At 46.6% G+C, this 71,912-nt stretch overlaps 2 protein-coding genes and 1 pseudogene across 2 annotated transcripts in view; 1 reads left to right on the forward strand and 2 right to left on the reverse strand.

Moving 5' to 3' along the window:
* LOC135529372 (tripartite motif-containing protein 16-like) overlaps positions 1-1,319 on the reverse strand; it is a 6,517-nt gene extending 5,198 nt beyond the window's left edge. Inside the window, exons 1-2 of the mRNA XM_064958143.1 lie at positions 655-1,319; positions 125-220 (exon numbers count right to left, since the gene is read on the reverse strand). Of these exons, the coding sequence (XP_064814215.1) occupies positions 125-220; positions 655-1,251 (693 nt within the window). The 5' untranslated portion in view covers positions 1,252-1,319. The remainder of the gene's footprint in view (positions 1-124; positions 221-654) is intronic.
* A 10,909-nt stretch (positions 1,320-12,228) lies between these two features.
* LOC135529371 (tripartite motif-containing protein 16-like) lies at positions 12,229-31,062 on the forward strand (annotated as a pseudogene).
* Positions 31,063-59,290: 28,228 nt separating this feature from the next.
* LOC135529373 (tripartite motif-containing protein 16-like) lies at positions 59,291-69,158 on the reverse strand. The gene is made up of 7 exons (XM_064958144.1): positions 68,489-69,158; positions 67,959-68,054; positions 63,966-64,199; positions 60,503-60,662; positions 60,318-60,377; positions 59,844-60,086; positions 59,291-59,409 (listed from the first exon to the last, which is right to left on the reverse strand). Exons 1-7 carry the CDS (start codon positions 69,083-69,085, stop codon positions 59,378-59,380), a joined length of 1,422 nt encoding a protein of 473 aa, XP_064814216.1. The 5' UTR covers positions 69,086-69,158; the 3' UTR covers positions 59,291-59,377.
* Positions 69,159-71,912: the final 2,754 nt, after the last annotated feature.

Raw genomic sequence — 71,912 nt, forward strand, 5'->3', positions numbered from 1 at the left:
AAAGGGGTCCAGACAGCCTGTTCCCAACAGTGGGGTCAGTGGGATTGAATAGGGGCCCCTCTCTCTCTCTCTGACTGGAGGAGAGAAGTGAAATGGTGTGTCTCCTCTGGTCAACAATACTCACCTTGAAAGACTCCACAGCCTGTTGGAGCTCCTTCAGCTCCTTCTCTCTCTCCTGGAATCTCTGCTGGACCTTCTGCTGACTCATCCCCAGCTGCCTCTGTGGAGAATCACTCTTCAATGAGCTATCAAGCTTTATTAGTCCAGTAGATCAATAGTATAGTAATGTGACATAGGACCCATAGAGAGGAAGGTCTACAATCCTGAGGAAGTCCCTTTACAATATGATATTATGTTGCTATGTGAATGATTATAGTTTTTATGGTAGGCCTACATGTATCAAGGGGTTGAGACTGAACTTTGGACTCATAAAAGGCCATTCAGAATGATAATAGTGATTGACTTTAGAAAATGGTGATACATTTGGAGAATCTGGGTTAACATATCTATATACTCAAGGTTTGTGTTCATATTTGTGGATCCATTTCATATTGTATATAATATAATGATCTCATATTCAAACAGATTTAGTTCCTACTGTATCTTTAATTCTTAGTTTATCAGACAGCCACCAACAAGTTGTTCTGGTCTTACCTGTTTCTCAGTCCTCTCTGCTGCAGCTGACACTGTATCATGGCCTTTATGTTCATCCATTGTACACAGATAACAGATACACTGCTGATCGGTACGACAGTAAACCTCCAGCAGTTTGTCATGATGAGAACAGATCTTCTCCTGTAGTTGTGCGGTGGCTTTGACCAGCTTGTGCTTCTTGAAACCAGGAAATTCATAGTGAGGTTGGAGGTGAGTCTCACAGTAAGAGGCCAGACACACCAGACAGGACATGAGGGCTTTCTGCTTTCTGGTCCCAGTGCAGAAATCACACGCCACATCTCCAGGTCCAGCATAGCACAGAGCAGGAGGGGGAGCAGCCTGGAGTCCTGTCTTCCTCAGTTTCTCCACCAGCTCAGCCAACATGTTATTTTTCCTCAGATTAGGCCTTGGAGTGAAGGTCTCTCTGCACTGAGGACAGCTATAGACCCCTTTCAGAACATCCTGATCCCAGCAGCCCTCAATACAGCTCCTACAGTAACTGTGTCCACAGGGAATAGTGACCGGCTCCTTCAGTAGATCCAGACAGACAGAACAACAGAACTGGTCCTGGTCCAGCAGATCTCCCTGTTGAGCCATTTGGACGGTTGTTCACTCTAACACAGACAGACGAGACAGAGACTCAGATCAGTTTCGTTTCCTCAGAAGAGAGTTTGTGGGAAGGGGAGGGACTTCCTGGTTCTGCCAGAGGGGTGGGGTTAGAAGGAGGGAGGGGTTAGAGGAATGGAGGAAGAAAGAAAGGCAAAGTTGAGAAGGAGACAATATTTTAGTTCCTAGGTTAGGACCCTTAATATGGAATAAATTAAATAGAGTGGTTAGAATATATAAAGGGTAACAGTTTCTATGAAGTACATATCTATAATGCTTTTAATGAATGTTGTAAAGTCTTAAACTGACGTGCTGTGACACTAACTATAAGCGTCCATAATAACTCATACGTGGTTGTAAAAGTGTACAATGTGTTGTAGATAATTAGCTACAATGGGGGGAGGGGGGACTTGAAATGGATACAATGTACTGTAGGTGAAATGAATACTGTATGTACAGACTGATCATTGAGAATGATGTGACACTTTACATTACAGTGTGTTTATTGGTGTGTAATTGGTCCTGGTGGTACAGTGGTGTAACAGGTACTGTGATGCCTCATTCCTCCACTGTACCAGCAGCAGTAACCCAAACCAGTAATAAGGCTACTGTCATGGAAAGAGGTACAGGAAATATAAAGGATCTACACATCTATGATATACTGTATGTAATGATATGTCTACTAGATGGTGTTCTATACTGTATGTAATGATATGTCTTCTAGATGGTGTTCTATACTGTATGTAATGATATGTCTTCTAGATGGTGTTCTATACTGTATGTAATGATATGTCTACTAGATGGTGTTATATACTGTATGTAATGATATGTCTTCTAGATGGTGTTCTATACTGTATGTAATGATATGTCTTCTAGATGGTGTTCTATACTGTATGTAATGATATGTCTTCTAGATGGTGTTCTATACTGTATGTAATGATATGTCTACTAGATGGTGTTCTATACTGTATGTAATGATATGTCTTCTAGATGGTGTTCTATACTGTAGGTAATGATATGTCTACTAGATGGTGTTATATACTGTATGTAATGATATGTCTTCTAGATGGTGTTCTATACTGTATGTAATGATATGTCTTCTAGATGGTGTTCTATACTGTATGTAATGATATGTCTACTAGATGGTGTTATATACTGTATGTAATGATATGTCTTCTAGATGGTGTTCTATACTGTATGTAATGATATGTCTACTAGATGGTGTTCTATACTGTATGTAATGATATGTCTTCTAGATGGTGTTCTATACTGTATGTAATGATATGTCTTCTAGATGGTGTTCTATACTGTATGTAATGATATGTCTACTAGATGGTGTTCTATACTGTATGTAATGATATGTCTACTAGATGGTGTCCTATACTGTATGTAATGATATGTCTACTAGATGGTGTTCTACACTGTATGTAATGATATGTCTTCTAGATGGTGTTCTATACTGTATGTAATGATATGTCTTCTAGATGGTGTTCTATACTGTATGTAATGATATGTCTTCTAGATGGTGTTCTATACTGTAGGTAATGATATGTCTCTGTTTTCTAGATGGTTTTCTATACTGTATGTAATGATATGTCTTCTAGATGGTGTTCTATACTGTAGGTAATGATATGTCTCTGTTTTCTAGATGGTTTTCTATACTGTATGTAATGATATGTCTTCTAGATTATGTTCTATACTGTATGTAATGATATGTCTACTCGATGGTGTTCTATACTGTATGTAATGATATGTCTTCTAGATGGTGTTCTATACTGTATGTAATGATATGTCTTCTAGATGGTGTTCTATACTGTATGTAATGATATGTCTTCTAGATGGTGTTCTATACTGTATGTAATGATATGTCTATCTAGATGGTGTTCTATACTGTATGTAATGATATGTCTTCTAGATGGTGTTCTATACTGTATGTAATGATATGTCTTCGAGATGGTGTTCTATACTGTATGTAATGATATGTCTACTAGATGGTGTTCTATACTGTATGTAATGATATGTCTACTAGATGGTGTTCTATACTGTATGTAATGATATGTCTTCTAGATGGTGTTCTATACTGTATGTAATGATATGTCTTCTAGATGGTGTTCTATACTGTATGTAATGATATGTCTTCTAGATTATGTTCTATACTGTATGTAATGATATGTCTACTAGATGGTGTTCTATACTGTATGTAATGATATGTCTACTATATGGTGTTCTATACTGTATGTAATGATATGTCTTCTAGATGGTGTTCTATACTGTATGTAATGATATGTCTTCTAGATGGTGTTACATACTGTATGTAATGATATGTCTTCTAGTTGTTGTTCTATACTGTATGTAATGATATGTCTTCTATATGGTGTTCTATACTGTATGTAATGATATGTCTTCTAGATGGTGTTCTATACTGTATGTAATGATATGTCTACTAGATGGTGTTCTATACTGTATGTAATGATATATCTTCTAGTTGTTGTTCTATACTGTATGTAATGATATGTCTTCTAGATGGTGTTCTATACTGTATGTAATGATATGTCTCTGTCTTCTAGATGGTGTTCTATACTGTATGTAATGATATGTCTTCTAGATGGTGTTCTATACTGTATGTAATGATATGTCTACTAGATGGTGTTCTATACTGTATGTAATGATATGTCTACTAGATGGTGTTCTATACTGTATGTAATGATATGTCTTCTAGATGGTGTTCTATACTGTATGTAATGATATGTCTCTGTCTTCTAGATGGTGTTCTATACTGTATGTAATGATATGTCTACTACATGGTGTTCTATACTGTATGTAATGATATGTCTACTCGATGGTGTTCTATACTGTATGTAATGATATGTCTCTGTCTTCTAGATGGTGTTCTATACTGTATGTAATGATATGTCTACTAGATGGTGTTCTATACTGTATGTAATGATATGTCTACTAGATGGTGTTCTATACTGTATGTAATGATATGTCTCTGTCTTCTAGATGGTGTTCTATACTGTATGTAATGATATGTCTACTAGATGGTGTTCTATACTGTATGTAATGATATGTCTACTAGATGGTGTTCTATACTGTATGTAATGATATGTCTACTAGATGGTGTTCTATACTGTATGTAATGATATGTCTACTAGATGGTGTTCTATACTGTAGGTAATGATATGTCTACTAGATGGTGTTCTATACTGTATGTAATGATATGTCTACTAGATGGTGTTCTATACTGTATGTAATGATATGTCTTCTAGATGGTGTTCTATACTGTATGTAATGATGTGTCTTCTAGATGGTGTTCTACTCTGTATGTAATGATATGTCTTCTAGATGGTGTTCTATACTGTATGTAATGATATGTCTACTAGATGGTGTTCTATACTGTATGTAATGATATGTCTTCTAGATGGTGTTCTATACTGTATGTAATGATATGTCTCTGTCTTCTAGATAGTGTTCAACCGTTCCCTGCCTGCACCCGACGCCCGACTAGCATCACCACCCTGGATGGTTCCGACCTAGAATATGTGGACATCTATAAGTGCCTAGGTGTCTGGCTAGACTGAAAACTTTCCTTCCAGACTCATATCAAACATCTCCAATCCAAAATCAAATCTAGAATCGGCTTTCTATTTCGCAACAAAGCCTCCTTCACTCACGCCGCCAAACTGACTATCCTACCAATCCTCGACTTCGGCGATGTCATCTACAAAATGGCTTCCAATACTCTACTCAGCAAACTGATACAGTTTATCATAGTGCCATCCGTTTTGTTACTAAAGCACCCTATACCACCCACAACTGCGACCTGTATGCTCTTGTTGGTTGGCCCTTGCTTCATTCTCGGCAACACCCATCCGTAGCACGCGCTCCAGCAGGTGTATCTCACTGATCATCCCTAAAGCCAACACCTCATTTGGCTGCCTTTCCTTCCAGTTCTCTGCTGCCTGTGACTGGAACTTTTATCTCACTCACCAACTTTAAACATCTGCTATCTGAGCAGCTAACCGATCGCTGCAGCTGTACATAGTACATCGGTAAATAGCCCACCCAATTTACCTACCTCATCCCCATACTGTTTTTGTTTATTTACTTTTCTGCTCTTTTGCACACAAGTATCTCTACCTGTACATGACCATCTGATCATTTATCACTCCAGTGTTAATCTGCTAAATTGTAATTATTCGCCTACCTCCTCATGCCTTTTGCACACAATGTATATAGACTCTCTTTTTTTCTACTGTGTTATTGACTTGTTAATTGTTTACTCCATGTGTAACTCTGTGTTGTCTGTTCACACTGCTATGATTTATCTTGGCCAGGTTGCAGTTGTAAATGAGAACTTGTTCTCAACTAGCCTACCTGGTTAAATAAAGGTGAAATAAAAATAAAAAGACAATAACATTGAGCACATCTGGGACCTGTTGGACCGGAGGGTTTGCAGATGCCTTGGTGGAAGAGTGGGGTAACATCTCACAGCAAGAACTGGAAAATCTGGTGCAGTCCATGAGGAGTAGATGCACTGCAGTACTTAATGCAGCTGGTGGCCACACCAGATACTGACCGTTACTTTTGATTTTGACCCCCCCCCTTTGTTCAGGGACACATCATTCAATTTCTGTTACTCACATGTCTTTGGAACTTGTTCAGTTTATGTCTCAGTTGTTGAATCTTGTTCTGTTCATACAAATATTTACACATGATTTGTGTTTCTATGTTTTGGCCGGGTATGGTTCCCAATCAGGGACAGCTGTCTATCGTTGTCTCTGATTGGGCATCATACTTAGGCAGCCCTTTTCCCTCCTTCTGTGTGGGATCTTGTTCTTTGTTTGTGTTCAGGTAGTTGAAGAAAGCTATTCGGTCGTTGGTTTCTTTATTGTTTTGTTTTTTTCTGAAGTTTCACTTCGATAATAAATGATGTGGAACTCAAAGAACGCTGCGCCTCGGTCTCATCCTTCTGACGACACCCGTTACAAGTTCTAGCTGGGCAGACATTTTACGAACTGACATGTTGGAAGGTGACATCCTACGACAGCACCACGTTGAAAGTCACTGTGCTCTTCAGTAAGGCCGTTGTACTGCCAGGGTTTGGAGATTGCATGACTAGGTGCTCGGTGTTATACACGACAGGAATGGGTGTAGCTGAAATAGTCAAATCTACTCAATTGAAGTGGTGTCCACATACTGCTATATATATATAGTGTATCTGTAAGGGGTGTCCACATACTGCTGTATATATAGTGTATCTGTAAGGGGTGTCCACATACTGCTGTATATATAGTGTATCTGTAAGGGGTGTCCACATACTGCTGTATATATAGTGTATCTGTAAGGGGTGTCCACATACTGCTGTATATATAGTGTATCTGTAAGGGGTGTCCACATACTGCTGTATATATAGTGTATCTGTAAGGTCCCTCCGTGGAATTCAAACACAGATTCAACCACAAAGACCAGGGAGGTTTTCCAACGCCTCAACGGCTCAGTCTTAGATCGCTGCTCCTGAGTGGCGCAGGGGCCTAAGGCACTGCATCTCAGTACAATAGGTGTCACTACAGTCCCTGGTTTGAATCCAGGCTGTATCACAGGGGTCTAAGGCACTGCATCTCAGTGCAAGAGGTGTCACTACAGTCCCTGGTTTGAATCCAGGCTGTATCACAGTGGTCAAAGGCACTGCATCTCAGTACAAGAGGTGTCACTACAGTCCCTGGTTTGAATCCAGGCTGTATCACAACCGGCCGTGATTGGGAGTCCCATAGGGTGGAGCACAATTGTCCCAGCGTTGTCCGGGGTAGGCCGTCATTGTAAATACGAATTTGTTCTTAACTGACTTGTCTAGTTTAAAAAAGGTTAAAACACTTAGAGTTTAATGGCTGTGATTGGAGAATGCAAATTAATTACTTAAAATCATACAATGTGATTTTCTTGATTTTTGTTTTAGATTCCGTCCCTCACAGTTGAAGTGTACCTATGATAAAAATTACAGACCTCTACATGCTTTGTAAGTAGGAAAACCTGCAAAATCTGCAGTGTATCAAATAATTGTTCTCCCCACTGTAGGTGCCCCTATTGAAATCAAATCAGACATCAACAGCATCATCCTGGAAACCCTAGACCCACTCCAATTCACATACCGCCCCAACAGATCCACAGATGACGCAATCCCAATGGCACTCTACACTGCCCTTTCCCACCTGGACAACAGGATCAGTTACATGAGAATGCTAAGCTAAGCTAAGGAGCCTGGGACTAAACACCTCCCTCTGCAACTGGATCATGGACTTCCTGATGGGCAGCAATGGTGGACAAAATGATATGTAGATTAGACATGCTATGTTGAGTTAACCTTAGAGAATTGTCTCTTGTTATGTGCTCGTATCACTTCGCTGATTCAGGCTTGTCTTTGTGTGACTTAGTCACAAGGCCGTACAGCTCAGAGCAGTTTGGGTTACGACCGCAGGGTGTGACACATCCCGTTTCAGTTCTATCTGAAGGAAGTCATCTCTATAGAAACGGGCAGGAAGTAACAGAGAAGAGTGTGCAATCTGAACAGACAAGCTTTTCTATACTCGGTTTCTATACACTAACTGTCATATAGAGGAGAGGAAGTAGTTTCTAGAAAAGGATTCGGATCGGTTAACTACTCCATTGTTGTAAATCTTATAATTAATTGTTTGAAAGAATCTGAAGCCTAAGGGGTGCGTGCTCAGTCCCCTCCTGTACTCCCTGTTCACCCACAACTGCGTGGCACGACTCCAACACCATCATTAAGTTTGCTGTTTGCAGTGTTTTGTACACTGCTGCTACAAACTGTTTATTATCTATGCAAAGTCACCCCCCCTACCTACATGTACAAACCAAACTAACAAACCTAAACCCCTGCACATTGACTCCTACCACATCTGTTATTTTATCATGTTAAACTAACCTAACAAACCTAAACCCCTGCACATTGACTCCTACCATATCTGTTATTTTATCATGTTAAACTAACCTAACGAACCTAAACCCCTGCACATTGACTCCTACCATATCTGTTATTTTATCATGTTAAACTAACCTAACGAACCTAAACCCCTGCACATTGACTCCTACCATATTTTATCATGTTACCTTGTTCTTATTTTTTTACATTACTTAATTTAGTAAATATTTTCTTAACTCTATTTTCTTAAAACTGAATTGTTGGTTAAGGGCTTGTAAGTAGATTGTAAGTAGATATTTCATTAGTTTTGAGGAGGCATTGAATGGTTGCTACATATATTTAATATATATATATTCTTTCCATGTTTTTTTAATTTTAGGCTTTTTAATTTCATATTTTGATATTTTTTATTTTATAAAAAAAAAAATGTATTAACACTTTTTTGGTTAGTACATGGTTCCATATGTGTTATTTTTGATGTCTTCACTGTTATTCTACAATGTAGAAAATAGTCCTTATAAAGTAAACTCCTGGAATGACTAGGGTGTGTACAATCTGTTGAATGGTACTGTATGAACACTAGTATTCAGACATTACTCAGTCAGCAATGTCTGGTTGATCCATTTGATATGTCATGAGCACGTACTGTAGTTAGGATACGGTCCTAGTATTGACTGGATCAGGGGTATCTATGATTGGACCAGTCAGAAATATCAGAGTTATTGGTATGATATACTGGAGTGTATGTGTTTGTCCCAGGAGAATCTGCGGCCCCAGTTCGAAGCCAAGTACTCCCGAGTAGAGAGAGTAAACCCCATCTCTGGCAAGCCGGAGCCCTTCCAGCCCTTCACTGACAAACTCAGCAGACTCATGGTCTCTGTGTCTGGCATCTTCTTCATGGTAATGTTAGAGTTGCGTAAATTCGAATCTGGTATCAGGATAAATATAACAATGAGTCACCGATTTTATACTATGTATTTTTTATTAGCTAAGTCATAAATGGCAAATGCAACGTTCGTATATACGGGCTCACTGTAATACCACGCAGGGCAGAACAGAGAACTGACAGGATGTACGTAAACATTGTTCTGATACACATTATGATAGACGGAGTTCAAGCCCGTCTGTTGGCCTATCACAGTAGAGACTGGGCGTGGTTTAAACTTGCCCAGCCTATCGCAGGCGCTCAGGCGGGTCCGCGCCTCTTGGCGCTTCTTCCTCCCTCCGTCGATGTATAGATCCTGACTGTTCAACCAACATCAGATAATATTTAATCATATATATGCTAATGGCTATTATGTAAAATACAGAATCCAACAAAGGTCAGGCAAGAGAGAACAATAAGGGTGAACAGAAATACAGAAACCCCACGATGGACCAAACCAAAATATACAACACTTTTACAATCAAGTGTATTTACCTTATAGATATGAAAAAGTGTTTGTACACCAAAAAATAAGAGACATCTACCACTATCAGATTAGAGACGTATCAGATAAGAGCCATATCAGATTAGAGCCATATCAGATTAGAGCCATAAGGGAGACTAGACATCTACCACTATCAGATTAGAGCCAACAGGGAGACTAGACATCTACCACCCCACTACAACTATCAGATTAGAGCCATAAGGGAGACTAGACATCTACCACCCCACTACCACTATCAGATTAGAGCCAACAGGGAGACTAGACATCTTCCACCCCACTACAACTATCAGATTAGAGCCATGAGGGAGACTAGACATCTACCACCCCACTACCACTATCAGATTAGAGCCATAAGGGAGACTAGACATCTACCACCCCACTACCACTATCAGATTAGAGCCATAAGGGAGACTAGACATCTACCACCCCACTACAACTATCAGATTAGAGCCAGAAGGGAGACTCGACATCTACCACCCCACAACCACTATCAGATTAGAGCCAGAAGGGAGACTCGACATCTACCACCCTACTATCAGATTAGAGCTGTGAGTGAGAATAGACATCTACCACTATCAGATTAGAGCCGTAAGGGAGACTAGACATCTACCACCCCACTACAACTATCAGATTAGAGCCATAATGGAGACTAGACATCTACCACAATCAGATTAGAGCCATAAGGGAGACTAGGAATCTACCACCCCCCTATCAGATTAGAGCCGTAATTTTGACAAGACATCTACCACTATCAGATTAGAGCCATAAAGGAGACTAGACATCTACCACCCCACTACCACTATCAGTTTAGAGCCATAAGGGAGACTAGACATCTACCACCCCACTACCACTATCAGATTAGAGCCATAAAGGAGACTAGACATCTACCACCCCACAACCACTATCAGATTAGAGCCAGAAGGGAGACACGACATCTACCACCCCACTACCACTATCAGATTAGAGACATAAAGGAGACTAGACATCTACCACCCACTACCACTATCAGATTAGAGCCATAAGGGAGACTAGACATCTACCACCCCACTACCACTATCAGATTAGAGACATAAAGGAGACTAGACATCTACCACCCCACTACAACTATCAGATTAGAGACATAAAGGAGACTAGACATCTACCAACCCACTACCACGATTAGATTAGAGCTATAAAGGAGATTAGACATCTACCACCCCACTACCACTATCACTATACTGAGGCCTGTAATTTTCATCATACGTACACTTCAAACTTTTGTTATTGACCAAATACTTATTTTACACCATAATTTGCAAATAACTTCATTAAATGTGATTAAATGTGATTTTCTGGATTTTTTTCTCATTTTGTCTGTCATAGTTGAATTGTACATATGATGAAAATTACAGGCCTCTCTCATCGTTTTAAGTGGGAGAACTTGCACAATTGGTGGCTGACGAAATACTTTTTTGCCCCACTGTATATAGTCTTCCTTATGGCTATTTTTAAAGTTTGATTGTATTTTTGAAAGTGTTAGATAATTCTCAATCTGCGTTGTGTCTTTTCTAAGAACAGTCCTTATCCGCGGTACTGTATATTAACTATATACCACACCTCCTCAGTCCTTATCTGTGGTACTGTATATTAACTATATACCACACCTCCTCAGTCCTTATCTGTGGTACTGTATATTAACTATATACCACACCTCCTCAGTCCTTATCTGTGGTACTGTATATTAACTATATACCACACCTCCTCAGTCCTTATCTGTGGTACTGTATATTAACTATATACCACACCTCCTCAGTCCTTATCTGTGGTAATGTATATTAACTATATACCACACCTCCTCAGTCCTTATCTGTTGTACATTATATTAACTATATACCACACCTCCTCAGTCCTTATCTGTGGTACTGTATATTAACTATATACCACACCTCCTCAGTCCTTATCTGTGGTACTGTATATTAACTATATACCACACCTCCTCAGTCCTTATCTGTGGTACTGTATATTAACTATATACCACACCTCCTCAGGCCTTATCTGTGGTACTGTATATTAACTATATACCACACCTCCTCAGTCCTTATCTGTGGTACTGTATATTAACTATATACCACACCTCCTCAGTCCTTATCTGTGGTACTGTATATTAAATATATACCACACCTCCTCAGTCCTTATCTGTGGTACTGTATATTAACTATATACCACACCTCCTCAGTCCTTATCTGTTGTACATTATATTAACTATATACCACACCTCCTCAGTCCTTATCTGTGGTACTGTATATTAACTATATACCACACCTCCTCAGTCCTTATTGATTAATTACAACACATAGGTGTATTATAAGGCATTATAAAGGTCATTAAAATAATGATACATACGTACTTCATAGAAACTGTTACCCTTCATATATTCTAACAACTCACATTTTAAGATTCATTATGTCATTTGTTCCATGTTAAGGGCTCTAACCTTGGAACAAAACTATTTGTCTCCCTCTTGCTGTTGCATGCAGTTCCTCTCTCTCTTCCTTCATTCCTCTAACCCCTCCCTCCTTTCTAACCCCACCCCTCTGGCAGAACCAGGAAGTCCCTCCCCCTCCCACAAACTCTCTTCTGAGGAAACGAAACTGATCTGAGTCTCTCTGTCGTCTGTCTGTGTGAGAGTGAACAACCGTCCAAATGGCTCAACAGGGAGTTCTGCTGGACCAGGACCAGTTCTGTTGTTCTGTCTGTCTGGATCTACTGAAGGAGCCGGTCACTATTCCCTGTGGACACAGTTACTGTAGGAGCTGTATTGAGGGCTGCTGGGATCAGGATGTTCTGAAAGGGGTCTATAGCTGTCCTCAGTGCAGAGAGACCTTCACTCCAAGGCCTAATCTGAGGAAAAATAACATGTTGGCTGAGCTGGTGGAGAAACTGAGGAAGACAGGACTCCAGGCTGCTCCCCTCCTGCTCTGTGCTATGCTGGACCTGGAGATGTGGCGTGTGATGTCTGCACTGGGACCAGAAAGCAGAAAGCCCTCATGTCCTGTCTGGCATGTCTGGCCTCTTACTGTGAGACTCACCTCCAACCTCACTATGAATCTCCTGCTTTGAAGAAGCACAAGCTGGTCAAAGCCACCGCACAACTACAGGAGAAGATCTGCTCTCATCATGACAAACTGCTGGAGGTTTACTGTCGTACCGATCAGCAGTGTATCTGTTATCTGTGTACAATGGATGAACATAAAGGCCATGATACAGTGTCAGCTGCAGCAGAGAGGACTGAGAAACAGGTAAGACCAGAACAACTTGTTGGTGGCTGTCTGATAAACAAAGAATTAAAGATACAGTAGAAACTAAATATGTTTGAATATGAGATCATTATATTATATACAATATGAAATGGATCCACAAATATGAACACAAACCTTGAGTATATAGATATGTTAACCCAGATTCTCCAAATGTATCACCATTTTCTAAAGTCAATCACTATTATCATTCTGAATGGCCTTTTATGAGTCCAAAGTTCAGTCTCAACCCCTTGATACATGTAGGCCTACCATAAAAACTACAATCATTCACATAGCAACATAATATAATATTGTAAAGGGACTTCCTCAGGATTGTAGACCTTCCTCTCTATGGGTCCTATGTCACATTACTATACTATTGATCTACTGGACTAATAAAGCTTGATAGCTCATTGAAGAGTGATTCTCCACAGAGGCAGCTGGGGATGAGTCAGCAGAAGGTCCAGCAGAGATTCCAGGAGAGAGAGAAGGAGCTGAAGAAGCTCCAAAAAGCTGTGAAGTCTTTCAAGGTGAGTATTGTTGACCAGAGGAGACACACCATTTCACTTCTCTCCTCCAGTCAGAGAGAGAGAGAGGGGCCCCTATCCAATCCCACTGACCCCACTGTTGGGAACAGGCTGTCTGGACCCCTTTCAGAGAATAGACTGGTTCATGTAACCAACTGGGCTGCCTCATCACATAACCATGAGTAACCATGACTGACTCATGCCCCCTATACATTAAAATGGAACTGTCTCTCTCTCAATTCAATTTAAAGGTCTTTATTGGCATGGAAATATATGTTTATATTGCCAAAGCAAGTGAAATAGACAATAAACAAAAGTGAAATAAACAATCAGAAATGAACAGTAAACATTACACTTGGAAGTGATTTGGGGGATGGGGAGGGTCTATTAGAAGTTAGTAGGACTCTTTTATTTTCTCAGAAGTACTGAGTTCGGTAGGAGGATTTAGAGGTGTAAACCGTGAACAGAACAGTAGGTGGCGCCATGCACCTTTAACGTTGGTTTGAGGATCTCCATTATATCATAGAAGAAGTTGGTCTGTGAGGGTTTTAATGTTGGTTTGTGGACCACACCTCTTAAAGGATAGGGTGCAGCATTTCTACTTTTTGATAAAAAGCATGTGGGTTTTGTTGTTCAACTTCCTGCTACTCATGCCAGGACTATAGTATATGCATATGATTAGTATGTGTGGATAGAAAACACTCTAAAGTTTCTAAAACTGGTTCAATCATGTCTGTGACTATAACAGAACTTATGTAGCAGGCAAAAGCCCAAGGAAAAACTGTTCAGAAAAACAAAAATCCCTCTGGCAGTTCCCTGAATTGTCTTTGTCAAGGGAAATTAGATAGCGCCCAGTTTACAGTTCCTACAACTTCCACAGGATGTCACCAGTCTTTGGGTTGAAGTTAATCATTGGTGAAACGAAGAAGAGGCAGAGGTGACACTGTGGATTATGTTGTGGAAGAGAGAAAACCGTGCATGTATTGTTGACTTGCTGTTATTGAATACAGATCGCCCCGTCAACAATTTGATCGATTATTAACGTTTAAAAATACCTAAAGTTGGATTACAAAAGTAGTTTGAAGTATTTTGGCATAGTTTTAAGCAACTTTTGAAATGTTCTGTCATGACGTTGCGTTTTGGAAAGCTGTTTTTTTTCTGGATCAAAACGGGCTTTATAAATGGACATTTTGGGTAAACATGGACGGAATTAATCGAAAAAAAGGACCAATTGTGATGTTTATGGGACATATTGGAGTGCCAACAAAGAAGCTCGTCAAAGGTAATGCATGTTTTATATTTTATTTCAGCGTTTTGTGTAGCGCCGGCGACGCTAATTCATTTGTTTACATCTCCTTCAGGTGGTTCAGGGGGGTGCATGCTATCAGATAATAGCTTCTCATGCTTTCGCCGAAAAGCATTTTTAAAATCTGACATAATGGCTGGATTCATAACGAGTGTAGCTTTAATTGAGTACCCTGCATGTGTGATTTAATGAAAGTTTGAGTTTTATCGCGTATTATTTGAATTTGGCGCTATGCATTTCCCCAGGCTATTGGCCACACGAGACGCCTCCATATCCCCAAAATAAGATTTGAGGACCTCCATTATATCATAGAAGAAGAAGTTGGTCTGTGAGGGTTTTGTTGTTCCTGAGGAGGGCTACTATTATTTTTATTTTCAAGTATTTTCAGAATGTATTAAAGCCAAAGCTAAAGCTTCCCTAAACAATTCAATATATCAGTCAATATATTTTCTCTGTGATTTATTTTCTCTCCGTCAACCGTTCCATCGCATCTTAACCGTCTTACCGGGCGGGCACTAGGACCCGGGGGAGGCTGCTGCTGCAGAGGCTGCTGCACCGCTCGTGACTGTCAGTCCTCCTTGTAGCTCATTGGTTAAGCTGTGGCTCGAGACTGTTAACGGTTAACGGACAGGAAACGGCTCTGACAGGACACATTCATGTCGAGGCAGTGATGTGAATGTGTGGTAAGTTAGAATAGAGAGAGAGAGTTTTCACTACTATAGACTTTGGTCATAATCAAAGCTTTGTTAACCAATAGGTTTTTATGTGAGGCTGCCTGTAAGTTACAGTGTAACAGACGTTACTAACGGTAACGGTGTCTTTTAAATTCGACATAAGTTATATGGCGATGATATCTAGTTAACGTTGTATTTAATGTAGTGTAATGACCTGACTCGATCATAAAGGAACAATTGTCCAGACAGAGGATTGAGTTACGAATTGACGGTTTATTAGCAACTTTACACAGGCTACTGTTTGGCCTGAGCTCACGCCAAATAAATGAAAGATACCCCACAAGCCAATCGGGACCTTCTCTTGTGAAGCCCAGACGTCAGAGAGAGAACAAAGGCTGAAGCTTAACTTCCAATGCCCCGCCCCCTCCACGCCACTCCGCCAACCACCAGGATGCCCGGCATCAGAACATCCCAGGCATTCCTGTGATTGGCAGATAGCAGGTTGATTGGCATGTCGGACCCCGCGAACACTGGGAACTGGTAAGTACAACACAACCAGCTACTAGCCGAACACATAACACACAGCTGTCTGTGCGGGTCGCTACAGTAGTTTTACTATCTGTGCCAGGCTATAAATGACACAGATAATATCTAGTTAACGTTGTATTTAATGTAGTTTTACTATCTGTGCCAGGCTATAAATGACACAGATAATATCTAGTTAACGTTGTATTTAATGTAGTTTTACTATCTGTGCCAGGCTATAAATGACACAGATAATATCTAGTTAACGTTGTATTTAATGTAGTTTCACTATCTGTGCCAGGCTATAAATGACACAGATAATATCTAGTTAACGTTGTATTTAATGTAGTTTTACTATCTGTGCCAGGCTATAAATGACACAGATAATATCTAGTTAACGTTGTATTTAATTGATCACAGCTTTCTGCTTTCCATGTAGAGTTTTTGGTAAAAAACATTACATTTGATTATTTTGTCAGCACAAATTTGGAAAAAATTCTTTGTTTATCTTTGTCAAACAGGCTGGACCTCCTCCCAAAGATATGCTTAAAGTTCTGAATGATGATATGAGATATATATGATATACCAAGAGGTGTTCTGTACCTGTCTGTCCAGGAGGGAGGAGAGTAGAGCAGGACCAAGAGGTGTCTGTCCAGGAGGGAGGAGAGTAGAGGACCAAGAGGTGTTCTGTACCTGTCTGTCCAGGAGGGAGGAGGTGAGCAGGACCAAGAGGTGTTCTGTACCTGTCTGTCCAGGAGGGAGGAGAGTAGAGCAGGACCAAGAGGTGTTCTGTACCTGTCTGTCCAGGAGGGAGGAGAGTAGAGCAGGACCAAGGGTGTTCTGTACCTGTCTGTCCAGGAGGGAGAAGAGCAGGACTGGACCTGAGGAGGGAGAGTTCTGACTGGACCTGTCTATCTCTCTGTCTCTCTGTCTGTCTGTCTCTGTCTCTCTGTCTGTCCAGGAGGGAGGAGAGTCTCTGTCTCTGTCTCTGTCTCTGTCTCTGTCTCTGTCTCTCTCTCTCTCTCTCTCTCTCTCTCTCTCTCTGTCTCTGTCTCTCTCTCTCTCTCTCTCTCTCTCTCTCTCTCTCTCTCTCTCTCTCTCTCTCTCTCTCCTCTCTCCAGCGCTCTGCACAGTCAGCTGTGGAGGACAGTGATCAGATCTTTACTGAGCTGATCCGCTCCATTGAGAGAAGGAGCTCTGAGGTGAAGGAGCTGATCAGAGCCCAAGAGAAGGCTCAAGTGAGTCAAGCTGAAGGACTCCTGGAGCAACTGAAGCAGGAGATCGCTGAGCTGAGGAAGAGAAGCACTGAGCTGGAGCAGCTCTCACACACAGAGGATCACATCCATTTCCTCCAGGTAACTAAACTGTCTTGTTACATGTGATATGAAATTAACTTCATGGGAAATGTCTCTCTGTCCGTCCCTCTCTCTCTCTCTGTCCGTCCCTCTCTCTCTGTCTGTCTGTCCGTCCCTCTCTCTCTCTCTCTCTCTGTCTCTCTGTCCCTCTCTGTCTGTCCGTCCCTCTCTCTCTCTCTCTCTGTCCGTCCCTCTCTCTCTGTCTGTCCGTCCCTCTCTCTCTGTCCGTCCCTCTCTCTCTGTCTGTCTGTCTGTCCATCCCTCTCTGTCTGTCTGTCTGTCTGTCTGTCCATCCCTCTCTGTCTGTCTGTCTGTCCATCCCTCTCTGTCTGTCTGTCTGTCCATCCCTCTCTGTCTGTCTGTCCATCCCTCTCTGTCTGTCTGTCCCTATGTCTGTCCGTCCCTCTGTCTGTCCGTCCCTCTGTCTGTCCGTCCCTCTGTCTGTCCGTCCCTCTGTCTGTCCGTCCCTCTGTCTGTCCGTCCCTCTCTCTCTGTCGGTCCCTCTGTCTGTCTGCCTGTCCGTCACTCTCTCTCTGTCTGTCTGTCCATCCCTGTCTGTCTGTCCGTCCGTCCCTCTGTCTGTCTGTCCGTCCCTCTGTCTGTCTGTCCGTCCCTCTGTCTGTCCGTCCCTCTGTCTGTCCGTCCCTCTGTCTGTCCGTCCCTCTGTCTGTCCGTCCCTCTGTCCGTCCGTCCCTCTCTCTCTGTTGGCCTGTCCGTCCCTCTCTCTCTGTCTGCCTGTCCGTCCCTATCTCTCTGTCTGTCCGTCCCTCTGTCTGTCCGTCCCTCTGTCTGTCCGTCCCTCTGTCTCTGTCCGCCCCTCTCTCTCTCTCGGTCTGTCCGTCCCTCTCTCTCTGTCTGTCTGTCCGTCCCTCTCTGTCTGTCTGTCCGTCCCTCTCTCTCTCTGTCTGCCTGTCCTTCCCTCTCTCTCTCTGTCTGTCTGTCCGTCCCTCTCTCTCTGTCTGTCTGTCCGTCCCTCTGTCTGTCTGCCTGTCCTTCCCTCTCTCTCTCTGTCTGTCTGTCTGTCTGTCTGTCTGTCTGTCTGTCTGTCTGTCTGTCCGTCCCTCTCTGTCCGTCCCTCTGTCTGTCCGTCCCTCTGTCTGTCCGTCCCTCTGTCTGTCCGTCCCTCTGTCTGTCCGTCCCTCTGTCTGTCCGTCCCTCTGTCTGTCCGTCCCTCTATCTGTCCGTCCCTCTCTGTCCTGTCTCTCTGTTTGTTCGTCCCTCGCTCTCTCTGTCTCTCCCTCTGTCTGTCTGTCTGTCTGTCTGTCCGTCCCTCTGTCTGTCCGTCCCCCTCTCCCTCTCTCTGTCCGTCCCCCTCTCTCTCTCTGTCCCTCTCTCTCTCTCTGTCCGTCCCTCTCTCTCTCTCTCTCTCTCTGTCCGTCCCCCTCTCTCTCTCTCTGTCCGTCCCCCTCTCTCTCTCTGTCCGTCCCTCTCTCTCTCTCTGTCCGTCCCTCTCTCTCTCTGTCCGTCCCCTCTCTCTCTCTGTCCGTCCCCCTCTCTGTCTGTCCGTCCCCTGTCTCTCTCTGTCCGTCCCCCTCTCTCTCTGTCTGTCCCCCTCTCTGTCTGTCCGTCCCCCTCTCTCTCTCTGTCTGTCCCCCTCTCTCTGTCTGTCGTCCCCCTCTCTCTCTCTCTGTCTGTCCCCCTCTCTCTCTCTCTCTGTCTGTCCGTCCCCCTCTCTCTCTCTCTCTGTCCGTCCCCCTCTCTCTCTCTCTCTGTCCGTCCCCTCTCTCTCTCTCTGTCCGTCCCTCTCTCTCTCTGTCCGTCCCTCTCTCTCTCTCTGTCCGTCCCTCTCTCTCTCTCTGTCCGTCCCCCTCTCTCTCTGTCCGTCCCCCTCTCTCTCTCTCTGTCCGTCCCCCTCTCTCTCTCTCTGTCTGTCCCCCTCTCTCTCTCTCTGTCCCCCTCTCTCTCTCTCTGTCCGTCCCCCTCTCTCTCTCTGTCCGTCCCCCTCTCTCTCTCTGTCCGTCCCCCTCTCTCTCTCTGTCCGACCCTCTCTGTCCTGTCTCTCTGTTTGTTCGTCCCTCGCTCTCTCTGTCTCTCCCTCTGTCTGTCTGTCTGTCCGTCCCTCTGTCTGTCCGTCCCCCTCTCTCTCTCTCTGTCCGTCCCCCTCTCTCTCTCTCTGTCCGTCCCCCTCTCTCTCTCTCTCTGTCCGTCCCTCTCTCTCTCTCTCTGTCCGTCCCCCTCTCTCTCTCTCTGTCCGTCCCCCTCTCTCTCTCTCTGTCCGTCCCTCTCTCTCTCTCTGTCCGTCCCTCTCTCTCTCTCTGTCCGTCCCTCTCTCTCTCTGTCCGTCCCCCTCTCTCTCTCTCTGTCCGTCCCCCTCTCTCTCTCTGTCCGTCCCCCTCTCTCTCTCTGTCCGTCCCCCTCTCTCTCTCTGTCCGTCCCCCTCTCTCTCTCTGTCTGTCGCCCCCTCTCTCTCTCTCTGTCCGTCCCCCTCTCTCTCTCTCTCTCTCTGTCCGTCCCCCTCTCTCTCTCTCTCTGTCCGTCCCCCTCTCTCTCTCTGTCCGTCCCCCTCTCTCTCTCTGTCCGTCCCCCTCTCTCTCTCTGTCCGTCCCTCTCTCTCTCTCTGTCCGTCCCCCTCTCTCTCTCTGTCCGTCCCCCTCTCTCTCTCTGTCCGTCCCCCTCTCTCTCTCTGTCCGTCCCCCTCTCTCTGTCTGTCCGTCCCCCTCTCTCTCTCTGTCCGTCCCCCTCTCTCTCTTTGTCCGTCCCCCTCTCTCTCTCTGTCCGTCCCCCTCTCTCTCTCTGTCCGTCCCTCTCTCTCTCTGTCCGTTCCCCTCTCTCTCTCTGTCCGTTCCCCTCTCTCTCTCTGTCCGTCCCTCTCTCTCTCCGTCCCCCTCTCTCTCTCTGGCCGTCCCCCTCTCTCTCTGTCTGTCCGTCCCCCTCTCTCTCTCTGTCCGTCCCCCTCTCTCTCTCTGTCCGTCCCCCTCTCTCTCCCTCTCTCTGTCCGTCCCCCTCTCTCCCTCTGTCCGTCCCCCTCTCTCTCTCTCTCTCTGTCCGTCCCCCTCCCTCTCTCTCTCTGTCCGTCCCCCTCTCTCTCTCTCTGTCCGTCCCCCTCTCTCTCTCTGTCCGTCCCCCTCTCTCTCTCTCTCTCTCTGTCCGTCCCCCTCTCTCTCTCTCTGTCCGTCCCCCTCTCTCTCTCTCTGTCCGTCCCCCTCTCTCTCTGTCCGTCCCCCTCTCTCTCTGTCCGTCCCCCTCTCTCTCTCTGTCCGTCCCCCTCTCTCTCTCTCTGTCCGTCCCCCTCTCTCTCTCTGTCCGTCCCCCTCTCTCTCTCTGTCCGTCCCCCTCTCTCTCTGTCCGTCCCCCTCTCTCTCTCTGTCCGTCCCCCTCTCTCTCTTTGTCCGTCCCCCTCTCTCTCTTTGTCCGTCCCTCTCTCTCTCTTTGTCCGTCCCTCTCTCTCTGTCCGTCCCCCTCTCTCTCTCTGTCCGTCCCCCTCTCTCTCTCTGTCCGTCCCCCTCTCTCTCTCTGTCCGTCCCCCTCTCTCTCTCTCTGTCCGTCCCCCTCTCTCTCTCTGTCCGTCCCCCTCTCTCTCTCTGTCCGTCCCCTCTCTCTCTCTGTCCGTCCCCCTCTCTCCCTCTGTCCGTCCCCTCTCTCCCTCTGTCCGTCCCCCTCTCTCTCTCTCTCTCTGTCCGTCCCCCTCTCTCTCTCTCTCTGTCCGTCCCCTCTCTCTCTCTCTCTGTCCGTCCCCCTCTCTCTCTCTCTGTCCGTCCCCCTCTCTCTCTCTCTCTGTCCGTCCCCCTCTCTCTCTCTGTCCCCCCCCTCTCTCTCTGTCTCTCTCTCTGTCTCTGTCCTCTCTCTCTCTCTGTCCGTCCCCCTCTCTCTCTCTGTCCCTCTCTCTCTCTCTGTCCGTCCCTCTCTCTCTCTCTCTGTCCGTCCCCCTCTCTCTCTCTCTGTCCGTCCCCCTCTCTCTCTCTCTGTCCGTCCCCCTCCCTCTCTCTCTCTGTCCGTCCCCCTCCCTCTCTCTCTCTGTCCGTCCCCCTCTCTCTCTCTGTCCGTCTCTCTCTCTGTCCGTCCCTCTCTCTCTCTCTGTCCGTCCCTCTCTCTCTCTCTGTCCGTCCCCCTCTCTCTCTGTCCGTCCCCTCTCTCTCTCTGTCCGTCCCCCTCTCTCTCTCTGTCCGTCCCCCTCTCTCTCTCTGTCCGTCCCCCCTCTCTCTCTGTCCGTCCCCCTCTCTCTCTCTGTCCGTCCCCTCTCTCTCTCTCTGTCCGTCCCCCTCTCTCTCTCTCTCTCTCCGTCCCCCTCTCTCTCTCTGTCCGTCCCTCTCTCTCTCTCTCTGTCCGTCCCTCTCTCTCTCTCTGTCCGTCCCCTCTCTCTCTCTCTGTCCGTCCCCTCTCTCTCTCTGTCTCCCCTCTCTCTCCTGTCCGTCCCCCTCTCTCTCTCTGTCCGTCCCCCTCTCTCTCTCTCTGTCCGTCCCCTCTCTCTCTCTCTGTCCGTCCCCCCTCTCTCTCTCTGTCCGTCCCCTCTCTCTCTCTGTCCGTCCCCCTCTCTCTCTCTGTCCGTCCCCTCTCTCTCTCTCTGTCCGTCCCCCTCTCTCTCTGTCTGTCCCTCTCTCTCTCTCTGTCCGTCCCTCTCTCTCTCCTCTGTCCGTCCCCTCTCTCTCTCTGTCCGTCCCCCTCTCTCTCTCTCTGTCCGTCCCCTCTCTCTCTCTCTCTCTGTCCGTCCGTCCCCCTCTCTCTCTCTCTGTCCGTCCCCCTCTCTCTCTCTGTCTGTCCGTCCCCCTCTCTCTCTCTCTGTCCGTCCCCTCTCTCTCTCTCTCTGTCCGTCCCTCTCTCTCTCTCTGTCTGTCCGTCCCTCTCTCTCTCTCTCTGTCCGTCCCCCTCTCTCTCTCTCTCTGTCCGTCCCCCTCTCTCTCTCTCTCTGTCCGTCCCCCTCTCTCTCTGTCCGTCCCCTCTCTCTCTCTGTCCGTCCCCCTCTCTCTCTCTGTCCGTCCCCTCTCTCTCTCTCTGTCCGTCCCCTCTCTCTCTCTGTCTGTCCGTCCCTCTCTCTGTCTGTCCGTCCCCCTCTCTCTCTCTCTGTCCGTCCCTCTCTCTCTCTGTCTGTCCGTCCCCTCTCTCTCTCTGTCTGTCCGTCCCCTCTCTCTCTCTCTGTCCGTCCCCCTCTCTCTCTCTGTCCGTCCCCCTCTCTCTCTCTCTGTCCGTCCCCCTCCTCTCTCTGTCCGTCCCCCTCTCTCTCTCTGTCCGTCCCCTCTCTCTCTCTCTGTCCGTCCCCCTCTCTCTCTCTCTGTCCGTCCCCCTCTCTCTCTCTGTCCGTCCCCTCTCTCTCTCTGTCCGTCCCTCTCTCTCTCTCTGTCCGTCCCTCGCTCTCTCTCTCTGTCCGTCCCTCTCTCTCTCTGTCCGTCCCCTCTCTCTCTCTCTGTCCGTCCTCTCTCTCTCTCTGTCTGTCCCCCCTCTGTCCGTCTCTCTCTCTGTCCGTCCCCTCTCTCTCTCTCTCCGTCCCCTCTCTCTCTCTCTCTGTCCGTCCCCTCTCTCTCTCTCTCTGTCCGTCCCCCTCTCTCTCTCTCTGTCCGTCCCCTCTCTCTCTCTGTCCGTCCCCCTCTCTCTCTGTCCCTCCTCTCTCTCTCTGTCCGTCCCCCTCTCTCTCTCTCTCTGTCCGTCCCCCTCTCTCTCTCTCTGTCCGTCCCTCTCTCTCTCTCTGTCCGTCCCCTCTCTCTCTCTCTCTCTGTCCGTCCCTCTCTCTCTCTCTGTCCGTCCCTCTCTCTCTCTGTCCGTCCCCCTCTCTCTCTCTCTGTCCGTCCCTCTCTCTCTCTGTCCGTCCCCCCCTCTCTCTCTGTCCGTCCCTCTCTCTCTCTCTGTCCGTCCCCCTCTCTGTCTCTCTGTCCGTCCCCTCTCTCTCTCTGTCCGTCCCTCTCTCTCTCTCTCCTGTCCCCTCTCTCTCTCTGTCCGTCCCCTCTCTCTCTCTGTCCGTCCCCTCTCTCTCTCTCTGTCCGTCCCCTCTCTCTCTCTCTCTGTCCGTCTGTCCGTCTCTCTCTCTGTCCGTCCCCCTCTCTCTCTCTCTGTCCGTCCCTCTCTCTCTGTCTCTCTCTCTGTCCGTCCCCCGTCTCTCTCTGTCCGTCCCCTCTCTCTCTCTGTCTGTCCGTCCCTCTGTCCGTCTCTCTCTCTGTCCGTCCCTCTCTCTCTCTGTCCGTCCCCTCTCTCTCTCTCTGTCCGTCCCCTCTCTCTCTCTCTCTGTCCGTCCCTCTCTCTCTCTCTGTCCGTCCCCTCTCTCTCTGTCCGTCCCCTCTCTCTGTCCGTCCCCCTCTCTCTCTCTGTCCGTCCCCCTCTCTCTCTGTCTGTCTCTCTGTCCGTCCCTCTCTCTCTCTCTGTCCGTCCCCTCTCTGTCCGTCCCCTCTCTCTCTGTCCGTCCCCTCTCTCTCTCTCTCTGTCCGTCCCCTCTCTCTGTCTGTCCGTCCCCCTCTCTCTCTCTCTGTCCGTCCGTCCTCTCTCTCTCTCTCTGTCCGTCCCCCTCTCTCTCTCTGTCCGTCCCCTCTCTCTCTCTCTGTCCGTCCCCTCTCTCTCTCTCTGTCCGTCCCCCTCTCTCTCTCTCTGTCCGTCCCCTCTCTCTCTCTGTCCGTCCCCCTCTCTCTCTCTGTCTGTCCCCCTCTCTCTCTCTCTGTCCGTCCCCCTCTCTCTCTGTCCGTCCCCTCTCTCTCTCTCTGTCCGTCCCCCTCTCTCTCTCTCCGTCCCCTCTCTCTCTCTGTCCGTCCCCCTCTCTCTCTCTCTGTCCGTCCCCCCTCTCTCTCTGTCCGTCCCCCTCTCTCTCTCTCTCTGTCCGTCCCCTCTCTCTCTCTGTCCGTCCCCTCTCTCTCTCTCTGTCCGTCCCCTCTCTCTCTCTGTCCGTCCCCCTCTCTCTCTCTGTCCGTCCCTGTCCTCTCTCTCTCTCTCTCTGTCCGTCCCCCTCTCTCTCTCCGTCCCCCTCTCTCTCTCTCTCTGTCCGTCCCCTCTCTCTCTCTGTCCGTCCCCTCTCTCTCTCTCTGTCCGTCCCCTCTCCTCTCTCTCTCTCTCCGTCCGTCCCCTCTCTCTCTCTGTCCGTCCCCTCTCTCTCTCTCTCTGTCCGTCCCCTCTCTCTCTCTCTGTCCGTCCCCTCTCTCTCTCTCTGTCCGTCCCCTCTCTCTCTCTCTCTGTCCGTCCCCCTCTCTCTCTCTCTGTCCGTCCCCCTCTCTGTCCGTCCCCTCTCTCTCTCTCTGTCCGTCCCCTCTCTCTCTCTGTCCGTCCCCTCTCTCTCTCTGTCCGTCCCCTCTCTCTCTCTCTGTCCGTCCCCCTCTCTCTCTCTGTCCGTCCCCTCTCTCTCTCTCTGTCCGTCCCCCTCTCTCTCTCTCTGTCCGTCCCCCTCTCTCTCTCTCTCTGTCCGTCCCCCTCTCTCTCTCTCTGTCCGTCCCCTCTCTCTCTCTGTCCGTCCCCTCTCTCTCTCTGTCCGTCCCCCTCTCTCTCTCTGTCCGTCCCCTCTCTCTCTCTCTGTCCGTCCCCCCTCTCTCTCTGTCCGTCCCCTCTCTCTCTCTCTCTGTCCGTCCTCTCCTGTCCGTCCCTCTCTCTCTCTGTCCGTCCCCTCTCTCTCTCTCTGTCCGTCCCCTCTCTCTCTCTGTCCGTCCCCCTCTCTCTCTCTGTCCGTCCCTCTCTCTCTCTCTGTCCGTCCCCCTCCTCTCTCTCTCTGTCCGTCCCCCCTCTCTGTCCGTCCCTCTCTCTCCGTCCGTCCCTCTCTCTCTCTCTGTCCGTCCCCCTCTCTCTCTCTCTCTCTGTCCGTCCCCTCTCTCTCTCTCTGTCCGTCCCCCTCTCTCTCTCTGTCCGTCCCCCTCTCTCTCTCTGTCCGTCTCTCTCTCTGTCCGTCCCTCTCTCTCTCTCTGTCCGTCCCCTCTCCGTCCCCTCTCTCTCTGTCCGTCCCCCTCTCTCTCTCTGTCCGTCCCCCTCTCTCTGTCTGTCCGTCCCCCTCTCTCTCTCTCTGTCCGTCCGTCCCTCCTCTCTCTCTGTCCGTCTCTCTCTGTCCGTCCCCTCTCTCTCTCTGTCTGTCCGCCCTCTCTCTCTCTCTGTCCGTCCCCTCTCTCTCTCTCTGTCCGTCCCCCTCTCTCTCTGTCCGTCCCCTCTCTCTCTCTCTGTCCGTCCCCTCTCTCTCTCTCTGTCCGTCCCCTCTCTCTCTCTCTGTCCGTCCCCTCTCTCTCTGTCCGTCCCCTCTCTCTCTGTCTCTCTGTCCTGTCCGTCTCTCTCTCTCTCTGTCCGTCCCCCTCTCTCTCTCTCTCTGTCCGTCCCCTCTCTCTCTCTGTCCGTCCCCCTCTCTCTCTCTGTCCGTCCCCTCTCTCTCTCTGTCCGTCCCCTCTCTCTCTCTGTCCGTCCCCTCTCTCTCTCTCTGTCCGTCCCCCTCTCTCTCTCTGTCCGTCCCTCTCTCTCTCTGTCCGTCCCTCTCTCTCTCTCTGTCCGTCCCCTCTCTCTCTCTCTGTCCGTCCCCTCTCTCTCCGTCCTCTGTCCGTCCTCTCTCTGTCCGTCCCCCGTCTCTCTCTCTCTGTCCGTCCCCCTCTCTCTCTCTGTCCGTCCCCTCTCTCTGTCTGTCCGTCCCCCTCTCTCTCTCTGTCCGTCCCCTCTCTCTCTCTCTCTCTGTCCGTCCCCCTCTCTCTCTCTCTGTCCGTCCCCCTCTCTCTCTCTGTCCGTCCCCCTCTGTCCGTCTCTCTCTCTCTCTGTCCGTCCCCTCTCTCTCTCTCTGTCCGTCCCCTCTCTCTCTCTGTCCGTCCCCTCTCTCTGTCCGTCCCTCTCTCTCTGTCCGTCCCCCTCTCTCTCTCTCTCTCTCTGTCCGTCCCCTCTCTCTCTCTGTCCGTCCCCTCTCTCTCTCTGTCCGTCCCCCTCTCTCTCTGTCCGTCCCCTCTCTGTCCGTCCCTCTCTGTCTCTCCCCTCTCTCTCTCCTGTCCCTCTCTCTCTCTCTGTCCGTCCTCTCTCTCCCTCTCTCTGTCCGTCCCCTCTCTCTCTCTCTGTCCGTCCCCTCTCTCTCTCTCTGTCCGTCCCCTCTCTCTCTCTCTCTGTCCGTCCCCTCTCTCTCTCTCTCTGTCCGTCCCCTCTCTCTCTCTGTCCGTCCCCCTCTCTCTCTCTGTCCGTCCCCTCTCTCTCTCTCTGTCCGTCCTCTCTCTCTCTGTCCGTCCCCTCTCTCTCTCTCTGTCCCCCTCTCTCTCTCTGTCCTGTCCGTCCCCTCTCTCTCTCTGTCCGTCCCCTCTCTCTCTGTCCGTCCCCTCTCTCTCTCTGTCCGTCCCCTCTCTCTCTCTCTGTCCGTCCCTCTCTCTCTCTCCTGTCCGTCCTCTCTCTCTCTCTCTCTCTCTGTCCGTCCCCTCTCTCTCTCTCTGTCCGTCCCCCTCTCTCTCTCTGTCCGTCCCCTCTCTCTCTCTGTCCGTCCCCTCTCTCTCTGTCCGTCCCCCTCTCTCTCTCTGTCCGTCCCCTCTCTCTCTCTGTCCGTCCCCTCTCTCTCTCTGTCCGTCCCCTCTCTCTCTCTCTCTGTCCGTCCCCTCTCTCTCTCTCTGTCCGTCCCCCTCTCTCTCTCTCTCTCTGTCCGTCCCTCTCTCTGTCTCTGTCCCCCCTCTCTCTCTCTGTCCGTCCCCTCTCTGTCTCTGTCCGTCCCTCTCTCTCTGTCCGTCCCCTCTCTCTCTCTGTCCGTCCCTCTCTCTCTCTCTCTGTCCGTCCCCTCTCTCTCTCTGTCCGTCCCCTCTCTCTCTCTCTGTCCGTCCCCCTCTCTCTCCGTCCCCCTCTCTCTCTCTGTCCGTCCCCTCTCTCTGTCCGTCCCTCTCTGTCCGTCCCCCGTCCCCTCTCTCTCTCTCTGTCCGTCCCCTCTCTCTCTCTCTCCGTCCCCCCCTCTCTCTCTCTGTCCGTCCCCTCTCTCTCTCTCCGTCCCCCTCTCTCTCTCTCTCTGTCTGTCCGTCCCCCCCTCTCTCTCTCTCTCTCTGTCCGTCCCTCTCTCTCTCGTCCCCTCTCTCTCTCTGTCCGTCCCCTCTCTCTCTCTCTCCGTCCCCCTCTCTCTCTCTGTCCGTCCCCTCTCTCTCTCTGTCCGTCCCCTCTCTCTCTCTCTGTCCGTCCCCCCCCTCTCTCTCTGTCCGTCCCCTCTCTCTCTCTGTCCGTCCCCTCTCTCTCTCTCTCTGTCCGTCCCCCTCTCTCTCTCTCTCTGTCCGTCCCCTCTCTCTCTCTCTGTCCGTCCCCCTCTCTCTCTCTCTGTCCGTCCCCCTCTCTCTCTCTCTCTGTCCGTCCCCCTCTCTCTCTCTGTCCGTCCCCTCTCTCTCTCTCTGTCCGTCCCCTCTCTGTCCGTCCCCCTCTCTCTCTCTCTCCGTCCCTCTCTCTCTCTCTGTCCGTCCCTCTCTCTCTCTCTCTCTCTGTCCGTCCCCCTCTCTCTCTCTGTCCGTCCCTCTCTCTCTCTCTGTCCGTCCCTCTCTCTCTCTCTGTCCGTCCCCCTCTCTCTCTCTGTCCGTCCCCTCTCCTCTCTGTCCGTCCCTCTCTCTCTCTGTCCGTCCCCTCTCTCTCTCTCTGTCCGTCCCCTCTCTCTCTCTGTCCGTCCCCTCTCTCTCTCTCTCTGTCCGTCCCCTCTCTCTCTCTGTCCGTCCCCCTCTCTCTGTCCGTCCCCTCTCTCTCTCTCTGTCCGTCCCCTCTCTCTCTCTCTCTGTCCGTCCCCTCTCTCTCTCTCTGTCCGTCCCCCTCTCTCTCTCTCTGTCCGTCCCCCTCTCTCTCTCTGTCCGTCCCCTCTCTCTCTGTCCGTCCCCTCTCTCTCTCTGTCCGTCCCCTGTCCGTCCCCTCTCTCTCTCTCTGTCCGTCCCCCTCTCTCTCTCTCTCTCTGTCCGTCCCCTCTCTCTCTCTCTCTGTCCGTCCCCTCTCTCTCTCTCTCTGTCCGTCCCCTCTCTCTCTCTCTCTGTCCGTCCCCTCTCTCTCTCTCTGTCCGTCCCCCTCTCTCTCTCTCTCTGTCCGTCCCCTCTCTCTCTCTCTCTGTCCGTCCCCTCTCTCTCTCTCTCCCCTCTCTCTGTCCGTCCCCCTCTCTCTCTGTCCGTCCCCTCTCTCTCTCTCTGTCCGTCCCCCTCTCTCTCTCTGTCCGTCCCCTCTCTCTCTCTGTCCGTCCCCTCTCTCTCTCTGTCCGTCCCCTCTCTCTCTCTGTCCGTCCCCTCTCTCTCTGTCCGTCCCTCTCTCTCTCTCTGTCCGTCCCCTCTCTCTCTGTCCGTCCCCCTCTCTCTCTCCGTCCCTCTCTCTCTCTCCGTCCCCCTCTCTCTCTCTGTCCGTCCCTCTCTCTCTCTGTCCGTCCCCCTCTCTCTCTCTCTGTCCGTCCCCTCTCTCTCTCTGTCCGTCCCCCCTCTCTCTCTCTCTGTCCGTCCCCTCTCTCTCTCTCTGTCCGTCCCCTCTCTCTCTCTGTCCGTCCCCTCTCTCTCTGTCCGTCCCCTCTCTCTCTCTCTGTCTGCCTCTCTCTCTCTCTCTGTCCGTCCCTCTCTCTCTCTCTCTCTGTCCGTCCCTCTCTCTCTCTCTCTGTCCGTCCCCCTCTCTCTCTCTCTCTCTGTCCGTCCCCTCTCTCTCTCTCTCTCCGTCCGTCCCCCTCTCTCTCTCTGTCCGTCCCCCTCTCTCTCTCTCTGTCCGTCCCTCTCTCTCTCTCTGTCCGTCCCCTCTCTCTCTCTCTGTCCGTCCCCTCTCTCTCTCTCTGTCCGTCCCCTCTCTCTCTCTGTCCGTCCCTCTCTCTCTCTCTGTCCGTCCCTCTCTCTCTCTCTGTCCGTCCCCTCTCTCTCTCTGTCCGTCCCTCTCTCTCTCTCTCTGTCCCCTCTCTCTCTCTGTCCGTCCCCCTCTCTGTCCGTCCCTCTCTCTCTCTCTCTGTCCGTCCCTCTCTCTCTCTCTCTCTCTGTCCGTCCCTCTCTCTCTCTCTCTGTCCGTCCCCTCTCTCTCTCTCTGTCCGTCCCTCTCTCTCTCTTTGTCCGTCCCTCTCTCTCTCTCTGTCTGTCCCTCTCTCTCTGTCTCTGTCCGTCCCCTCTCTCTCTCTCTGTCCGTCCCTCTCTCTCTCTGTCCGTCCCTCTCTCTCTCTCTCTCGTCCCTCTCTCTCTCTGTCCGTCCCTCTCTCTCTCTCTCTGTCCGTCCCTCTCTCTCTCTCTGTCCGTCCCTCTCTCTCTCTCTCTGTCCGTCCCTCTCTCTCTCTCTCTCTGTCCGTCCCTCTCTCTCTCTCTCTGTCCGTCCCTCTCTCTCTCTCTCTCTGTCCGTCCCTCTCTCTCTCTGTCTCTCTCTCTCTGTCCGTCCCTCTCTCTCTCTCTGTCTCTCTCTCTGTCCGTCCCTCTCTCTCTCTCTGTCCGTCCCTCTCTCTCTGTCCGTCCCTCTCTCTCTCTCTCTCTGTCCGTCCCTGTCTCTCTCTCTGTCTGTCCCTCCCTCTCTCTCTCTCTCTCTCCCCCTCTCTCTCGCTCTCTCTCTGTCCGTCCCCCTCTCTCTCTCTCTGTCCGTCTCTCTGTCTCTCTCTCTGTCCAGAGGTATCTCTCTCTCTCTCTCTCTCTCTCTCAGAGGTCTCTGTCCGTCCCTCTCTCTCTCTCTCTCTCCAGAGGTATCAGTCTCTCTCTCTCTCTCTCTCTCTTCTCCAGTCCGTCCCTCTCTCTCTCCAGAGGTGTCAGTCTCTCTCTCTCTCTCTCTCTCTCCAGAGGTATCAGTCTCTCTCTCTCTCTCTCTCCAGAGGTATCAGTCTCTCTCTCTCTCTCTCTCTCCAGAGGTATCAGTCTCTCTCCAGTATCAGTGTATCTTCAGACTTACCCAGCATCGTTGTCCGTCCTCTTCAGTCCTTTGAGATGTGAGTCAGACTGTGTCTGAACTGAGAGAGAAACTAGAAGACTTCCTTAAAGGAGAATGGACCAAGATCTCCACTACAGGTGTGTTGAAAACAATAAGAACATCAACTTTAGACCATTGAAAGTTCCCTACTAGTCATATACATGTGGAATATGGTCTGATGATAACATTCCCTCTCTCTGTCAATGTGTTTGTGTGTCTGTAGTGAATATAGTGGATGTTGTACTGCCTCCAGAGCCCAAGACCAGAGAACAGTTGTTACAATGTGAGTCTCTTTATTGTGAAGTAACTAACAGTCTCTTTTTACTGACACTCCTAACAATCCCTCTAGAAATATATAGCAATAGTAGATCTAATCAAAGACTGGGTCTCTATCTGACTCCTCATATTTCTCTGATTTGATCTCTGCTGTGCTCTAATCAAAGACAGAGGAGATACAGTATCTGACTTAACTTATTGTTCTGACTCCCCTCGTTGGTCTCTGCTCTTCTCCCAGATTCCTGTCAGCTCACACTGGACCCAAACACAGCAGGCACACGCCTCTCTCTGTCTGAAGGGAACAGAAAGGTGACCGGTACAGACCAAGTCCAACCATATCCTGTCCATCCAGACAGATTCACCTACTGGTGGCAGGTTCTGTGTAGAGAGGGTCTGTCTGGACGCTGTTACTGGGAGGTGGAGAGGACTGGTGGTGTTGATACAGCAGTCTCATATAAAGACATCAGCAGAACAGAGAAGGGTAATGATGGTGCATTTGGATACAATAACAAGTCCTGGAGTTTATATTACAATAGTGGTGGTTATTGTTTCAGACACAATAATGTTGTGACTAAAGTATCAGGCCCTCAGTCCTCCAGAGTAGGAGTGTACCTGGATCACAAGGCAGGTACTCTGTCCTTCTACAGTGTCTCTGACACAATGACCCTCCTCCACAGAGTCCAGACCACATTCACTCAGCCCCTCTATCCTGGGTTTAGGCTCTATTATTATAATGGTTCTGCTGAGCTGGTTAAACTGTAAACTGATTTGTTATTAATTAAAATTCAATCCAATGTTTTAATCTTGTACATTTCCATGAATCATGATGTCTGGTGTTGATGTATATTGGTTGTCATTCAGAACCATTGATATGTTTTCTCAGTTGGTTCTCTGTCTCTATGTAATTCTCCTCAGTATCATTGATCAGCTTGTTGGCTCGGTCCTAATTGATGTGTTCTCTGTCACCTGGAGCTGCATGGAAAATGGTCCAGGAACTAAAGGACAATTCAGGACTAGTCAGCCCACTACAAGCTGGTATCACTTCCTTTCTACTAAACTATATGGTCTGGTTTCCCAGACACAGATGAATCCTAGTCCTGGACTAAACAGTATGTTCAATGTAGATGTCCAGGAAACCGGCCCTAAATGTGTCATCTTTCATCCTCCCATACTGCTCAGTCCAGCAACATTAAACCTGTCCAGCAGGTGGTGCTGTTGACCAAACAATAAAACCAGCAGATATCTTGACTTGCCACTCAGTATATCAGTAATGTTCAGAATAGTACTTTAATATCATTGGAGATTGATGGTCTTTTTAATCCACTATCCAGAGTCAGGAACAGATGAAGTTAGGTCTGCTACTGTTCAGTGATTAAATATGATTTATGGTGATGGGAAATAATAAAAACACTCAACTTCATCTAGTAATAGTTTTCCTTTGTTATTTATTCCAAGGTGTGTCTTTAACTTGTAAATGTATTGTGTGGAGGTGAGCTAGTGGTGTGGCTGATAGAATAGAATGAAGAGGGAGGAGGGGAGGAAGAGGGGAGGAGTGAAGGGCTGTTCAAGAAACCAGATGAGGAAGAGGAAGATGTTCAGGGGAATTACTGTCTCTGTTCTAAATGGTTCCCTATTCCCTACATAGTGCACTACGGTGCTTCTGACCAGGTCTAAAGTAGTGTTCTACGTAGGGAATAGGGTGTAGATTTATTACAATATCATGCTTTAGTGTTTGGCACAAAAATATATTAGATCTCCACCCCCCACTTCCTGTCTGTCATCCCCCAGTTCTGTTAAGACTTCCTCTCATTGAACTGGGCCTCATTCTAAATGGTCACTTTGTATTGATAGTCCATACTGGTCTTTACTATGGTTCTACATACAGTACCTGTATTGATAGTCCATACTGGTCTTTACTATGGTTCTACATACAGTACCTGTATTGATAGTCCATACTGGTCTTTACTATGGTTCTACATACAGTATCTGTATTGATAGTCCATACTGGTCTTTACTATGGTTCTACATACAGTATCTGTATTGATAGTCCATACTGGTCTTTACTATGGTTCTACATACAATACCTGTATTGATAGTCCATACTGGTCTTTACTATGGTTCTACATACAGTATCTGTATTGATAGTCCATACTGGTCTTTACTATGGTTCTACATACAGTACCTGTATTGATAGTCCATACTGGTCTTTACTATGGTTCTACATACAGTACCTGTATTGATAGTCCATACTGGTCTTTACTATGGTTCTACATACAGTATCTGTATTGATAGTCCATACTGGTCTTTACTATGGTTCTACATACAGTATCTGTATTGATGGTCCATACTGGTCTTTACTATGGTTCTACATACAGTACCTGTATTGATAGTCCATACTGGTCTTAACTATGGTTCTACATACAGTACCTGTATTGATAGTCCATACTGGTCTTTACTATGGTTCTACATACAGTACCTGTATTGATAGTCCATACTGGTCTTTACTATGGTTCTGACCTGTTCTACTTCTTGGTTCTGTTAGAAGCAAATCAGAATGGGACCGTAATTTATATTTATTTACTGACCTGACTAAAAAATAACTATGGCATTTTACCCAATATAAATCAGTGTATACCAGTGTTTAAACCTACAATATGGCCTTGTAAATCAGTGTATACCAGTGTTTAAACCTACAATATGGCCTTGTAAATCAGTGTATACCAGTGTTTAAACCTACGCAAGGTAGATGACCACCAGTCAACAGCGCTGTAGAGATCACAATGATGTGTTAGACGTTTCTGATTTGTAATGAACCTGAGGGCTGCATGATACACTGAATCAAGTTCTCTCAGGGTCGTGGTTGAGGCCTGCATATATATAACATCACTAAAACCTAAAACCATTGAAAAAAATCCAGAAAATCACATTGTAGGATTTTTAATGAATTTATTTGCAAATTATGGTGGAAAATAAGTTTAAGCTTAAGTTTCGCAGGAACAGGACAGTGGAGGAAATGGTGAGGGACAGGGAATGATACACTGACCAGCAGGAGAGGACAGTGGACCAGCAGGAAATGGTGAGGGACTGGAATGATACACTGAATGATACACTGACCAGCAGGAGAGGACAGTGGAGGAAATGGTGAGGGACAGGAATGATACACTGACCAGCAGGAGAGGACAGTGGAGGAAATGGTGAGGGACAGGAATGATACACTGACCAGCAGGAGAGGACAGTGGAGGAAATGGTGAGGGACAGGAATGATACACTGACCAGCAGGAGAGGACAGTGGAGGAAATGGTGAGGGACAGGAATGATGGTGATATATACTATATACTGTATACTATTCAGGTACATCACTATATACTGTATACTATTCAGGTACATCACTATCATATACTATATACTATTCAGGTACATTGGTGTTGACTGTGTTGTTACAGCAGTATGATACCAGGTGGTGTCCAGATGCCTCTAAAGCAGGTTTAGGTGCTGTGTTGTTACAGCAGTATGATACCAGGTGGTGCCCAGATGCCTCTAAAGCAGGTTTAGGTGCTGTGTTGTTACAGCAGTATGATACCAGGTGGTGTCCAGATGCCTCTAAAGCAGGTTTAGGTGCTGTGTTACAGCAGTATGATACCAGGTGGTGTCCAGATGCCTCTAAAGCAGGTTTAGGTGCTGTGTTGTTACAGCAGTATGATACCAGGTGGTGTCCAGATGCCTCTAAAGCAGGTTTAGGTGCTGTGTTGTTACAGCAGTATGATACCAGGTGGTGTCCAGATGCCTCTAAAGCAGGTTTAGGTGCTGTGTTGTTACAGCAGTATGATACTAGTTGGTGTCCAGATGCTTCTAATGCAGGTTTAGGTGCTGTGTTGTTACAGCAGTATGATACCAGGTGGTGTCCAGATGCCTCTAAAGCAGGTTTAGGTGCTGTGTTGTTACAGCAGTATGATACCAGGTGGTGTCCAGATGCCTCTAAAGCAGGTTTAGGTGCTGTGTTACAGCAGTATGATACCAGGTGGTGTCCAGATGCCTCTAAAGCAGGTTTAGGTGCTGTGTTGTTACAGCAGTATGATACCAGGTGGTGTCCAGATGCCTCTAATGCAGGTTTAGGTGCTGTGTTGTTACAGCAGTATGATACCAGGTGGTGTCCAGATGCCTCTAAAGCAGGTTTAGGTGCTGTGTTGTTACAGCAGTATGATACCAGGTGGTGTCCAGATGCCTCTAAAGCAGGTTTAGGTGCTGTGTTGTTACAGCAGTATGATACCAGGTGGTGTCCAGATGCCTCTAATGCAGGTTTAGGTGCTGTGTTGTTACAGCAGTATGATACCAGGTGGTGTCCAGATGCCTCTAAAGCAGGTTTAGGTGCTGTGTTGTTACAGCAGTATGATACCAGGTGGTGTCCAGATGCCTCTAAAGCAGGTTTAGGTGCTGTGTTGTTACATCAGATGCCAGATGTGAAAGAGGAGAGAGGTAATGGTTGTCCTCCCCCATGGAGTGATGATAGAGGGATGTGAAAGAGGAGAGAGGTAATGTTTGTACTCCCCCATGGAGTGATGATAGAGGGATGTGAAAGAGGAGAGAGGAAATGGTTGTACTCCCCCATGGAGTGATGATAGAGGGATGTGAAAGAGGAGAGAGGTAATGGTTGTACTCCCCCATGGAGTGATGATAGAGGGATGTGAAAGAGGAGAGAGGAAATGGTTGTACTCCCCCATGGAATGATGATAGAGGGATGTGAAAGAGGAGAGAGGTAATGGTTGTACTCCCCCATGGAGTGATGATAGAGGGATGTGAAAGAGGAGAGAGGTAATGGTTGTACTCCCCATGGAGTGATGATAGAGGGATGTGAAAGAGGAGAGAGGTAATGGTTGTACTCCCCCATGGAGTGATGATAGAGGGATGTGAAAGAGGAGAGAGGTAATGGTTGTACTCCCCCATGGAGTGATGATAGAGGGATGTGAAAGAGGAGAGAGGTAATGGTTGTACTGGACTTATTTATTCCCTCATTACTGACTTATTCTGTTTCAATAACATCATTACAAAACACAAACTAATTACATTCAAGGAATTATTGTATTAAAGTTTCTGTATTAAAATTCACCATAAAATATACAGTTCATTCCATAGTTTAACATGGGTAATGCTCCATCCTATAAGAGTCAATGATGTGTTGGATGAGATGGGACCCTGCCTTCACCTGGGGATATTTGTTGGATCCGTCACAACAGGTGATGAGGACCTCATCCTCAAGCTGCACAAAGAAAGCCAGGGACTGCAGTGTGCTCCAGTCTCCAGCAGGGGGCAGTAAAACCCTATGGACCTGAAAGGGACTGCAGTGTGCTCCAGTCTCCAGCAGGGGGCAGTAAAACCCTATGGACCTGAAAGGGACTGCAGTGTGCTCCAGTGCTCCAGTCTCCAGCAGGGGGCAGTAAACCCCATGGACCTGAAAGGGACTGCAGTGTGCTCCAGTCTCCAGCAGGGGGCAGTAAAACCCCATGGACCTGAAAGGGACTGCAGTGTGTTCCAGTCTCCAGCAGGGGGCAGTAAACCCTATGGACCTGAAAGGGACTGCAGTGTGTTCCAGTCTCCAACATTATTCAAAAACGTTAAATCAAAAATAAACTAATTTCAATCATTTCTACTTATCTCATAAAGCAATGGTTAAAACCTGTTAAGGCTCAGGACAATACTGCCCCCTTTGGATGAATTGCGTGCTCATAGTAAACTGGAAAGAAATCTGTCCAAAATTGCTAATATATGCATATAATAATAATTATTGAATAGAAAACACTCTAAAGCTTCTAAAACCGTTTGAATTATGTCTCTAAGTATAGCAGAACTCACAGGGCAGCCAATCTCCCAGCCAATCTCCCAAACTATTTTTCTCATCAGAAAAGTTGGGCCAACTTTGATGTCATCTCCCCCACACTTCCCAACCAGCTATGGATCTGGGATCAGTTTCTATGTCTTCCGCGAGATGTCTTCTATCAGTAGAGCGTTTAATTGTGCAAATCCCGCGAGCTTTGACCCTTTGGCAGGCAAAATACTGGGTGTCGTGAGAAAATACATGAACTTTCAGGTGCGCGTTGCGCACAGAGAGCCCTTTGTTCCATCTTGCACGAGAAGAATACAGTTTGTCTGGTCGATTTGAGAATTGTTTTTGTACGTTAAAACCTGTTAGAGCTAGGGCTACTTTTTTCAACATTTTGTAAAAAATCGTGCAACATTTCAACGTCCTGCTACTCATGCCAGGAATATAGTATATGCATATGATTAGTATATGTGGATAGAAAACACTCTGAAGTTTCTAAAACTGGTTAAACCACGGCTGTGAGTATAACAGAACGTGTGTCTCGGGGAAAACTGAAAACCCAAAAGAAAAAAATATCAATGCGCCAGTTGCCTGTATTGTCTATGGCAACATAGGGAAATAGATAGCTCCCAGTTGACAATTCCTACAGCTTCCACACGATGTCTCCAGTCTTGGCAATTGGTGTGATGTTATTCATTGGTTCAACGAAGAAGAGGCACTTCCTGTCATCACTGCATCACAAAGGAAGTTTTGGTAGAGAGAATATCGACCATCGTCTGAAGACTTAATGCTATTGAATACAGATCGCCCCGTGATGAATTCGATCGCGTATTAACGTTTACTAATACCTAAAGTTGGATTACAAAAGTAGTTTGAAGCATTTTGTCAAAGCTTATAGGCAACTTTTTTAATTTAAAAAAATAACGATGCGTTTAGAAAAAGTGTTTTTTCCTGGATCACACAGTCTTCATAAATGGACATTTTGGGTATAGAAGGACCGATTTAATCGAAAAAAAGACCCAATTGTGATGTTTATGGGACATATAGGAGTGCCAACAAAGAAGCTTGTCAAAGGTAATGAATGTTTTATATTTTATTTCTGCGTTTTGTGTAGTGCCGGCTACGCTATTTCTTTTGTTTTACGTCCCTTCAGGTATTTCGGGGTGTTGCATGCTATCAGATAATAGCTTCTCATGCTTTCGCCGAAAAGCATTTTAAAAATCTGACTTGTTGGCTCGATTCACAACGAGTGTCGCTTGAATTGAGTACCCTGCATGTGTGTTTTAATGAACGTTTGAGTTTTAACGAGTGCTATTAGCATTTGGCGTAGCGCATTTGCATTTATTTTTGGCAAGGTGGGACGCTAGCGAGGAGAGATTGTTTTGTACGTTAATAGCATCCTAAAGCTTGATTCTGCACTTAGTCTGACCAGTTTAGTCGACATATAATGTGTAATTTTGAAGTTTTGATGCGCAACCCCTCGAGACCAGAAGTAATTTTGGATGCATTTCAGCTGGAACTTGTCGCATTTGCTAACACAAAGACACACAACTTGAAACAAAACGCTGTTTTGGGTAAGTATGACTCCTTCCACTACATTCTGATCGAAGACCATCAAAGGTAAGGGAATTTTTATGTTGTAATTTTATGTTTCTGTCGACTCCAACACAGCGGAGAAATATTGCTTACGTCTGAGCGCTGTCTCAGATTTCTGTAACATTAAAAAGAAATGTGACAAAGCGATTGCATTAAATAGAGTAGAAACTGGTGTTTCTCATTCATTTTATAATTAAATCCTACCTGTTTCTATCATTTCTAGTGAGATTGTTCTGGTCTCACCAGAAAGTCAGGATACAGGGCATTTGACACCACTAAATATTTCCTCTCCCTTTTCTTTCCCTGTCCTTCACAAACCATTTCAAAACCTTCCAAACATTTCCATCCTTCTGCAAACCCAATTTACAACTGAATTGAAAAGACCCCATCCAAAATAAATCCCACAGTATCAACCCCACTAATGCATATTCGTAACCAGTAAATTGTGTGTGTGTGCTGGTGAACCGTAGGTCAAAAACACACCTGAACAAGGCCTCACTTATCTGGAAGTCTGTTTATGGCCTAATCCAGATACTTTTATCCTGCTCTCCCCGACACCACAGTCTCTGGGGACCTTCCAATGAGAGATAATGAAACCCCCTTTTATCCTGCTCTCCCCGACACCACAGTCTCTGGGGACCTTCCAATGAGAGATAATGAAACCCCCTTTATCCTGCTCTCCCCGACACCACAGTCTCTGGGGACCTTCCAATGAGAGATAATGAAACCCCCTTTTATCCTGCTCTCCCCGACACCACAGTCTCTGGGGACCTTCCAATGAGAGATAATGAAACCCCCTTTTATCCTGCTCTCCCCGACACCACAGTCTCTGGGGACCTTCCAATGAGAGATAATGAAACCCCCTTTTATCCTGCTCTCCCCGACACCACAGTCTCTGGGGACCTTCCAATGAGAGATAATGAAACCCCCTTTTATCCTGCTCTCCCCGACACCACAGTCTCTGGGGACCTTCCAATGAGAGATAATGAAACCCCCTTTATCCTGCTCTCCCCGACACCACAGTCTCTGGGGACCTTCCAATGAGAGATAATGAAACCCCCTTTTATCCTGCTCTCCCCGACACCACAGTCTCTGGGGACCTTCCAATGAGAGATAATGAAACCCCCTTTTATCCTGCTCTCCCCGACACCACAGTCTCTGGGGACCTTCCAATGAGAGATAATGAAACCCCCTTTTATCCTGCTCTCCCCGACACCACAGTCTCTGGGGACCTTCCAATGAGAGATAATGAAACCCCCTTTTATCCTGCTCTCCCCGACACCACAGTCTCTGGGGACCTTCCAATGAGAGATAATGAAACCCCTTTTATCCTGCTCTCCCCGACACCACAGTCTCTGGGGACCTTCCAATGAGAGATAATGAAACCCCCTTTTATCCTGCTCTCCCCGACACCACAGTCTCTGGGGACCTTCCAATGAGAGATAATGAAACCCCCTTTTATCCTGCTCTCCCCGACACCACAGTCTCTGGGGACCTTCCAATGAGAGATAATGAAACCCCCTTTTATCCTGCTCTCCCCGACACCACAGTCTCTGGGGACCTTCCAATGAGAGATAATGAAACCCCCTTTTATCCTGCTCTCCCGACACCACAGTCTCTGGGGACCTTCCAATGAGAGATAATGAAACCCCCTTTATCCTGCTCTCCCCGACACCACAGTCTCTGGGGACCTTCCAATGAGAGATAATGAAACCCCCTTTTATCCTGCTCTCCCCGACACCACAGTCTCTGGGGACCTTCCAATGAGAGATAATGAAACCCCCTTTTATCCTGCTCTCCCCGACACCACAGTCTCTGGGGACCTTCCAATGAGAGATAATGAAACCCCCTTTTATCCTGCTCTCCCCGACACCACAGTCTCTGGGGACCTTCCAATGAGAGATAATGAAACCCCCTTTTATCCTGCTCTCCCCGACACCACAGTCTCTGGGGACCTTCCAATGAGAGATAATGAAACCCCCTTTTATCCTGCTCTCCCCGACACCACAGTCTCTGGGGACCTTCCAATGAGAGATAATGAAACCCCCTTTATCCTGCTCTCCCCGACACCACAGTCTCTGGGGACCTTCCAATGAGAGATAATGAAACCCCCTTTTATCCTGCTCTCCCCGACACCACAGTCTCTGGGGACCTTCCAATGAGAGATAATGAAACCCCCTTTTATCCTGCTCTCCCCGACACCACAGTCTCTGGGGACCTTCCAATGAGAGATAATGAAACCCCCTTTTATCCTGCTCTCCCGACACCACAGTCTCTGGGGACCTTCCAATGAGAGATAATGAAACCCCTTTATCCTGCTCTCCCCGACACCACAGTCTCTGGGGACCTTCCAATGAGAGATAATGAAACCCCCTTTTATCCTGCTCTCCCCGACACCACAGTCTCTGGGGACCTTCCAATGAGAGATAATGAAACCCCCTTTTATCCTGCTCTCCCCGATACCACAGTCTCTGGGGACCTTCCACTGTCTTTACTCTCATCTTTAAATGTATTAATTATAAACTAAACATGATAATTGTAAATCCACTGTCTTTACTCTCATCATTAAATGTATTAATTATAAACCAAACTTGATAATTGTAAATCCACTGTCTTTACTCTCATCATTAAATGTTTATTTCAATCCACCGACGTTCATCTTTTATTCAGTCCTATTCTCCATAACCACCACAATGTTCATGAACTAACTGAATGTCCACTTCATTTTAGGTTTAGTAACCCCTTTGCTAATTCCTCGTTACCCCTCCACCTCTTTGCTACATTCTAGAAATCCATATCAGAGTAAAACCACATCAAATGTAAATCTATATCAGAGTAAAACCACATCAAATGTAAATCTATATCAGAGTAAAACCACATCAAATGTAAATCTATATCAGAGTAAAACCACATACAACATCTAATGAGATCAAAAAAAACAATGCTTTCTGAGTTAACAAGGAGTGTTTGGCCATATCATTTAAATGTGTTCCCTTAGAATCCCTTCCCCTGGCATTTCACCAGATTCTTCATCCCAAAATACGTTTTCCTGGGATCCCTGGCCTCTACTACAACGTTGGGTAAGAAGTGATCTCATACAACATCCTTCAGATAGAATCTGTAACCTCTATGAACCACTATCGATCGAACCGAGGCGATACACCGATATGTGACATTTCCTCTCCTGCTGCTCTCAAAAGGATTTGTTGTTGCTCTTTTGAAAAATATGCAAACGCATGTATAGAATGTATAGAATGTATAGAATGTATGGAATGTATAGATTGTATAGAATGTATAGAATGTATGGAATGTATAGAATGTATAGAATGTATGGAATGTATAGATTGTATAGATTGTATAGAATGTATAGCGTCATTTCCTTCGAATGCAGCAGGTTCCAGTCCCACTTTACTCTCCCTTCTCCAATGACCAACAGCCCCGCCCCTAAAACAGGACTCTGTCTCCCTACGCTGTGATGTCTTTACTCTCCCTTCTCCAATGACCAACAGCCCCGCCCCTAAAACAGGACTCTGTCTCCCTACGCTGTGATGTCTTTACTCTCCCTTCTCCAATGACCAACAGCCCCACCCCTAAAACAGGACTCTGTCTCCCTACGCTGTGATGTCTTTACTCTCCCTTCTCCAATGACCAACAGCCCCGCCCCTAAAACAGGACTCTGTCTCCCTACGCTGTGATGTCTTTACTCTCCCTTCTCCAATGACCAACAGCCCCACCCCTAAAACAGGACTCTGTCTCCCTACGCTGTGATGTCTTTACTCTCCCTTCTCCAATGACCAACAGCCCCGCCCCTAAAGCAGGACTCTGTCTCCCTACGCTGTGATGTCTTTACTCTCCCTTCTCCAATGACCAACAGCCCCGCCCCTAAAACAGGACTCTGTCTCCCTACGCTGTGATGTCTTTACTCTCCCTTCTCCAATGACCAACAGCCCCGCCCCTAAAACAGGACTCTGTCTCCCTACGCTGTGATGTCTTTACTCTCCCTTCTCCAATGACCAACAGCCCCGCCCCTAAAACAGGACTCTGTCTCCCTACGCTGTGATGTCTTTACTCTCCCTTCTCCAATGACCAACAGCCCCGCCCCTAAAACAGGACTCTGTCTCCCTACGCTGTGATGTCTTTACTCTCCCTTCTCCAATGACCAACAGCCCCGCCCCTAAAACAGGACTCTGTCTCCCTACGTTGTGATGTCTTTACTCTCCCTTCTCCAATGACCAACAGCCCCGCCCCTAAAACAGGACTCTGTCTCCCTACGCTGTGATGTCTTTACTCTCCCTTCTCCAATGACCAACAGCCCCACCCCTAAAACAGGACTCTGTCTCCCTACGCTGTGATGTCTTTACTCTCCCTTCTCCAATGACCAACAGCCCCGCCCCTAAAACAGGACTCTGTCTCCCTACGCTGTGATGTCTTTACTCTCCCTTCTCCAATGACCAACAGCCCCGCCCCTAAAACAGGACTCTGTCTCCCTACGCTGTGATGTCTTTACTCTCCCTTCTCCAATGACCAACAGCCCCACCCCTAAAACAGGACTCTGTCTCCCTACGCTGTGATGTCTTTACTCTCCCTTCTCCAATGACCAACAGCCCCGCCCCTAAAACAGGACTCTGTCTCCCTACGCTGTGATGTTTTTCCACTACAGTTCTGTGGTTTACCTTGGCCATTGAAACTATAGTTAGTGACTATAGTTAGTTAAATTCCACTCTCAAAACATCTTGCTCTATTTTATCCACAACCCCCACAATTGTCGTTGTCACGTTCTGACCTTAGTTCTTTTGTTATGTCTTTGTTTTAGTATGGCCAGAGCGTGAGTTGGGTGGGTTGTCTGTGTTTGTTTTAGTATGACCAGGGCGTGAGTTGGGTGGGTTGTCTGTGTTTGTTTTAGTATGGCCAGAGTTTGAGTTGGGTGGGTTGTCTGTGTTTGTTTTAGTATGGCCAGAGTTTGAGTTGGGTGGGTTGTCTGTGTTTGTTTTAGTATGGCCAGAGTTTGAGTTGGGTGGGTTGTCTGTGTTTGTTTTAGTATGGCCAGAGTTTGAGTTGGGTGGGTTGTCTGTGTTTGTTTTAGTATGGCCAGAGTTTGAGTTGGGTGGGTTGTCTGTGTTTGTTTTAGTATGGCCAGAGTTTGAGTTGGGTGGGTTGTCTGTGTTTGTTTTAGTATGGCCAGAGTTTGAGTTGAGTGGGTTGTCTGTGTTTGTTTTTCGATGAGTTGGTATTTCTGTGTTTGGCCTGGTATGTTTCTCAATCAGAGGCAGCTGTCAATCGTTGTCCCAGGCAGCCTGTTTTCACCCTTGATTAGTGGGTGATTATTTTCTGTGTCTGTGTGTTCCACACGGAACTGTTTCGGTTGTTGTGCTTTCACGTTGTTATTTTGGTATTTCTCTGTGTTCTATTAAAAGTATCATGAACACTTACCACGCTGCACATTGGTCCTCCGATCCTTCCTAGTACTCCTCCTCAGTTTTCATCTATTCATTATATCAATGTCCGCACATACCCAGTCTTTTTGTAGCTGAGTACATCTATTAATTATATCAATGTCCTCACATACCCAGTCTTTTTGGAGCTGACTTCATCTATTAATTATATCAATGTCCTCACATAGCCAGTCTTTTTGTAGCTGACTTCATCTATTAATTATATCAATGTCCTCACATACCCAGTCTTTTTGGAGCTGAGTACATCTATTAATTATATCAATGTCCTCACATACCCAGTCTTTTTGGAGCTGAGTACATCTATTAATTATATCAATGTCCTCACATACCCAGTCTTTTTGGAGCTGAGTACATCTATTAATTATATCAATGTCCGCACATACCCAGTCTTTTTGTAGTTAAGCACATCTATTAATTATATCAATGTCCTCACATAGCCAGTCTTTTTGTAGCTGACTTCATCTATTAATTATATCAATGTCCTCACATACCCAGTCTTTTTGGAGCTGAGTACATCTATTAATTATATCAATGTCCTCACATACCCAGTCTTTTTGTAGCTGACTTCATCTATTAATTCCCCAAATTCCAGAAGAATCGGTAGAAAGATCTCGTGCTTCTTTCAGCGACTCCATGGCTTTATTAAAATCCTCCATCTGACAGGGAGAAACGGGGTCGTTATTGTTCCCAAACCTTTCCCTACTTTAAATAACACACACCTTCTATTAACTATTTTCCAAGGCAGCGCTACCCACTTCCCCGGATAATAATTCATTGGTCACAACACTTAATACCTTTTATTAGAACCTAAACTATAAATGTATTACTGGAGAATATGGATGACTTAATGTCTTATTCCAGTATTGCACCTTAAATATCACTATTATTAATTTTTAAGAGAGGCCACAGAGGGAGTCTCCTTCTCATCTTCCACCTTTGTTTCTCTCTTTATTTCCACCACTCTGGACACCAGGGCGTTTTACCAACTGGTGTATGGTGGAGGTTTTACCCACTGGTGTATGGTGGAGGTTTTACCTACTGGTGTATGGTGGAGGTTTTACCTACTGGTGTATGGTGGAGGTTTTATCCACTGGTGTATGGTGGAGGTTTTGCCTACTGGTGTATGGTGGAGGTTTTGCCTACTGGTGTATGGTGGAGGTTTTACCCACTGGTGTATGGTGGAGGTTTTACCCACTGGTTTTACCTACTGGTGTATGGTGGAGGTTTTACCCACTGGTGTATGGTGGAGGTTTTACCTACTGGTGTATGGTGGAGGTTTTACCCACTGGTGTATGGTGGGGGTTTTACCTACTGGTGTATGGTGGAGGTTTTACCTACTGGTGTATGGTGGAGGTTTTACCTACTGGTGTATGGTGGAGGTTTTACCCACTGGTGCATGGTGGAGGTTTTACCTACTGGTGTATGGTGAAGGTTTTACCCACTGGTGTATGGTGGAGGTTTTACCTACTGGTGTATGGTGGAGGTTTTATCCACTGGTGTATGGTGGAGGTTTTATCCACTGGTGTATGGTGGAGGTTTTACATACTGGTGTATGGTGGAGGTTTTATCCACTGGTGTATGGTGGAGGTTTTACCCACTGGTGTATGGTGGAGGTTTTACCTACTGGTGTATGGTGGGGGTTTTACCTACTGGTGTATGGTGGAGGTTTTATCCACTGGTGTATGGTGGAGGTTTTACATACTGGTGTATGGTGGGGGTTTTGCCTACTGGTGTATGGTGGAGGTTTTACCTACTGGTGCAGGGTGGAGGTTTTACCTACTGGTGTATGGTGGAGGCTTTACCCACTGGTGTATGGTGGGGGTTTTGCCTACTGGTGTATGGTGGAGGCTTTACCCACTGGTGCATGGTGGAGGTTTTACCTACTGGTTTTGCCTACTGGTGTATGGTGGAGGTTTTACCCACTGGTGTATGGTGGGGGTTTTGCCTACTGGTGTATGGTGGAGGTTTTACCTACTGGTGCAGGGTGGAGGTTTTACCTACTGGTGTATGGTGGAGGTTTTACCTACTGTTGTATGGTGGAGGTTTTACCTACTGGTGCAGGGTGGAGGTTTTACCCACTGGTGCATGGTGGAGGTTTTACCCACTGGTGCATGGTGGAGGTTTTACCTACTGGTGCATGGTGGAGGTTTTACCTACTGGTGCATGGTGGAGGTTTTACCTACTGGTTTTACCTACTGGTGTATGGTGGAGGTTTTACCTACTGGTGTATGGTGGAGGTTTTACCTACTGGTGTATGGTGGAGGTTTTACCTACTGGTGCATGGTGGAGGTTTTACCTACTGGTGTATGGTGGAGGTTTTATCCACTGGTTTTACCTACTGGTGTATGGTGGAGGTTTTACCTACTGGTTTTACCTACTGGTGTATGGTGGAGGTTTTACCTACTGGTGTATGGTGGAGGTTTTACCTACTGGTGTATGGTGGAGGTTTTACCTACTGGTGCAGGGTGGAGGTTTTACCTACTGGTTTTACCTACTGGTGTATGGTGGAGGTTTTACCTACTGGTGTATGGTGGAGGTTTTACCTACTGGTGTATGGTGGAGGTTTTACATACTGGTGCATGGTGGGGTTTTACCTACTGGTGCATGGTGGAGGTTTTACCCACTGGTGTATAGTGGAGGTTTTACCTACTGGTGTATGGTGGAGGTTTTACCCACTGGTGTATGGTGGAGGTTTTAACTACTGGTGTATGGTGGAGGTTTTACCCACTGGTGTATGGTGGAGGTTTTACCAACTGGTGTATGGTGGAGGTTTTACCCACTGGTGTATGGTGGGGGTTTTACCTACTGGTGTATGGTGGAGGTTTTACCTACTGGTGTATGGTGGAGGTTTTACCTACTGGTGTATGGTGGAGGTTTTACCCACTGGTGCATGGTGGAGGTTTTACCTACTGGTGTATGGTGAAGGTTTTACCCACTGGTGTATGGTGGAGGTTTTACATACTGGTGTATGGTGGAGGTTTTATCCACTGGTGTATGGTGGAGGTTTTACCCACTGGTGTATGGTGGAGGTTTTACCTACTGGTGTATGGTGGGGGTTTTACCTACTGGTGTATGGTGGAGGTTTTATCCACTGGTGTATGGTGGAGGTTTTACATACTGGTGTATGGTGGGGGTTTTGCCTACTGGTGTATGGTGGAGGTTTTACCTACTGGTGCAGGGTGGAGGTTTTACCTACTGGTGTATGGTGGAGGCTTTACCCACTGGTGTATGGTGGGGGTTTTGCCTACTGGTGTATGGTGGAGGCTTTACCCACTGGTGCATGGTGGAGGTTTTACCTACTGGTTTTGCCTACTGGTGTATGGTGGAGGTTTTACCCACTGGTGTATGGTGGGGGTTTTGCCTACTGGTGTATGGTGGAGGTTTTACCTACTGGTGCAGGGTGGAGGTTTTACCTACTGGTGTATGGTGGAGGTTTTACCTACTGTTGTATGGTGGAGGTTTTACCTACTGGTGCAGGGTGGAGGTTTTACCCACTGGTGCATGGTGGAGGTTTTACCCACTGGTGCATGGTGGAGGTTTTACCTACTGGTGCATGGTGGAGGTTTTACCTACTGGTGCATGGTGGAGGTTTTACCTACTGGTTTTACCTACTGGTGTATGGTGGAGGTTTTACCTACTGGTGTATGGTGGAGGTTTTACCTACTGGTGTATGGTGGAGGTTTTACCTACTGGTGCATGGTGGAGGTTTTACCTACTGGTGTATGGTGGAGGTTTTATCCACTGGTTTTACCTACTGGTGTATGGTGGAGGTTTTACCTACTGGTTTTACCTACTGGTGTATGGTGGAGGTTTTACCTACTGGTGTATGGTGGAGGTTTTACCTACTGGTGTATGGTGGAGGTTTTACCTACTGGTGCAGGGTGGAGGTTTTACCTACTGGTTTTACCTACTGGTGTATGGTGGAGGTTTTACCTACTGGTGTATGGTGGAGGTTTTACCTACTGGTGTATGGTGGAGGTTTTACATACTGGTGCATGGTGGGGGTTTTACCTACTGGTGCATGGTGGAGGTTTTACCCACTGGTGTATAGTGGAGGTTTTACCTACTGGTGTATGGTGGAGGTTTTACCCACTGGTGTATGGTGGAGGTTTTACCTACTGGTGTATGGTGGAGGTTTTACCCACTGGTGTATGGTGGAGGTTTTACCTACTGGTGTATGGTGGAGGTTTTACCTACTGGTGTATGGTGGAGGTTTTACCTACTGGTGCATGGTGGAGGTTTTACCCACTGGTGTATGGTGGAGGTTTTACCCACTGGTGTATGGTGGAGGTTTTACCCACTGGTGTATGGTGGAGGTTTTACCTACTGGTGTATGGTGGAGGTTTTACCTACTGGTGTATGGTGGAGGTTTTACCCACTGGTGTATGGTGGAGGTTTTACCTACTGGTGTATGGTGGAGGTTTTACCCACTGGTGTATGGTGGAGGTTTTACCTACTGGTGCATGGTGGAGGTTTTACCTACTGGTTTTACCCACTGGTGTATGGTGGAGGTTTTACCCACTGGTGTATGGTGGAGGTTTTACCTACTGGTGTATGGTGGGGGTTTTACCCACTGGTGTATGGTGGAGGTTTTACCCACTGGTGTATGGTGGAGGTTTTACCTACTGGTTTTACCCACTGGTGTATGGTGGAGGTTCTGCCAACCATTCCACCTTCTTCCTGTCTGACTTTTCATTCTTTCTTCAACATTCCTCCAGTTTTCTTTGTACTTTTCAACAATCCTTCTGCTTTGAACATGTTTAACACCTCGTCTTTTATTGATCCTTTTCTTTCCTGGGTCACTTGTTTTATTTGTTTTTATTAGAGTTTCCATTTCCTCACATACTGAGACATCAAATGTTCCCTCCTCTGACCATTTAGTGGCCATTTTCCTGCTGCGTTTTCCCCATTTCTAAACATTTCTATTAGTGTCAACATTTCTTACATAGGGGGACGCCTGGCGCCCAGAATTTATACTGCTGTTTTACTCATATTTGCAGCCTGTATTTATCACCATTTAATTTAATAATGTTCATGTATTTTTAATTCATCCTGACAGTTCTTCTAGTATTATATTACTTCAATGGTTATTCATGTACCATTCACACTTGCCTCCTTTAGTGTGGGACTGCCAGGTCACAGTCAAGTGACGGTCCGGGAGAAGTAGTGTGGGACTGGGTGCGTCCTCCCTACCAGGTCACAGTCAAGTGACGGTCCGGGAGAAGTAGTGTGGGACTGGGTGCGTCCTCCCTACCAGGTCACAGTCAAGTGACGGTCCGGGAGAAGTAGTGTGGGACTGGGTGCGTCCTCCCTACCAGGTCACAGTCAAGTGACGGTCCGGGAGAAGTGTGCAACCCATTCAGCACCAACAGCAGATAACTTTTACACTCACTTTTACACACCTCTTACGCTTTCCTAAACCACCTGCAAATTCATCCTTTTTCTGATACACTTCCTGGTCACAGAGAAAAGCGGTATTATACAGGGTTTTACCTGTCTGAGCAGTCCTTTACTGATTCACATCCTCAACACAGCCAAGCTGTAACCACAGGGTTTTACCTGTCTGAGCAGTCCTTTACTGATTCACTTCCTCAACACAGCCAAGCGGTAACCACAGGGTTTTACCTGTCTGAGCAGTCCTTTACTGATTCACTTCCTCAACACAGCCAAGCTGTAACCACAGGGTTTTACCTGTCTGAGTAGTCCTTTACTGATTCACTTCCTCAACACAGCCAAGCGGTAACAACAGGATCTTTGCCTATCTGAGTAGTCCCTAATTGATTCACTTCATCTTCACAATAGGCGGTCAACATAGGTCTTTTTGCCTGTCTGATCAGTCCCCTATCGATACACTTCCTAGACACTATAGGACAGTAAACATATGTATTTTTGCCTGTCTGATCAGTCCCCTATCGATACATTTCCTAGACACTATAGGGCAGCAACCACAGGTCTTTTATTTAATTCTATTCCACCATGCAGATGGACAGTTGTCACTTCAAACTGGACGGAACAGAACAGTCAACAGGACAGATGAATGAGATGGAATAAATGCCCCAGATGAGCGAATGAGTGAGCTGGATGAATTGAATGACTCACCTTACTCAGTCTGACAAGTTTGGCCCAACTGAATCAACACAATCCTAACTCAAACAGACTGAACAGACTGGTCAGATGAAGCACCTGAACAAGACAGGTGAATAACCCCACTCAACTGAACCATCCAGAACAGATGAAACACACACTCCCAATCTGCAGCGGCCACACTAATATTTATTTTAGACTGTTACAACCCTTAAAGCTTTTTCATTTTTTATGTTTATTCTTTCATGCATTTATTGAATTCAGAAGCTCCCGAAAGCTTTAGTTCAATAAATGTTGAGAAACCTACTTGGTGTTTCTATTGCTTAGGCAGGCTCTCGAAAAGAATCACAAAAAAATTAACTATAAGTAAGAACTGGGGCGGCAGGTAGTCTAGTGGTTAGAGCATTGGACTAATCATTTGAAAGGTTATAACATCAAATCCCCGAGCTCAAAAGGCAAAAATCTGTCGTTCTGCCCCTGAACAAGGCAGTTAACCCACTGTTCCCCTGAACAAGGCAGTTAACCCACTGTCCCCCTGAACAAGGCAGTTAACCCACTGTTCCCCAGTAGGCCGTCATTATAAATAAGAATTTGTTCTTAACTGACTTGTCTAGTTAAAAAAAAACAGCTTACCTCTCATCTAGGTGTCCACCTGTTTGCTCAATTCATCCAGAAAGACCCGTCTGCAGTCATAGAGTTCTCCACCATTTGCTGGTCCCTTGTAGCCACTCCTGGCAAGCTCGCCATTTTTGTTGTGGAAATATTTGCTCAATTATATTTCTCAGATACCAGAACTTGTGAATTCAAATAGACTTTGTTACAAAGTAACAAGCTGGGCCATGGACCAACTGCCGGACTCAGTCTCAGTCCTTTTATACAGGTTCATGCTTATAGAGGTGTCATCGTCCCTCCACTTTATGCTAATAACCAGATCCCCTCGGCTTTACTCCACCATTGTTTCCAAATCTAAGTTCTTTCCTCTAGGCGGGGTTCCCCTCCCCTCTAGTTCCTTGGATCAATTATATTGGTGGCGCACCTATACATTATTTCCAGGAAATAATAAGTACAGATTACTATAGGAAATTATAAGATTGCTACATGCCATTATCAGACTATAATATTACTATGGGCCATTATAGGATTAAGTACAGATCCCTATAGTTCATTATAGAATTATACCATTAAGTACAGATAACTATAGTTCATTATATAATTTTACCTATAAGTACAGATAACAATAGTTCATTATAGAATTTTACCAATAAGTACAGATCACTATAGTTCACTATATAATTATACCAATAAGTACAGATCACTATAGTTCATTATAGAATTATACCAATAAGTACAGATAACTATAGTTCACTATATAATCATACCAATAAGTAAACTCAATCCCAGAATTCCACAGTGTCTTTGCTTATTCCCTTTATTGATATTCAGCCTTTTAACAAGAAACACATTCTGTTAACAGAAAACACCCTCACTATCAATTGCTGCAAAGAAACCACTGCTAACGGACACCAATAATAAGAAGAGACTAGCTTGAGCCAAGAAACACGAGCATTGGACATTAGACCGGTGGAAATCTGTCCTTTGGTCTGATGAGTTCAAATTTAAGATATCTGGTTCCAACCGTGTCTTTGTGAGAAGCAGATTAGATGAACAGATGATCTCTGCATGTGTGGTTCCCACCGTGAAGCATGGAGGAGGAGGTGTGATGTCTTTGTGAGAAGCAGAGTAGGTGAACAGATGATCTCTGCATGTGTGGTTCCCACCGTGAAGCATGGAGGAGGAGGTGTGATGGTGCTTTGCTGGTGAATGTCAGTGATTTATTTAGAATTCAAGGCACACTTAACCAGCATGGCTACCATAGCAATCTGCAGTGATTCGCCATCCCATCTGGTTTGTGCTTAGTGGTAGTATCATTTGTTTTCCAGCAGGACAATGACCCAACACACCTCCAGGCTGTGTAAGGGCTATTTGACCAAGAAGGAGAGTGATGGAGTGCTGCATCAGATGACCGGGCCTCCACTTGATTTGTTGAACACGTTGTTGGTTACTACATGATTCCATATGTGTTATTTCATAGTTTTGATGTCTTCCCTACATTTCTACAATGTAGAAAATAGTAAAAATAAAGAAAAACCCTTGAATGAGTAGGTGTGTCCAAACTTTTGACTGGTACTGTATGTTAAGGGGATGGTTCACCCCAATAGAAAGGTTCATACCTCTAAATACCATCTTATTAGATGGAGCCATTTCCCCCATTAGTTTGGGATTCAGACCTGCAGTCATCTTGATTTCAGACACAATGGAGAAGTGTTCCACAAGCAGTAAATCTAATGTAGAATAAATGGAACCTGGATCCATTTCATTCTATTAACATGGTTTATGTGTTATAGCAGTAATGGGCTTAAACTGATATTAAAATGACAACTCCATAGGTGGTACCAGGTCAGGGAGTTCATCCCGTTCCATGATCTCGCCATCACGGTTGACAACTCCATTGTGTCCTCCTCCCAGAGCGCTAAGAACCTTGGCGTGATCCTGGACAACACCCTGTCGTTCTCAACCAACATCATGGCGGTGGCCCGTTTCTGTAGGTTCATGCTCTACAACATCCGCAGAGTACGACCCTGCCTCACACAGGAAGCGGCGCAGGTCCTAATCCAGGCACTTGTCATCTCCCGTCTGGATTACTGCAACTCGCTGTTGGCTGGGCTCCCTGCCTGTGCCATTAAACCCCTACAACTCATCCAGAACGCCGCAGCCCGTCTGGTGTTCAACCTTCCCAAGTTCTCTCACGTCACCCCGCTCCTCCGCTCTCTCCACTGGCTTCCAGTTGAAGCTCGCATCCGCTACAAGACCATGGTGCTTGCCTACGGAGCTGTGAGGGGAACGGCACCGCAGTACCTCCAGGCTCTGATCAGGCCCTACACCCAAACAAGGGCACTGCGTTCATCCACCTCTGGCCTGCTCGCCTCCCTACCACTGAGGAAGTACAGTTCCCGCTCAGCCCAGTCAAAACTGTTCGCTGCTCTGGCCCCCCAATGGTGGAACAAACTCCCTCACGACGCCAGGACAGCAGAGTCAATCACCACCTTCCGGAGACACCTGAAACCCCACCTCTTCAAGGAATACCTAGGATAGGATAAGTAATCCTTCTCACCCCCCCTTAAATGATTTAGATGGTTGTTAGACTGGATGTCAGAAGGTGAATTCACCAATTTGTAAGTCGCTCTGGATAAGAGCGTCTGCTAAATGACTTAAATGTAAAATGTAAATGTTCATCTCTGCTCCCAGCATCCCTGGGACAGTACTGATCAACATAGCTGACCTGATGCAGAGGTGGAACAGTGATGTTTTCCTCTCAGTGGGGAGACTTGCCCGTCCATAGGGGTTTACTGCCCCCTGCTGGGAACTGGAGCACACTGCAGTCCCTTTCAGGTCCATAGGGGTTTACTGCCCCCTGCTGGACACTGGAGCACACTGCAGTCCCATTCAGGTCCATAGGGTTTTACTCCCCCCTGCTGGAGACTGGAGCATACTGCAGTCCCTTTCAGGTCCATAGGGTTTTACTGCCCCCTGCTGGAGACTGGAGCACACTGCAGTCCCTTTCAGGTCCGTGGGGTTTTACTGCCCCCTGCTGGAGACTGGAGCACACTGCAGTCCCTTTCAGGTCCATAGGGTTTTACTGCCCCCTGCTGGAGACTGGAGCACACTGCAGTCCCTTTCAGGTCCGTGGGGTTTTACTGCCCCCTGCTGGAGACTGGAGCACACTGCAGTCCCTTTCAGGTCCATAGGGGTTTACTGCCCCCTGCTGGACACTGGAGCACACTGCAGTCTCATTCAGGTCCATAGGGTTTTACTGCCCCCTGCTGGAGACTGGAGCATACTGCAGTCCCTTTCAGGTCCATAGGGTTTTACTGCCCCCTGCTGGAGACTGGAGCACACTGCAGTCCCTTTCAGGTCAGTGGGGTTTTACTGCCCCCTGCTGGAGACTGGAGCACACTGCAGTCCCTTTCAGGTCCATAGGGTTTTACTGCCCCCTGCTGGAGACTGGAGCACACTGCAGTCCCTTTCAGGTCCATAGGGTTTTACTGCCCCCTGCTGGAGACTGGAGCACACTGCAGTCCCTGGCTTTCTTTGTGCAGCTTGAGGATGAGGTCCTCATCACCTGTTGTGACGGATCCAACAAATATCCCCAGGTGAAGGCAGGGTCCCATCTCATCCAACACATCATTGACTCTTATAGGAGGGAGCATTACCCATGTTAAACTATGGAATGAACTGTATATTTTATGGTGAATTTTAATACAGAAACTTTAATACAATAATTCCTTGAATGTAATTAGTTTGTGTTTTGTAATGATGTTATTGAAACAGAATAAGTCAGTAATGAGGGAATAAATAAGTCCAGTACAACCATTACCTCTCTCCTCTTTCACATCCCTCTATCATCACTCCATGGGGAGTACAACCATTACCTCTCTCCTCTTTCACATCCCTCTATCATCACTCCATGGGGAGTACAACCATTACCTCTCTCCTCTTTCACATCCCTCTATCATCATTCCATGGGGGAGTACAACCATTTTCTCTCTCCTCTTTCACATCCCTCTATCATCACTCCATGGGGGAGTACAACCATTACCTCTCTCCTCTTTCACATCCCTCTATCATCACTCCATGGGGGAGTACAACCATTTCCTCTCTCCTCTTTCACATCACTCCATGGGGGAGTACAAACATTACCTCTCTCCTCTTTCACATCCCTCTATCATCACTCCATGGGGGAGGACAACCATTACCTCTCTCCTCTTTCACATCTGGCATCTGATGTAACAACACAGCACCTAAACCTGCTTTAGAAGCATCTGGACACCACCTGGTATCATACTGCTGTAACAACACAGCACCTAAACCTGCTTTAGAGGCATCTGGACACCACCTGGTATCATACTGCTGTAACAACACAGCACCTAAACCTGCTTTAGAGGCATCTGGACACCACCTGGTATCATACTGCTGTAACAACACAGCACCTAAACCTGCTTTAGAGGCATCTGGACACCACCTGGTATCATACTGCTGTAACAACACAGCACCTAAACCTGCTTTAGAGGCATCTGGACACCACCTGGTATCATACTGCTGTAACAACACAGCACCTAAACCTGCTTTAGAGGCATCTGGACACCACCTGGTATCATACTGCTGTAACAACACAGCACCTAAACCTGCTTTAGAGGCATCTGGACACCACCTGGTATCATACTGCTGTAACACAGCACCTAAACCTGCTTTAGGGGCATCTGGACACCACCTGGTATCATACTGCTGTAACAACACAGCACCTAAACCTGCTTTAGAGGCATCTGGACACCACCTAGTATCATACTGCTGTAACAACACAGCACCTAAACCTGCTTTAGGGGCATCTGGACACCACCTGGTATCATACTGCTGTAACAACACAGCACCTAAACCTGCATTAGAGGCATCTGGACACCACCTGGTATCATACTGCTGTAACAACACAGCACCTAAACCTGCTTTAGGGGCATCTGGACACCACCTAGTATCATACTGCTGTAACAACACAGCACCTAAACCTGCATTAGAGGCATCTGGACACCACCTGGTATCATACTGCTGTAACAACACAGCACCTAAACCTGCTTTAGGGGCATCTGGACACCACCTAGTATCATACTGCTGTAACACAGCACCTAAACCTGCATTAGAGGCATCTGGACACCACCTGGTATCATACTGCTGTAACAACACAGCACATAAACCTGCTTTAGAGGCATCTGGACACCACCTGGTATCATACTGCTGTAACAACACAGCACCTAAACCTGCTTTAGAGGCATCTGGACACCACCTGGTATCATACTGCTGTAACAACACAGCACCTAAACCTGCTTTAGAGGCATCTGGACACCACCTGGTATCATACTGCTGTAACAACACAGCACCTAAACCTGCTTTAGAGGCATCTGGACACCACCTGGTATCATACTGCTGTAACACAGCACCTAAACCTGCTTTAGGGGCATCTGGACACCACCTGGTATCATACTGCTGTAACAACACAGCACCTAAACCTGCATTAGAGGCATCTGGACACCACCTGGTATCATACTGCTGTAACAACACAGCACCTAAACCTGCATTAGAGGCATCTGGACACCACCTGGTATCATACTGCTGTAACACAGCACCTAAACCTGCTTTAGGGGCATCTGGACACCACCTAGTATCATACTGCTGTAACACAGCACCTAAACCTGCATTAGAGGCATCTGGACACCACCTGGTATCATACTGCTGTAACAACACCAGTCAACAATAGTTATGTACCTGAATAGTATATAGTATATAGTGATGTACCTGAATAGTATACAGTATATAGTGATGTACCTGAATAGTATACAGTGATGTACCTGAATAGTATACAGTATATAGTGATGTACCTGAATAGTATATAGTGATGTACCTGAATAGTATATAGTATATAGTGATGTACCTGAATAGTATATAGTATATAGTGATGTACCTGAATAGTATACAGTATATAGTGCTATACCTGAATAGTATACAGTATATAGTGATGTACCTGAATAGTATACAGTATGTAGTGATGTACCTGAATAGTATATAGTATATAGTGATGTACCTGAATAGTATATAGTGATGTACCTGAATAGTATATAGTGTATAGTGATGTACCTGAATAGTATACAGTATATAGTGATGTACCTGAATAGTATATAGTGTTGTACCTGAATAGTATACAGTATATAGTGATGTACCTGAATAGTATATAGTATATAGTGCTATACCTGAATAGTATACAGTATATAGTGATGTACCTGAATAGTATACAGTATGTAGTGATGTACCTGAATAGTATATAGTATATAGTGATGTACCTGAATAGTATATAGTGATGTACCTGAATAGTATATAGTATATAGTGATGTACCTGAATAGTATATAGTGATGTACCTGAATAGTATATAGTATATAGTGATGTACCTGAATAGTATATAGTATATAGTGATGTACCTGAATAGTATACAGTATATAGTGATGTACCTGAATAGTATATAGTGATGTACCTGAATAGTATATAGTGATGTACCTGAATAGTATATAGTGATGTACCTGAATAGTATACAGTATATAGTGATGTACCTGAATAGTATACAGTATATAGTACCTGAATAGTATATAGTGATGTACCTGAATAGTATACAGTATATAGTGATGTACCTGAATAGTATATAGTGATGTACCTGAATAGTATATAGTGATGTACCTGAATAGTATACAGTATATAGTGATGTACCTGAATAGTATACAGTATATAGTATATATATCATTTCCTCCATTGTCCTCTCCTGCTGGTCAGTGTATCATTCCTGTCCCTCACCATTTCCTCCACTGTCCTCTCCTGCTGGTCAGTATCATTCCTGTCCCTCACCATTTCCTCCACTGTCCTCTCCTGCTGGTCAGTGTATCATTCCTGTCCCTCACCATTTCCTCCACTGTCCTCTCCTGCTGGTCAGTGTATCATTCCTGTCCCTCACCATTTCCTCCACTGTCCTCTCCTGCTGGTCAGTGTATCATTCCTGTCCCTCACCATTTCCTCCACTGTCCTCTCCTGCTGGTCAGTGTATCATTCCTGTCCCTCACCATTTCCTCCACTGTCCTCTCCTGCTGGTCAGTGTATCATTCCTGTCCCTCACCATTTCCTCCACTGTCCTCTCCTGCTGGTCAGTGTATCATTCCTGTCCCTCACCATTTCCTCCACTGTCCTCTCCTGCTGGTCAGTGTATCATTCCTGTCCCTCACCATTTCCTCCACTGTCCTCTCCTGCTGGTCAGTGTATCATTCCTGTCCCTCACCATTTCCTCCACTGTCCTCTCCTGCTGGTCAGTGTATCATTCCTGTCCCTCACCATTTCCTCCACTGTCCTCTCCTGCTGGTCAGTGTATCATTCCTGTCCCTCACCATTTCCTCCACCGTCCTCTCCTGCTGGTCAGTGTATCATTCCTGTCCCTCACCATTTCCTCCACTGTCCTCTCCTGCTGGTCAGTGTATCATTCCTGTCCCTCACCATTTCCTCCACTGTCCTCTCCTGCTGGTCAGTGTATCATTCCTGTCCCTCACCATTTCCTCCACTGTCCTCTCCTGCTGGTCAGTGTATCATTCCTGTCCCTCACCATTTCCTCCACTGTCCTCTCCTGCTGGTCAGTGTATCATTCCTGTCCCTCACCATTTCCTCCACTGTCCTCTCCTGCTGGTCAGTGTATCATTCCTGTCCCTCACCATTTCCTCCACTGTCCTCTCCTGCTGGTCAGTGTATCATTCCTGTCCCTCACCATTTCCTCCACTGTCCTCTCCTGCTGGTCAGTGTATCATTCCTGTCCCTCACCATTTCCTCCACTGTCCTCTCCTGCTGGTCAGTGTATCATTCCTGTCCCTCACCATTTCCTCCACTGTCCTCTCCTGCTGGTCAGTGTATCATTCCTGTCCCTCACCATTTCCTCCACTGTCCTCTCCTGCTGGTCAGTGTATCATTCCTGTCCCTCACCATTTCCTCCACTGTCCTCTCCTGCTGGTCAGTGTATCATTCCTGTCCCTCACCATTTCCTCCACTGTCCTCTCCTGCTGGTCAGTGTATCATTCCTGTCCCTCACCATTTCCTCCACTGTCCTCTCCTGCTGGTCAGTCAGCACGCGACCACCACCATGGGGTCTTCTGTCTATTCTGAGGGTAGAACAGAGTTTACTGTCAGTAGATCCTACTGGAACAATCCTGGAACATGTTGACATGCATTACAATATGTCATTTCCTGTAAATGTAAAGGTGAAGCATAGTGCACATCCTGCTGACTCACCGCTTTTCTTAGTGAAATGTTCTCATGATGGAATTTGCCAGTTGATCTTTTCAGATTGGGGTGAACTAATGTGTCGTCCTCTGTCATGGTCAGACCTCTGTTGACCACATGATCAACGACGATGGACCGGACTTCATTAGATACAACAGTTCCCTGCCGCCTGCCTCCATCTCTCTGATGTCCACCTCTCTGAGGGCTCCTTAGAGAGGGCTTCATGTTTTGAAGCACGCAAAACTTAAGCTGGTCTATCAATACAGGTACTGTATGTAGAACCATAGTAAAGACCAGTATGGACTATCAATACAGGTACTGTATGTAGAACCATAGTAAAGACCAGTATGGACTATCAATACAAAGTGACCATTTAGAATGAGGCCCAGTTCAATGAGAGGAAGTCTTAACAGAACTGGGGGATGACAGACAGGAAGTTGAGGGTGGAGATCTAATATATTTTTGTGCCAAACACTAAAGCATGATATTGTAATAAATCTACACCCTATTCCCTACGTAGAACACTACTTTAGACCTGGTCAGAAGCACCGTAGTGCACTACGTAGGGAATAGGGAACCATTTGGAACAGAGACAGTAATTCCCCTGAACATCTTCCTCTTCCTCATCTGGTTTCTTGAACAGCCCTTCACTCCTCCCCTCTTCCTCCCCTCCTCCCTCTTCATTCTATTCTATCAGCCACACCACTAGCTCACCTCCACACAATACATTTACAAGTTAAAGACACACCTTGGAATAAATAACAAAGGAAAACTATTACTAGATGAAGTTGAGTGTTTTTTATTATTTCCCATCACCATAAATCATATTTAATCACTGAACAGTAGCAGACCTAACTTCATCTGTTCCTGACTCTGGATAGTGGATTAAAAAGACCATCAATCTCCAATGATATTAAAGTACTATTCTGAACATTACTGATATACTGAGTGGCAAGTCAAGATATCTGCTGGTTTTATTGTTTGGTCAACAGCACCACCTGCTGGACAGGTTTAATGTTGCTGGACTGAGCAGTATGGGAGGATGAAAGATGACACATTTAGGGCCGGTTTCCTGGACATCTACATTGAACATACTGTTTAGTCCAGGACTAGGATTCATCTGTGTCTGGGAAACCAGACCATATAGTTTAGTAGAAAGGAAGTGATACCAGCTTGTAGTGGGCTGACTAGTCCTGAATTGTCCTTTAGTTCCTGGACCATTTTCCATGCAGCTCCAGGTGACAGAGAACACATCAATTAGGACCGAGCCAACAAGCTGATCAATGATACTGAGGAGAATTACATAGAGACAGAGAACCAACTGAGAAAACATATCAATGGTTCTGAATGACAACCAATATACATCAACACCAGACATCATGATTCATGGAAATGTACAAGATTAAAACATTGGATTGAATTTTAATTAATAACAAATCAGTTTACAGTTTAACCAGCTCAGCAGTATAACTATAATCATAGAAATAAAACCCAGGATAGAGGGGCTGAGTGAATGTGGTCTGGACTCTGTGGAGGAGGGTCATTGTGTCAGAGACACTGTAGAAGGACAGAGTACCTGCCTTGTGATCCAGGTACACTCCTACTCTGGAGGACTGAGGGCCTGATACTTTAGTCACAACATTATTGTGTCTGAAACAATAACCACCACTATAGTAATATAAACTCCAGGACTTGTTATTGTATCCAAATCCACCATCATTACCTCTCTCTGTTCTGCTGATGTCTTTATATGAGACTGCTGTAGCAACACCACCAGTCCTCTCCACCTCCCAGTAACAGCGTCCAGACAGACCCTCTCTACACAGAACCTGCCACCAGTTGGTGAATCTGTCTGGATGGACAGGATATGGTTGGACTTGGCCTGTACTGGTCACCTTTCTGTTCCCTTCAGACAGAGAGAGGCGTGTGTATGCTGTGTTTGGGTCCAGTGTGAGCTGACAGGAATCTGGGAGAAGAGCAGAGACCAACGAGGGGAGTCAGAACAATAAGTTAAGTCAGATACTGTATCTCCCCTGTCTTTGATTAGAGCACAGCAGAGATCAAATCAGAGAAATATGAGGAGTCAGATAGAGACCCAGTCTTTGATTAGATCTACTATTGCTATATATTTCTAGAGGGATTGTTAGGAGTGTCAGTAAAAAGAGACTGTTAGTTACTTCACAATAAAGAGACTCACATTGTAACAACTGTTCTCTGGTCTTGGGCTCTGGAGGCAGTACAACATCCACTATATTCACTACAGACACACAAACACATTGACAGAGAGAGGGAATGTTATCATCAGACCATATTCCACATGTATATGACTAGTAGGGAACTTTCAATGGTCTAAAGTTGATGTTCTTATTGTTTTCAACACACCTGTAGTGGAGATCTTGGTCCATTCTCCTTTAAGGAAGTCTTCTAGTTTCTCTCTCAGTTCAGACACAGTCTGACTCACATCTCCAAAGTACTGAAGAGGACGGACAACGATGCTGGGTAAGTCTGAAGATACACTGATACTGGAGAGAGACTGATACCTCTGGAGAGAGAGAGAGAGAGAGAGACTGATACCTCTGGAGAGAGAGAGAGACGACAGAGAGAGAGAGAGAGAGAGACACAACTCTGGAGAGAGAGAGAGACTGATACCTCTGGAGAGAGAGAGAGAGAGAGAGACTGATAACTCTGGAGAGAGAGAGAGAGACTGATACCTCTGGAGAGAGAGAGAGAGAGACTGATACCTCTGGAGAGAGAGAGAGAGAGAGAGACTGATACCTCTGGAGAGAGAGAGAGAGAGACAGATACCTCTGGAGAGAGAGAGAGAGAGAGAGACAGATACCTCTGGAGAGAGAGAGAGAGAGAGAGACAGATACCTCTGGAGAGAGAGAGAGAGACAGAGAGGACGGACAGAAAGAGAGAGGGGCGGACAGAAAGAGAGAGAGAGAGGGACGGACAGAGAGAGAGACGGACGGACAGACAGAGAGAGAGGGGGACGGACAGAGAGAGAGAGAGGGGCGGGGATACAGAGAGAGGGACGGACAGAAAGAGAGAGAGAGGGACGGACAGAGAGAGAGACGGACGGACAGACAGAGAGAGAGGGGGACGGACAGAGAGAGAGAGAGAGAGAGGGACGGACAGAGAGAGAGAGGGGCGGGGGTACAGAGAGAGAGAGGGGCGGGGACACAGAGAGAGGGACGGACAGAAAGAGAGAGAGAGGGACGGACAGAGAGAGAGGGGGACGGACAGAGAGAGAGAGAGGGACGGACAGAGAGAGAGACGGAGAGAGAGAGAGACGGACAGAGAGAGAGACGGACAGAGAGAGAGAGGGGGACGGACAGAGAGAGAGAGAGACGGACAGAGAGAGAGACGGACAGAGAGAGAGAGAGACGGACAGAGAGAGAGAGAGACGGACAGAGAGAGAGAGAGAGAGACGGACAGAGAGAGAGAGAGGGGGACGGACAGAGAGAGAGAGGGATGGATAGAGAGAGAGAGGGACAGAGAGATAGAGGGGCGGGGACACAGAGAGAGAGGGGCGGGGATACAGAGAGAGGGACGGACAGAAAGAGAGAGAGGGGGACGGACAGAAAGAGAGAGGGACGGACGGACAGAGAGAGGGACGGACGGACAGAGAGAGGGACGGACGGACGGACAGAGAGAGGGGGACGGACAGAGAGAGAGAGAGACGGACGGACAGACAGAGAGGGACGGACAGACAGAGAGGGACGGACAGACAGACAGAGAGGGACGGACAGACAGACAGAGAGGGACGGACAGACAGACAGAGAGGGACGGACAGACAGACAGAGAGAGAGGGACGGACAAACAGACAGACAGAGAGGGACGGACGGACAGACAGACAGAGAGGGACGGACGGACAGACAGAGAGATGGACGGACAGAAAGAGAGAGAGAGGGGGACGGACAGAGAGAGGGACGGACGGACAGAGAGAGAGAGGGGGACAGACAGAGAGAGAGAGAGACAGACGGACAGACAGAGGGACGGACGGACAGACAGAGGGACGGACGGACAGACAGAGGGACGGACGGACAGACAGAGGGACGGACGGACAGACAGAGGGACGGACGGACAGACAGAGGGACGGACGGACAGAAGGACAGACAGACAGAGAGGGACGGACAGACAGGCAGAGAGGGACGGACAGACAGGCAGAGAGGGACGGACAGACAGACAGAGAGGGACGGACAGACAGACAGAGAGGGACGGACAGACAGACAGAGAGGGACGGACAGACAGACAGAGAGGGACGGACAGACAGACAGAGAGAGGGACGGACAGACAGACAGACAGAGAGGGACGGACAGACAGACAGAGAGAGGGACGGACAGACAGACTGAGAGGGACGGACAGACAGACAGAGAGAGGGACGGACAGACAGACAGAGAGAGGGACGGACAGACAGACAGACAGAGAGAGGGACGGACAGACAGACAGAGAGAGAGAGGGACGGACAGACAGACAGAGAGAGAGAGGGACGGACAGACAGACAGACAGAGAGAGGGACGGACAGACAGAGACAGAGAGGGACGGACAGACAGACAGACAGAGAGGGACGGACAGACAGACAGAGAGGGACGGACAGACAGACAGACAGAGAGGGACGGACAGACAGACAGACAGAGAGGGACGGACAGACGGACAGACAGGGACGGACAGACAGACAGAGAGAGAGAGGGACGGACAGACAGACAGAGAGAGAGGGACGGACAGACAGACAGAGGAGAGGGACGGACAGACAGACAGAGGAGAGGGACGGACAGACAGACAGAGGAGAGGGACGGACAGACAGACAGAGGAGAGGGACGGACAGAGAGAGAGAGAGGGACGGACAGAGAGAGAGAGAGAGGGACGGACAGAGAGAGAGAGGGACGGACAGAGAGAGAGAGCGAGGGACGGACAGACAGAGGGACAGGACAGAGAGGGACGGACAGACAGAGAGAGAGAGGGAGGGACAGAGAGAGAGAGGGAGGGACAGAGAGAGAGAGGGAGGGACGGACAGACAGAGGGACGGACAGACAGACAGACAGAGGGACGGACAGACAGACAGAGAGATAGGGACGGACAGGCAGACAGAGAGGGACGGACAGACAGACAGAGAGGGACGGACAGACAGACAGACAGAGAGGGACGGACAGACAGACAGACAGAGAGGGACGGACAGACAGACAGACAGAGAGGGACGGACAGACGGACAGACAGGGACGGACAGACAGACAGAGAGAGAGAGGGACGGACAGACAGACAGAGAGAGAGGGACGGACAGACAGACAGAGGAGAGGGACGGACAGACAGAGGAGAGGGACGGACAGACAGACAGAGGAGAGGGACGGACAGACAGACAGAGGAGAGGGACGGACAGAGAGAGAGAGAGAGGGACGGACAGAGAGAGAGAGAGAGAGACGGACAGAGAGAGAGAGAGAGGGACGGACAGAGAGAGAGAGAGGGACGGACAGAGAGAGAGAGCGAGGGACGGACAGACAGAGGGACAGGACAGAGAGGGACGGACAGACAGAGAGAGAGAGGGAGGGACAGAGAGAGAGAGGGAGGGACAGAGAGAGAGAGGGAGGGACAGAGAGAGAGAGGGAGGGACAGAGAGAGAGAGGGACGGACAGACAGAGGGACGGACAGACAGACAGACAGACAGACAGACAGAGAGGGATGGACAGACAGACAGACAGAGAGAGAGGGACGGACAGAGAGAGAGAGAGAGGGACGGACAGAGAGAGAGAGAGAGGGACGGACAGAGAGAGAGAGGGACGGACAGAGAGAGAGAGACATTTCCCATGAAGTTAATTTCATATCACATGTAACAAGACAGTTTAGTTACCTGGAGGAAATGGATGTGATCCTCTGTGTGTGAGAGCTGCTCCAGCTCAGTGCTTCTCTTCCTCAGCTCAGCGATCTCCTGCTTCAGTTGCTCCAGGAGTCCTTCAGCTTGACTCACTTGAGCCTTCTCTTGGGCTCTGATCAGCTCCTTCACCTCAGAGCTCCTTCTCTCAATGGAGCGGATCAGCTCAGTAAAGATCTGATCACTGTCCTCCACTGCTGACTGTGCAGAGCGCTGGAGAGAGAGAAAGAGAGAGCGAGACAGAGAGACAGAGAGACAGAGAGAGAGAGAGAGAGACAGAGAGAGAGAGAGAGAGACAGAGAGAGAGAGATAGACAGGTTCAGTCAGAACTCTGCTCTCCAGGTCCACCAGGCCTTGTTCTCCCTCCTGGACAGACAGGTACAGAACACCTCTTGGTCCTGCTCTACTCTCCTCCCTCCTGGACAGACAGGTACAGAACACCTCTTGGTCCTGCTCTACTCTCCTCCCTCCTGGACAGACAGGTACAGAACACCTCTTGGTATATCATATATATCTCATATCATCATTCAGAACTTTAAGCATATCTTTGGGAGGACGCCCAGCCTGTTTGACAAAGATAAACAAAGAATTTTTTCCAAATTTGTGCTGACAAAATAATCAAATGTAATGTTTTTTACCAAAAACTCTACATGGAAAGCAGAAAGCTGTGATCAATTAAATACAACATTAAATAGATATTATCTGTGTCATTTATAGCCTGGCATTAAATACAACGTTAACTAGATATTCAATTCAATTCAATTCAAGGGGCTTTATTGGCATGGGAAACATGTGTTAACATTGCCATAGCAAGTAAGGTATATAATATATAAAGTGAAATAAACAATAAAAATTAACAGTAGACATCACACATACAGAAGTTTCAAAACAATAAAGACATTACAAATGTCATATTATATATATATATACAGTGTTTTTACAATGTGCAAATGGTAAAGGACACAAGATAAAATAAATAAGCATAGATGTGTTGTATTTACAATGGTGCGTGTTCTTCACTGGTTGCCCTTTTCTCGTGGCAACAGGTCACAAATCTTGCTGCTCTGATGGCACACTGTGGAATTTCACCCAGTAGATATGGGAGTTTTTCAAAATTGGATTTGTTTTCGAATTCTTTGTGGATCTGTGTAATCTGAGGGAAATATGTCTCTCTAATATGGTCATACATTGGGCAGGAGGTTAGGAAGTGCAGCTCAGTTTCCACCTCATTTTGTGGGCAGTGAGCACATAGCCTGTCTTCTCTTGAAGATATTATCTGCGTCATTTATAGCCTGGCATTAAATACAACGTTAACTTGATATTATCTGTGTCATTTATAGCCTGGCACAGATAGTAAAACTACATTAAATACAACGTTAACTAGAAATTATCTGTGTCATTTATAGCCTGGCACAGATAGTAAAACTACTGTAGCGACCCGCACAGACAGCTGTGTGTTATGTGTTCGGCTAGTAGCTGGTTGTGTTGTACTTACCAGTTCCCAGTGTTCGCGGGGTCCGACATGCCAATCAACCTGCTATCTGCCAATCACAGGAATGCCTGGGATGTTCTGATGCCGGGCATCCTGGTGGTTGGCGGAGTGGCGTGGAGGGGGCGGGGCATTGGAAGTTAAGCTTCAGCCTTTGTTCTCTCTCTGACGTCTGGGCTTCACAAGAGAAGGTCCCGATTGGCTTGTGGGGTATCTTTCATTTATTTGGCGTGAGCTCAGGCCAAACAGTAGCCTGTGTAAAGTTGCTAATAAACCGTCAATTCGTAACTCGATCCTCTGTCTGGACAATTGTTCCTTTATGATCGAGTCAGGTCATTACACTACATTAAATACAACGTTAACTAGATATCATCGCCACATAACTTATGTTGAATTTAAAAGACACCGTTACCGTTAGTAACGTCTGTTACACTGTAACTTACAGGCAGCCTCACATAAAAACCTATTGGTTAACAAAGCTTTGATTATGACCAAAGTCTATAGTAGTGAAAACTCTCTCTCTCTATTCTAACTTACCACACATTCACATCACTGCCTCGACATGAATGTGTCCTGTCAGAGCCGTTTCCTGTCCGTTAACTGTTAACAGTCTCGAGCCACAGCTTAACCAATGAGCTACAAGGAGGACTGACAGTCACGAGCGGTGCAGCAGCCTCTGCAGCAGCAGCCTCCCCCGGGTCCTAGTGCCCGCCCGGTAAGACGGTTAAGATGCGATGGAACGGTTGACGGAGAGAAAATAAATCACAGAGAAAATATATTGACTGATATATTGAATTGTTTAGGGAAGCTTTGGCTTTAATACATTCTGAAAATACTTGAAAATAAAAATAAAAATAATAGTAGCCCTCCTCAGGAACAACAAAACCCTCACAGACCAACTTCTTCTTCTATGATATAATGGAGGTCCTCAAATCTTATTTTGGGGATATGGAGGCGTCTCGTGTGGCCAATAGCCTGGGGAAATGCATAGCGCCAAATTCAAATAATACGCGATAAAACTCAAACTTTCATTAAATCACACATGCAGGGTACTCAATTAAAGCTACACTCGTTATGAATCCAGCCAACATGTCAGATTTTAAAAATGCTTTTCGGCGAAAGCATGAGAAGCTATTATCTGATAGCATGCACCCCCCTGAACCACCTGAACGAGATGTAAACAAATGAATTAGCGTCGCCGGCGCTACACAAAACGCTGAAATAAAATATAAAACATGCATTACCTTTGACGAGCTTCTTTGTTGGCACTGCAATATGTCCCATAAACATCACAATTGGTCCTTTTTTTCGATTAATTCCGTCCATGTTTACCCAAAATGTCCATTTATAAAGCCCGTTTTGATCCAGAAAAAAAAACAGCTTTCCAAAACGCAACGTCATGACAAAACATTTCAAAAGTTGCTTAAAACTATGCCAAAATATTTCAAACTACTTTTGTAATCCAACTTTAGGTATTTTTAAACGTTAATAATCGATCAAATTGTTGACGGGGCGATCTGTATTCAATAACAGCAAGTCAACAATACATGCACGGTTTTCTCTCTTCCATAACATAATCCACAGTGTCACCTCTGCCTCTTCTTCGTTTCACCAATAATTAACTTCAACCCAAAGACTGGTGACATCCTGTGGAAGTTGTAGGAACTGTAAACTGGGCGCTATCTAATTTCCCTTGACAAAGACAATTCAGGGAACTGCCAGAGGGATTTTTGTTTTTCTGAACAGTTTTTCCTTGGGCTTTTGCCTGCTACATAAGTTCTGTTATAGTCACAGACATGATTGAACCAGTTTTAGAAACTTCAGAGTGTTTTCTATCCACACATACGAATCATATGCATATACTATAGTCCTGGCATGAGTAGCAGGAAGTTGAACAACAAAACCCACATGCTTTTTATCAAAAAGTAGAAATGCTGCACCCTATCCTTTAAGAGGTGTGGTCCACAAACCAACGTTAAAGGTGCATGGCGCCACCTACTGTTCTGGAGTGTGTTCAATCACGGTTTACACCTCTAAATCCTCCAACCAAACTCAGTACTTCTGAGAAAATAAAAGAGTCCTACTAACTTCTAATAGACCCTCCCCATCCCCCAAATCACTTCCAAGTGTAATGTTTACTGTTCATTTCTGATTGTTTATTTCACTTTTGTTTATTGTCTATTTCACTTGCTTTGGCAATGAAACATATATTTCCATGCCAATAAAGCCCTATGAATTTAATTCAATTGAGAGAGAGACAGTTCCATTTTAATGTATAGGGGACATGAGTCGTCATGGTTACTCATGGTTATGTGATGATGCAGCCCAGTCGGTTACATGAACCAGTCTATTCTCTGAAAGGGGCCCAGACAGCCTGTTCCCAACAGTGGGGTCAGTGGGATTGGATAGGGGCCCCCCTCTCTCTCTCTCTGACTGGAGGAGAGAAGTGAAATGGTGTGTCTCCTCTGGTCAACAATACTCACCTTGAAAGACTCCACAGCCTGTTGGAGCTCCTTCAGCTCCTTCTCTCTCTCCTGGAATCTCTGCTGGACCTTCTGCTGACTCATCCCCAGCTGCCTCTGTGGAGAATCACTCTTCAATGAGCTATCAAGCTTTATTAGTCCAGTAGATCAATAGTATAGTAATGTGACATAGGACCCATAGAGAGGAAGGTCTACAATCCTGAGGAAGTCCCTTTACAATATTATATTATGTTGCTATGTGAATGATTATAGTTTTTATGGTAGGTCTACATGTATCAAGGGGTTGAGACTGAACTTTGGACTCAAAAAACGCTATTCAGAATGATAATAGTGTTTGACTTTAGAAAATGGTGATACATTTGGAGAATCTGGGTTAACATATCTATATACTCAAGGTTTGTGTTCATATTTGTGGATCCATTTCATAATGTATATAATATAATGATCTCATATTCAAACAGATTTAGTTCCTACTGTATCTTTAATTCTTAGTTTATCAGACAGCCACCAACAAGTTGTTCTGGTCTTACCTGTTTCTCAGTCCTCTCTGCTGCAGCTGACACTGTATCATGGCCTTTATGTTCATCCATCACACACAGCAGACAGATACACTGCTGATCGGTACGACAGTAAACCTCCAGCAGTTTGTCATGATGAGAGCAGATCTTCTCCTGTAGTTGTGCGGTGGCTTTGACCAGCTTGTGCTTCTTCAAAGCAGGAAATTCATAGTGAGGTTGGAGGTGAGTCTCACAGTAAGAGGCCAGACACACCAGACAGGACATGAGGGCTTTCTGCTTTCTGGTCCCAGTGCAGAAATCACACGCCACATCTCCAGGTCCAGCATAGCACAGAGCAGGAGGGGGAGCAGCCTGGAGTCCTGTCTTCCTCAGTTTCTCCACCAGCTCAGCCAACATGTTATTTTTCCTCAGATTAGGTCTTGGAGTGAAGGTCTCTCTGCACTGAGGACAGCTATAGACCCCTTTCAGAACATCCTGATCCCAGCAGCCCTCAATACAGCTCCTACAGTAACTGTGTCCACAGGGAATAGTGACCGGCTCCTTCAGTAGATCCAGACAGACAGAACAACAGAACTGGTCCTGGTCCAGCAGAACTCCCTGTTGAGCCATTTGGACGGTTGTTCACTCTCACACAGACAGACGAGACAGAGACTCAGATCAGTTTCGTTTCCTCAGAAGAGAGTTTGTGGGAAGGGGAGGGACTTCCTGGTTCTGCCAGAGGGGTGGGGTTAGAAGGAGGGAGGGGTTAGAGGACGGGAGGGAGAGAGAGAGGCAAAGTTGAGAAGGAGACAATGTTTTAGTTCCTAGGTTAGGACCCTTAATATGGAATAAATTAAATAGAGTGGTTAGAATATATAAAGGGTAACAGTTTCTATGAAGTACATATCTATAATGCTTTTAATGAATGTTGTAAAGTCTTAAACTGATGTGCTGTGACACTAACTATAAGCGTCCATAATAACTCATACGTGGTTGTAAAAGTGTACAATGTGTTGTAGATAATTAGCTACAATGGGGGGAGGGGGGACTTGAAATGGATACAATATAATGTAGGTGAAATGAATACTGTATGTACAGACTGATCATTGAGAATGATGTGACACGTTACATTACAGTGTGTTTATTGGTGTGTAATTGGTCCTGGTGGTACAGTGGTGTAACAGGTACTGTGATGCCTCATTCCTCCACTGTACCAGCAGCAGTAACCCAAACCAGTAATAAGGCTACTGTCATGGAAAGAGGTACAGGAAATATAAAGGATCTATACATCTATGATATACTGTATGTAATGATATGTCTACTAGATGGTGTTCTATACTGTATGTAATGATATGTCTACTAGATGGTGTTCTATACTGTATGTAATGATATGTCTTCTAGATGGTGTTCTATACTGTATGTAATGATATGTCTACTAGATGGTGTTCTATACTGTATGTAATGATATGTCTTCTAGATGGTGTTCTATACTGTATGTAATGATATGTCTACTAGATGGTGTTCTCTACTGTATGTAATGATATGTCTTCTAGATGGTGTTCTATACTGTATGTAATGATATGTCTTCTAGATGGTGTTCTATACTGTATGTAATGATATGTCTACTAGATGGTGTTCTATACTGTATGTAATGATATGTCTACTAGATGGTGTTATATACTGTATGTAATGATATGTCTACTAGATGGTGTTCTATACTGTATGTAATGATATGTCTACTAGATGGTGTTCTATACTGTATGTAATGATATGTCTTCTAGATGGTGTTCTATACTGTATGTAATGATATGTCTACTAGATGGTGTTCTATACTGTATGTAATGATATGTCTTCTAGATGGTGTTCTATACTGTATGTAATGATATGTCTTCTAGATGGTGTTCTATACTGTATGTAATGATATGTCTTCTAGATGGTGTTCTATACTGTATGTAATGATATGTCTTCTAGATGGTGTTCTATACTGTATGTAATGATATGTCTTCTAGATGGTGTTCTATACTGTATGTAATGATATGTCTACTAGATGGTGTTCTATACTGTATGTAATGATATGTCTTCTAGATGGTGTTCTATACTATATGTAATGATATGTCTACTAGATGGTGTTCTATACTGTATGTAATGATATGTCTACTAGATGGTGTTCTATACTGTATGTAATGATATGTCTACTAGATGGTGTTCTATACTGTATGTAATGATATGTCTACTCGATGGTGTTCTATACTGTATGTAATGATATGTCTACTAGATGGTGTTCTATACTGTATGTAATGATATGTCTACTAGATGGTGTTCTATACTGTATGTAATGATATGTCTACTAGATGGTGTTCTATACTGTATGTAATGATATGTCTACTAGATGGTGTTCAATACTGTATGTAATGATATGTCTTCTAGATGGTGTTCTATACTGTATGTAATGATATGTCTCTGTCTTCTAGATAGTGTTCAACCGTTCGCTGCCTGCACCCGACACCCGACTTGCATCACCACCCTGGATGGTTCCGACCTAGAATATGTGGACATCTATAAATGCCTAGGTGTCTGGCTAGACTGAAAACTTTCCTTCCAGACTCATATCAAACATCTCCAATCCAAAATCAAATCTAGAATCGGCTTTCTATTTCGCAACAAAGCCTCCTTCACTCACGCCGCCAAACTGACTATCCTACCAATCCTCGACTTCGGCGATGTCATCTACAAAATGGCTTCCAATACTCTACTCAGCAAACTGATACAGTTTATCATACTGCCATCCGTTTTGTTACTAAAGCACCCTATACCACCCACAACTGCGACCTGTATGCTCTTGTTGGTTGGCCCTTGCTTCATTCTCGGCAACACCCATCCGTAGCACGCGCTCCAGCAGGTGTATCTCACTGATCATCCCTAAAGCCAACACCTCATTTGGCTGCCTTTCCTTCCAGTTCTCTGCTGCCTGTGACTGGAACTTTTATCTCACTCACCAACTTTAAACATCTGCTATCTGAGCAGCTAACCGATCGCTGCAGCTGTACATAGTACATCGGTAAATAGCCCACCCAATTTACCTACCTCATCCCCATACTGTTTTTGTTTATTTACTTTTCTGCTCTTTTGCACACAAGTATCTCTACCTGTACATGACCATCTGATCATTTATCACTCCAGTGTTAATCTGCTAAATTGTAATTATTCGCCTACCTCCTCATGCCTTTTGCACACAATGTATATAGACTCTCTTTTTTTCTACTGTGTTATTGACTTGTTAATTGTTTACTCCATGTGTAACTCTGTGTTGTCTGTTCACACTGCTATGATTTATCTTGGCCAGGTTGCAGTTGTAAATGAGAACTTGTTCTCAACTAGCCTACCTGGTTAAATAAAGGTGAAATAAAAATAAAAAGACAATAACATTGAGCACATCTGGGACCTGTTGGACCGGAGG

This window comes from Oncorhynchus masou, unplaced genomic scaffold, assembly GCF_036934945.1.
Source record: "Oncorhynchus masou masou isolate Uvic2021 unplaced genomic scaffold, UVic_Omas_1.1 unplaced_scaffold_1148, whole genome shotgun sequence".
In the NCBI taxonomy this organism is placed as follows: Eukaryota; Metazoa; Chordata; class Actinopteri; order Salmoniformes; family Salmonidae; genus Oncorhynchus; species Oncorhynchus masou.

Excerpts from the sequence above, each read along its gene's own strand:
- LOC135529373 (XM_064958144.1), bottom strand. The coding sequence starts at position 69,085 with ATGGCTCAACAGGGAGTTCTGCTGGACCAGGACCAGTTCTGTTGTTCT. Across the intron at positions 60,378-60,502 it reads GACCAAGATCTCCACTACAG|TGAATATAGTGGATGTTGTA; the intron begins GTGTGTTGAAAA and ends GTGTGTCTGTAG. Across the intron at positions 60,087-60,317 it reads CAGAGAACAGTTGTTACAAT|ATTCCTGTCAGCTCACACTG; the intron begins GTGAGTCTCTTT and ends CTCTTCTCCCAG.